The sequence below is a fragment of the Ixodes scapularis genome, unplaced genomic scaffold (genome assembly GCF_016920785.2).
Source record: "Ixodes scapularis isolate PalLabHiFi unplaced genomic scaffold, ASM1692078v2 PGA_scaffold6__148_contigs__length_123643588, whole genome shotgun sequence".
Lineage (NCBI taxonomy): Eukaryota > Metazoa > Arthropoda > Arachnida > Ixodida > Ixodidae > Ixodes > Ixodes scapularis.
The window spans coordinates 103,782,165-103,854,253 of NW_024609881.1; the positions used below are offsets into that span (position 1 = coordinate 103,782,165).

The window sequence follows — 72,089 nt, forward strand, 5'->3', positions numbered from 1 at the left end:
ACATTATTTATTGGCAAAGAATCTCAAACTGGAAGTTAACATGACACGAAAAAGCTTTTACAAATATCAAGAACAACAATGGCCCCAGTACCGTGCATTGTGGTACCCCAGAGGTAACTTCAAAAGGAAGTGAGATGATTCAATATTTATAACACTATTGCTTATTTAACATTTGTAAAAATGGCGGGAAAAAATAAAACAACATCCCAAAGAAAGTTGCAAAATTAAGCTTGACGAATCTTCCGACCCATAGGCAGGTGGTGAGCCAACAAATTGAACGCTGGACGAACACAAAAACAAGCGCAAAATATTAAGCTGTACATTAATTGAATTAACAGAACCGAATCTACACTGGAACCAAAACAACAGCAATGAAGGTTCAGTTATAATAAAACGACATATTGCTAACGCTAAAACAAATATGACTGAATTTAATTCTGGATAGTAGGGTCCAGATTTGTACGTAATTTGTTACAAGTATCGAAATTACTTCTAATCCCTTACATTTATCAGTAATTTTGTAAGGGAATAATTACATATAACAGAAAGTAATTGTAAAGTAACTTCAGTATTTTTTACGCTAGGGACTGTTTGTAATTTATTACATTTTTGTTTTCATTCGCGGAGGAAAAATTCGGGAACTTTGAATATTGACAAAAATAGTAAAACAATATTTTTTTTTTCCTGTAAGAGTAACCTTTACCGGAATCACACGGTCACCTGAATTAAAAAAAAGAAAAAAAACAAGTTCCGGCATTTTTTAGATGCTCAAAACCTTTCTTCACGTCACATAGAGCCTCGACTCAATTTTTTTTGTCTTTCTTTTGGTTGTTTGCAAATTGTAACTTGTCAGCTTCCTCGCCCATAACGAAGTGGGAAGCACACTGATACAAAGAACCGGACTCTCTGTGCAAACAATATAGACAAACTCCCGGGTTCAAAGTGTTTCTTCCCAACAAAAACAAATGCAAAAACAAAATCGTCAAAGTGCACGCGAGCTGGTGTAGCGGATCTGTGCGCGTCTTTTCTTTTTGTCTCTTCGCTCTTTCTTTGCTTCCATCTGGTCAAGAGAAAGAGAGAGTGAGAGACAGAGAGGATAACTTCTTTGTATCACCTTCAGGGACCGAGGTGATCTATATTGGGGAGAAAAGCGAAGTTCGGTGGAGCTGTAGTTTGTACACGGAGTCTCATCGGCCAACAGGATCTAGCTGACGTGTTGGGTGTCGAGCGAGTAGGAAAACCCTTCCGAACGCGTTGCTTTCTAGCCATTCAGTCGCGCGTCCAGATGGCAGCACCTGTTTGGAAAAAGAAGGATCGACAAGTTGCTTCGTCCAGCGGACGACATCGTCATATAGAAACGAGGCAAGGTGTCCGATGAGACGTTTTGAGAGCCCCATGTTGCTCAAGGTCACACAAGTGTGAGTTGCTACAGCAATAAACGCTTGCACAACACTTGGGTCTTGTTTCTCACCCAAGGACAGTAAGGTTGAAAGTAACGCTGCAAAATTAACGGATTACGTTTCGAAGTAACGGTCACTTAATTTTATGAAAGTGTAATTTGAGCTGTAATTAGTTACATTTAGCTATATGTAATTGTAAATGTAATTCCGTACTTTTCTTTGGTAACGTGTACAAGCCTGGTAGGGTCCATATGAAAACTCTATAATTTATAAACTAAATGTGAATGGACATACAAATAAAATCCCACGACAAGGAAAGAAAACGTCAAAGAAAAAGGAGAAATACGAAAACGTCTCGAAGAGTTGTCCTTTTCTTCCTCCTCTGTCTCGAGGTATCGAATGTTACCATTCACCAACAGTACTCCGTTGACCCTTAAGATGAGACTACAAGCTCCGCCTTCAGAACGAGCTTTCTGCCCTTGCTAACACAAGTGTGAACACGCAGCCACGCAGAACCAAAGCACTGCGGAAGAGAGCGGTCTCGCGCTGAAGGCAGAGATCCTAGTATCAGGGTGAACAAACTATAGCCGGCGCTATTACCCTTATCTAAATGTAAATTCGAGACAGCGCCAAGCGGTGTGCCGCATTTGCTTTCATTCTTTTCTAACATTTTTAGATCAATCATCATATTTGATGATTGATGAGAAATCCGGTTTATAAATCGGCTTGCTGAAGGTTACAACCATTTATTTTGAGACTTTTATCTGCTCCGTTTAGACTATTTTTTTTTTTTCAATTTGCAAACACTGTTGCATCTGGGTAGAGATGCGGAGGATGATCCCAGTTCATCACAGATTTGTGTACCGGATGTTGAGATGAGGCGCACCGCTGACAGCTGTGCTCTATGATTTCTGTGCCATGGCTAGTGAAGCTATATTGTACATCCTGCAATATATAAGGCAAAAAACATGAGGGCATGCACCTATGCCTTTTTAAGCGAGCATCCTGTTTGCGCAAAACCTGAGTAAGTATGTAAGAGATTTTGACTTACAGTGCCGCTCATATCATGAAGTGAATTACTTGGGACGTAAGGTAGTGACAAAAATGGGAAAGCAAACAACGAGCGCAACATGGTAAGCTCTCTGGAAGACTCGTGGTCTTTCATGATTTCTTTCTTTCAGTGCAACAGTTAAGCAAAGGTTAATATTCTTTGCCGAAAAAAAAAAGTTTGGTTTAAACTAACGACATAAAAGTTGGATTGAACTTACTACGTTTACTAGTTTATGTGATGTATATTTTCCTTATTTTTCTCGTACGACGAACATACAGGATGTTAGAACGTTAGGAATAAATAATGAATTTTTTTTAAAGTGTAACTTAATAAATTGACCACCAGTTCACACTGAAGATTTTACTTTGTCTACAAAATGTATGCAGATATCTTGATGACGTATGAATGTCAATCGTACGCAACTAGGTGTTATGTAAATCGTGCGCAACTTGGTATGAGGAGTTTAAATTTTCTGCGTGTGTAAATTTCTGTAGTGGCCAGTCCGTGGAGTCTTCTTTTTATCTATCTAGTTTCGTTATCTTCGTGTTTTTGAAAAAAAAATATTCAGGCATCTACATTAACGTGTATGAACCAACTAGCTTAACAGAAGACGGTTATCATTTTTTTTAAATCTTTGAAGGACATCGGTACGGCTAAGTTATACTCACAATTTCTGATAGTATCGTGGTGTAGACCAAACCTACTTTTTTGCTTAAAGGTAAAATATTTTATGTTCGCTAGTGGTTGCAAAGTTTTCAAAGTTACGACCAACAATTACATTTCATATTCCAATTACCATTTGTAAAAACAAATTCTTATATTTCACCATGATACATTATATTGCCTTTTATATCGCCTTGAAAAGAAATATATTATTGTGTTTTGTAAATGTAATGTTATTGGCTCTTTCCGCACGCACCAGATTACAACCACCATTACTGACCTTATGTTGTCTTACCGAGATACCGAGCCACTAAAACGGTTGTTGCCGAGCCTCCACAAAGTCCAATTTTGAGGACAAGAACCCAGTAGAATCAAAACTGGCAATAACCTTGACTCCAATGGTTAGGATGAAGTGAAGTAAATGAAATAAGGGGAAAACAAAAACTCAAGGTCAATTATGGCGGCGTCCACGCAAAGCCGTTGCAAAACGTGTATGAGCAACGAAAAAAAAAAAAGAATCAAGTCAAACCGCAGTTGACAAGCTGTGAAGTATACAACGAAATGGTCAATCGCTTGGGGATGGCCGCTCGCGCGTATTAGTTTTGCGCTGTATGTATGAATAAATTTCACCAGTTTTTATTGTGCATATTTAATGAAACGGATGGAAAGCGTTCGCAATAATGTGTCTGATTGTTTTCAAATTGCCATGTTTCAGAGAATGTTTGTCACCGAACTGTATTAACGGGTGCAATAAACACATCAGAGCAAAATACCACATGAACATAGACGATAGGTATTTTCGGTTTATTGAAGATATCACCCAGGAAATGGTTCTTTTTTTCTAATAGGGATTCGTGTATCAAAATTATAAGGAGTTGAAACTACTTGATAACCTAGTGAATTTCTTTCTTTTGATTTTAGCTTTTTGGTTCATAATAATTTTGAATTAATTCCTCTACAGGATGTGTCTTTTCCTGGCATTGCAAACGGCCGGATTCTCCGAGTCTAGTCAAGTTCCGCCAAACATAATCTTCCTCCTGGCGGATGATCTGGTTTGTTACATTTCAGTAATTCCTTTTTCTGGTATTTTCATTTCCTGAATTCAGACATACTCAAAATAACACGCAAAGAAGTTAAGAGCGGACGTAATAAAAACTCGCATAAGTTTCCAGTTCTAACAGTTAATTGCGTCCCTAGGCTGAAGTCGGTGTTGATTCTTTGTGCGTTGCGATGGGTGTTTCTTTCGTATTTCTACCGCAGCATTCTGTGTGTTTTTATTGCGTGCTAAAACGGCCGCCCCCCAGGAGGAAACCCCATAGACCAGCCGAGATCTTCCTGAATTAGTTCATTTGCCCCTCGTCCGTGACATCCCAGCGCCTGCCTTCCGATCTCCCTTTGGCGGCGTTCTTACGACCTCGCTTTGGCGGCTTTTTTTTATAGAGGTTATTCATGTATATTATCACCACACGAAACGCCATGCGTTCGCTCAATACAGAGCTCGGCCTCAGAACGGCTGGTGGCAGAAAACGGTCTGTCACTACGCCACCCGCAAAGCCTCAAAGCAATTGCACCAAAGGCAGCCTTACAATCAAAGGTGCCTCAGCAGCTGCCATTCACAAAAAGAGTGTAACGTCCGTTATCTTCTCTTAAAGTGGCCCTATTGTCGCGGGCTGTTGCAATCGAAAGTTTCGGGTCTTCGTTGCCTGATGCAAGGTCACTATTCTACAGGGCTGGGCGGACGTCAGCTTTCGTGGAGATCCGCAGATACCAACTCCGAACCTGGACGTCCTCGCCTCGCAGGGAATCATCCTCAACAACTACTACGTGCTGCACCTCTGCACTCCCTCCAGGGGGGCTCTGATGTCGGGTCTATACCCCATTCACACAGGTCTGTGATAGCGTTTGCCTGCAACATCCTTTCAGAGAATCGAAGTCTTATAGCAGACCCTTTTCAAAAGAGCGGTCCATCTAGTAGCTGCTTCGACGATTATCCTTATCTACCATTGTTTGAGCACGCATACTGTGAACAAGAATTAAACACGAGGGTGACGTCAGCGTTCGGGGAGGACTCGGATTCAGTCACACGCTTCGTGCCAAAAAAAAAAGGTGACCGCCAATGTTGCTTGATGGACTTTTGATAAGGGTCGGGACCATGTTTACATTGAAGCAGTGAATGCGTGCTATACGGAGTGCAAGGTCGTCTGTTTCTTTTGCAGAAGCTGTGGTGACGTTAGGATACCGAGCTCTGATTGGCTCTGATTGAAGTGTAGTGGGTAGACCTCAATGCTGGCCGCCTTAAGGTCTACCCACTATTCTGCATGTTGCACGTGATCCGCGTCTGCATGCATGTCTGCATGCAGACGCGGATCACGTGGTTTTGTTAACGATGAGCGTCAGTGGTCTGCGGTGGTCTGTGGGGTCCGGCATGACGGCGATGGACATCTGGTTCTGCAAAGTGTTAGTGCGTTCGGCGGTGCCTTTCAGGAATTCAGAGCCAATCAGAGCTTGGCGTCTTTTTGACGTCACCACAACCCCTGCAAAAAAGCAGACGAACTTTTATTGAGCACGTAAGGAGTGATGATCATAGACCGTTTAAACGCGCTTGCAGAACGACGAGTTCTGTGCAGATGCGTTTATGAGAACAGTGCTTTGCGTAGACTGCTATTTATTTATCCGAACAACTATCGAAGTAGCGTATGGTGCCCGGGCGCATTCGTATACCGCCGACACCATAAAATAACCCACTAAGGATCGATCTACGGTGGACTACAGTCAAAGCTACGCGAAGACAGGCCTAATCACAACCCTGTTATTCTACGGCGTGTGTTTCAGAACGGCGCAATGATACGCTGTTCAGAGCAGTATGTTACGTGGTAGCGTGCTGGCTCGTAATGAAATCTAACGCCCGTTAGCTATGGACATAGTCCACTGCAAGGTGACTCCAGTTCTAGCGGTTTCGTGTCCGCACATTCACAATCTCTTAAGATGATTTGTTTTTTCGACTTAATACCTCCGGCTAGTGTAAAGCAGTGACGTTGCTTCGTCTACGCTGGTATAAGGAAGTTTTAGCCCCAACCACGTGAGGCGTTGTTCACGTACATCAGCCGCGTCGGCGTCTCCCAGCGTCGGAGCTCGTCCATCGAGGTAAGTAGCAACAATGCAACTCGTGGGAGGCGCCGATGTCTTCCTCGACCAGATCTAGACGTCGTGGCGGAAGTGTCTTGCCAGACAAGGACCAACCAAAGTCATATGGGGCGTAAGTGAGACCGCGTAGATGCGTTGAGACGCATGAGACAAGGTCTATTGAACAGTCCCGGGATTGACAGGTAATAATCTTAGCGTAAAATAGAAAGGAAAGGTTTCTAAGCTACAAATAAACTTTGTGCAGCACATGTAGACAGTTGGTTGTTTCCGGTTGGCCGATGATTTAGGACTAGTCAATTTGGCGACACTGCGCAACGCCCGACAGACGCGCGTTGACTCGCGTTCCCACGGGGCTGGTGGGCCATCTCTAGTCAGTTGCCGCTAACGCGGAAGGACGCGGACGCCGTCGAAACGCGCGAAAAAACTCGTTCATGCGGTAGGGCCTTTCGTGAGTCGTTTTCACGCGAACAACTTGTTGCCGAGCGATTCGGCCACGCCACTGCGCACTAAACATCGTTACACCCTTAAGTGTGTAAACAGCTTGTCCTCTAACTAACAACCATATTGGAGTAGCAAGACGCCGTAAGTAAAGTTTTTTTTTCTAACACCCCTCAAGCAAGGTGTTATTTGAACACCTTTAGACTAAGGTGTAATTCCAACCGTTTCATTAGGGTGTTATGACTGCAATACACCCTCTAAACTGGGTGTACCATTGCGAGAAAGGGAAGTAAAAAAGGCGCAATGAACAAGACTCATACAATAAATACACCATTGTAATATATACAAGTCCTCCGTCCAGTACGAGAAAGTTCGTTGCATCAGAAAGCGAGCAAATCATGCGCCTTACGCATGAGAACTCAAAATGAATTCGGCCACACGCTCTTTTTCGGAAAGGTTTTTATGAAGAAAAAAGTCTTTTATATAGAAGCGTGTGTGACCGTCACTGGACGGCCACACACGCTCGACTTACCTGAAGGAAGCGCTATTAGTTTTAGATTTTTTATAGCAAAGTTACTCTTGCAGACACCAGTGCATGTAACTATTGTTGCATCCATATGCTCCCTGGTGCTTAAGTAATTTAGCAAAATATCTAAAGACCATTCCAGGAAAACGCTTGTGGTCGGCCCCATTCTCAGCGTACGTGCCTGAGGCGCGTACTTTGAACGCCGTCGAAAGCGGCGAACATGCTCGTGCTGGGCTGTGACGTAACAGATGCAGACTGTGGCGAATTTGCGTGGTTCTTCCTTGGCGCTCTCGGGCGCTCCTTCCACAGCGCGCGAGATCAAGTGGTGGAAATGGAGTGCTGTGGCCTGATCGGCTGGCTCTTTCCGAGGGCGCCCCTCCCTTTCAAGAGCACTCTTTAGCCCTCCGTCTCTGGCGGTCGGAGTGCTGAGCGGCGCAGGCGTCACGTGGTACTTAGACGCGGATCACGTGGTTTTGTTAACGATGAGCGTCAATGGTCTGCGGTGGTCTGTGGGGTCCAGCATGGCGGCGATGGACATCTGGTTCTACAAAGTGTTAGTGCGTTCGGCGGTGCGAGGATTACAACGGACGGGACGAGGCTCGCTTGTGACCGTGGCAGAAAAACTCGAAGTGATAATTACTCTCAGTGTTTTTACGAGATTTGTTATCTCATGGCGGTGAACCCGCTAAGCCTAACCGATGAAGAAACAGCTCGCAGGGCACGCCCACATTTTCTGGGTTTCGTAAACGCTTCGAGGAATTGTCAGGTTTGGTAAAAATTCAGTTTAAAGGTTTGCGTTGTAAAATAAAGGGAAAGCCGACTGTAATGTACTGTTATTTGTGCCACATGTTATGTCCTCTGGGTGATGCTTGCACGATATTCCGCCATGAGAAAAAATCCTGATTAATAATGTGTTTCAGATCGTTCAGTCACTCCCTCTTCGCTATCCGCAATCAGCTATGACTTCTACTATAGCGTAGCGGAACCGCCATTTCAAGTTTTAGTGGAACGTTCGCAACCCGGTAAAAAATACAGCGTTACAAGAGCTAACGCAACGTATCAAGCCACTTTTTGACACACTAAGGCTTGCCTAAAACGAAGCTTTGTAAATCAATTATCTGCAATGTTTTTAATCAGGCTCGCTATTGTAATACAATATTTTTTTTCTTTTATTTAACAACACTGCCAGCCCATTGCGGCCAAAGCAGGAGTCAATGAGCCAAGTACAATTCACATTTTTCACTAACAAAATACAAATACTTGTGTACTGCGCATACCCTTTTTACACAATATACTCAATTGCACATCCCAGAATTGTTTTTCTTCAAAACTTGATAAAGCTTGGTTGGTTTACAACATTACATATATTTATAGGCTGGTAGTTGTACAATACACTAAAAACGGCACAATAACTATACAGTGTCAAAACAACTTAGCAGCGGAAAAAATATCTAGGAAATTCGCAAAAGCTGAAAATGAATCAATGTAAACAACGTCCCTGGGTAGCTTGTTCTATGGACTCAATGTTAAAAATTGATTGTTTAAATGTATTTATTACAGCAGTAACGAAGGTATCGAATAAAGTGCTAAAATTCACTACTTTTTAGAATAACTGATTATGATGTTTGTAATGGAATACAACTGACGGTCAAGATGCCCAAGTCTAAACCAATATCAGTCAAGCGCCAAAGCCATAGAAAAAATCATCAAAAATAAAGGACAACAACTGTAGCTCTTCATTAATTGTGTCGGTGTGACCGGTCTTTCATTTTTCTCATTGTCCATCGAAAATGAAACACCACTGAAATCCCTCAAATCCGCCTGCTCGCTCGCTACCTTGGTCGGATCTGTCCTCACGACGAAAACGGCTGAACAGGTAGCCGCAACCCTTCGCTGAAAGCACAAAGGAATGCAAAGATTTTGTTCGTTTGTGTCCCCCCATGGCCGTATTTAGGATGACCGCCATGAATCGAGACCCGTTGCACTCCTGGAAACACTTTGTCTCGGCTGCTTCTCGCAGCAGCAAGATGGAATACGGCGCTTAGAACCGCGATCGTGAAGCGGACAGACAGGACAGGTACCGGGTGGCGGCCATCTTGAACCGCGTCCCTCGCTGGCTCTCCCTAATCTCACCAATACTCGTTCTAGCGAGACCCACACATAGGGCACCACACTAGCCGCGCTACGTTTTTCTAGACTGTGGTAAAATAGTGCGACTCCGCTAGCTTGGGCAACTTCGCTAATTCTCCACTAGCGTCGCATATGCGCAGTAGTGTCGTCGCTGTGGTGTTTAGCGTAGCGGGGCTGGAAAAATGATCTACTAACACTCTCTATTAACAATTTTCTGCCGTACTCATGACCGCTATCGCAGCGCGTTCACTGTCGAAAACGAGATGAATTGACAACGGTTTTCAAACTTTGGCTTTCAGTCCATTTTGCAAACATCAATCAAGCTACAGTTTTTTTGTTTTTTTTTTTACATGGCGATACGTAGAAGAGTTTATAGTTCGTCGCAGCTGTTATTCAATTACGTTGTGAGCGTAACTTCTCCTCAGTCGTCCATCGTACGCTGTAAAATCTTTTTTTATCCGTTCCCTATTGAAAAAAAATTATTACCGGAATCTCATTTCCAGTGAAAAATCTACTTTACTGGATTATGACTCTTTTCACTTCCAGTAAAGCTGGATCTAACCAAAAGTCACGGAATTCGCCTAGATTCGCAAGAAATTACGGGGAGTCACCGGATTTGCCACAATTCATAGGAACTTACCCTGTTTTTTTATGTTAACGGAAGGCATTTAGGAAAAAGCCTGTGAACAGAGGGTGGGGTATGTTTACAAAATGCTGAACGATTTGGTAAAAATTAAAGCGGTTAGTCCAAATAGGCGTGAATGTTTAAGGTCTTTAATTCACAGGGTCGATACCAATGAAACAATTTGCACAGCTGTAGACGAAAGCAATCGGACCAAATAAGAACAACCGAGTTTTTTGTCGCAAAACTATCTTTCAAGGTACTCACAATGCCATTGGGTAAATTCCTAGATGTACGGTAGTTCAAATAATAAAACCGAGCAGGTGCACCACACGGACACACACACACACTGTCAGTAGCACGTTTAGCGAAAACCATGAACAACATCCGCCTCCGTTGAGAAATAATGAAAAAAGTCACGGTGTCGTCCCTAATGCCGTAGCCACGGGTGTTCCAAGCGGACACATACACACTGTCGATAGCACGCTTAGCGAAAACCACGAACGCGCGGAACGAACATACGCCGCCGTTGAGCAATCTTGGGCACAGTCACGGTATCTTTCCTGGTGCCGTCAGAGGCGACTCCAGCGTCTTTTTCGCTCGCTGGATGCTTCTGAAACCGTACGGACAAAGAGGCGTCAGAAACAGGTCACTGAAAGGTTTGTTTTATGCGCACACCCAGCCGCTCTGGAAGATACAGGTTGCACACATGGAACGGGAAGCCGACATTGAACGACCGTTGGTGTCCGTTGCTGGTTGACAAACAAAAAACCGGTTTTCTTCAAAAAAAAAAACAAAAAAAAAACAGCAAAAAGGTTTTTTTACACTTTTTCCACGAACCTAACACGAGGGAGAGAGGGCGCGTGGGGACTTGTCTGGCTTCCACCTGCCTTCGCGTCGGCTTCCAGTGAAGTTCGGTAAACGGGAAAATGAGTCAATCGTCTCCGATAAAATTTCCACCAAAGCCGACCCGGCTTTCGTGGAAAAGTGTCTGCGGGTAAAACTCCAGCGAAATCTGGTAACCGAGAGTAGCTTCCGGCAAATCTTCTAGCAAAGACCGGTAAACTGCGCTGGTTTCAGATGAAAATGGGTGAAACTTGGCCAGTTGTCACCGGACGTCACTGGGAGTTCATCGGATGTCACTGGAAGTTTACCGGATGCCACTGGAAGATTTTGCCGGATTTTTCAATACGCATAACAATGTAGAGAAGGTTTACTTCCGTGACTGGTCCCAGAATTTCTTAGCGCTCAGATCCCAGCAGTTGTCATTGGCTGAAAACGATCTCGAGTATCTCCGGTGGCGAGGAGGGGGCTCTCTGTTGAAACAAGGTCAAAGGATAGAGGCGACCACACGAATCGCACATGTGACTGTCGTAAACACTGAAATGAATAGACTAGAATGAACTGCATTCGTGTAGGGCAGTTGGCAGGTTATTGTTTGAAGAAGATCGGGCTGAACTAAAATTTAAAAGAACTCCGCAACCACCAAGCCAAACATCAAGGTGCAATGAAAGGTACATAAAGACACATATTCACTATTCATCTTCAAATAAAAAAAATTTGGGTCAAGATGTAATAGTGCGTAAAGTACGGATATGTATCAACATATTTAATTCAAAATAAGATTTACCCCCAAAAGATTTTACGCATGTTTTTCTTTCTCTGTTTTTTTTTACCGTCAGAGTAGAATGCAACGCGCCCATAAACTTATCCAGGAGTGCACATCAGGTGTTAATCTTATATAATATGTTTTTTTTAATTTAAGTTTTTTTTACAGCCTCAACGACATTAATAATTACATGGTTTTAAAAATGACCGCAGCTCCACGTGGTAAATGATGTTGATTGGGGTAAAACTCTGGTATCGCTGATGATACTGATTTTGTTCATAGGTAGTGCTGATGGTGCTGATTTTTTATGCTCATAGGTAGTGCTGAGTTCCGGGTTGCGTTTCGACTTTATATAATCATTTGAGCATTTGACCGCAGCGCCCTCTCGTCTATAAACGATGAGCCAATGCATGCAAAGTTTAACGCGATTATATACGCATTTGACCGCAGCACCCTCTCCTGTATAGACGTTGAGCGGCTACATGAAACGTTTCACTCATGACATCCTCAGCTCTTGAGTTACTACCACATCTCAGAGCCCCCTACTCGTCCCGCAGTCGTGGTCGAGTGGTTAAGGGGATGGACTAGATATCCATTGGGGTCTCCCCGCACAGGTCCAAATCCCGTCGACTGCGCAAACATTTGTTCTTTTTTTAAGAGGACAGATGGGATGGCAATCGATGTGAGCACGGACACCGGACAAGGCTAGACCCTAAGGCGCTTCGCCCCTAAAAAACATTTTCGCCCTATATAACATTCATTCGCAATAGAGCTAAATGAAGACGTTTTCAGAACCTCTTCTGTGAGAAAATATTGCACGTCAATCAATTGACAGACGAGGCAAGGTCTCTATCGTATATTAATAGAGCTCAACGTCTGCTCCCGAATTCTCTGTTATACCAGACACGAATAGCAACGTGTGGAATCTAATGACTAAATTGAGAAATGGAAGGCAAAAAAAAAAAAAAAAATCACTGAAGCAATTGTGAACAAGTGTGACTGAGTTAAATTTCGACTATAGTACTAGAATGGGTACTTATTGTTGTCGATATTATTAGCGCCCCTCTTTGAACGGATGTCGTAATGGTCCCAACCAGCTTGAGTGTGGTTTGCTGCTCTTGAAGCTGTTCCAGTTGCAAAAAAACACTCAACTCGCACACCGGGGTTGTAAAGTATTCCGAGCATAAGTGAGAATGTTCTTCGTGACACTACTACAGTTGTCTAGGAACACAGCCGGCACAAAAGTCCTTGATGTGGGTTGTCTCCGCTGCTGCCGGAGAGAGCTTTTTTTTTCTCCTATGAGCACAAGAGTTAAAAAGAAGCTTTTCGCGGCACTGCTCCTACAGTATACCGAGGAGCACAGATCGCTATCAATTGCAAAATAATTCTCCACCTTGCAGCTGGAAAAAAATAATCTCAATCGCTGGCGCCCACAAAGCCGCTTCGCTGCTGCCCGGGTCGCTCGACCGCCTGCCGCCGGTGATGTACGCGGGTAGGGAAAAGTAGGCATTTTTTTATTGTTGCCAATAGAGTCCCCTCTTGGAACTCTTATTTTGAGTATTGGGATCGACGCGCCGGGAGTTTGGACGTGTCCTCGTTCAAATTTATGTGTTTCTAGTTTTGATCGAATGCTTATGATTACAGTTTGGACAGGGGTTAAGTGTGTTTGAGGAATTCAGCGAGTGTGGAGTCGGTGAGACGAGGTCTCACGCGGCAAGCCGCCGGCCAGGTAGGCCTATTTCTTTCTGACTGCTGAGAGCCCGCTCGAGCAGCGCTGGCGGCGCGAGCTTGTCGAAGTCATTGTCGAGTAGTGAACCCTCCGTAGAGTCGCCGTTTTCGCGATGGTAGCAGACGGCGTCCACACGAAGACCAGCTTGGCCAAGCTATTTGCGTCCTCATTTACGAGGACGCAGTGTGCGGGGACCTTATGAAAATCGACGGTCGGCTGCCAGGGACGCCGCTGTCCGGGCTAGCGGTGGCGTGTCGCCGAGCTTTGGAGGTGGCGAAGCGCCGTTCTGGGGTCTGATACTCGAAATGATGACTACCGACGCCAGCGGAGTAGCGGCCAGCTTTGTCTCGAGCGGACTATATGTGACTGTACACGGTCGGCTCCATCAACCCCGTTCACCCGCTCCGTTCCATCCCGCACGGCCGGCGAACTTCACCGAGTGCGTCGACTTCCGGTCGTCCTCCACTTCATGGGCGGAAGATTCGAGCTGACGTCCACTTGGTGACTCGTTATCAACTGGAGTGTCATTTCTATCATCTACCGCTGTTTGTTTCAACCGCTGTCCAGTCCTTTTGAGTGGTTCAAGAGGTTCGACTTCTGATTGTGCTGTGTGACGCCGAGGTTTGGAGTTCTCTGTCACTTCGTAAGTACGCCATTACACGTTATATACCTGTTACGATCATTCGCACGAAATGTGATAAAACTGATGCGGTGTTTTTTTATTTTTGGCTGTTGTTTCGTACCCCGATACCAAGTACCTCGAGAGATATTTTTTTTGCGACAAAGAACTCGGTTGTTTCTATTTAATGTGGTCTTTTTTGTATACAGCTCCTTGTGCGCGGTTTGAGCACAGGTTTGTTCTTTGGTCTTTTTGATTTACAATATGCATGTAAAGCTCGAAGTCCGAAATAAAGTTTCAATAACGTTTTAAACTGCATTTTCGGTCTATGGCTTATGAAGGGTTGAAGGGCTGATGGGTGTGAAGTTTGACGGGCTGAAGGGGTTTGAAAGGCTGAAGGGATTTAATGAGCTGAGGTATTTGATGGACTGACGGGGTTTAAGGGGCTGAGAGGGTCTCATTGCATATCAGGGTTGAAGTGTGATTTTCAATAGGAAGCTAATCTCTCCCTGCTTCTTTGTGCGTATTTTTCGGGTTAAGAGGGCGCGGTACCTCTATTTATTCGTCCGTTTCAGCCACCAGATGGCGCGCGGCTCGAAACGTGGTTGAACGCGCAACTTCTAGATGGCGCCAGTATCGAGGTGTGAAAAGGCCCGCGTTTTCCGCTGCGTGAAATAGATCCCGAAATGTGCCGTGTTCTCCCGGCGGAGGAAGTTTCTCCCTCCCTCGCGCGCGCTTGGTGTGTACGCGCGGTGGCCGAGTCCGGCCTCTGCGCTGTGTGATGCAGTGGGTGGCGATCGTTTCTGTTCGGACGTAGGAATGAAAATGCCGGTCCCCTTTTTTACGACGCTCGTTTCTATAGCTTGTTTTTTTTTTTTTTTTTCTATCTCAAGTGACCTACAGTACCGCCTGTTCGAAATCGTCCTTTGCGGTGAGCGATTGAGAGTCTGGTTAGCATTATATTTGGGTCAGCACTACACTAGGGAGCCTACATACTCGCCGACTCCGTAGTCGGCGAGTATGTAGGCTCCCTACACTACACGTTCAATGGAGACCTCGGGCGGCGATATAAATATGCATTGCTCCCCAAAGTGTGTCCAAGGTGCGCAATGACAATTGGAAAGGGTATTGAAGGCGCGCGACCGTCAGTTGGTAAAATACGTGCGTTAGATTCACTTATTCAGTCTAATCATTTTTGCCAACGTCTTTTATCTGTTTCGACAAATGACATGGTCGAGTCTATTGATAACCTTAGCTAGATTGGACGTACGGAGTGTCCGGGCTTTAAATAAATTTGCTTCGTTTATGTTAATGATTAACTGTTTTCTCTTTTCCGTGCTCGGTGCTATGCAAAAATCGCCGAGATGTTATGGTAGCTCAGTGTGGCGGCGTTTTGCACGCTGACTCGCTATTGCATTTGCTGTGCACAATATGTGTTCAGATGGAATGTGTCAAATCGTATTTCCGATCGATAGGATCGATTTACTTTGCTACAGTGTTAATTATATTTTCCTGATTTAAACTGGTTCGTCCCTGATCTGAGCCTAAGTTCAAATTCGAAGGGCAGACAGACTTAGCGTCGTAACAGCCGTAATGCGCAGAAAGAAATTAGTACCATGAAAGAAAAACAAAAGGATACGAGGTGGCTCAGTGTTATAGAAGTAATGAGTGTGCAAAGGATGCCATCGTACGTGTTTTTTTTTTTTTTAGCTCTCCGCATCGCTGGGAAACGCTCAAGGTACCAGCAAAGACAGCGAGCTGGCGTGAAATTTCCATCGAGCGGAAAACGAGTGTCATTTTTATTTCATCATGCGCTTTCATTTTGATATGGCTCAAAATGGGCGCGAAATAGTAACAGGTAAGGCAACAAAATTTAGATGTTAGGTCTGGAGCACCGCCATACTCAGCCGTGTTGGGGGCGTCTCTCGCGAGTCAATACGGCAAAGGTATTGCGCGTCGAACTGTACGTGAGAGTTATCCATTTCAGCGAAACCTTGATTTCGCAAAACTATTGTGGCTCGAGTCGTGGCTTCCAGTACTTGGAAGCCACGAGCAAGAAATAAATGACAGTTGATTTTGAAGGACAATCGCGACGTGGAAACCCATAAAAGAGAGTCCCGATACGACGAGAGCTTCCCCTTCTCTTCAAGTGCGTGGGTTACGCTCTCAATCCTGCACCTGTGGTAACACTGCAGGCTCCTAAAATCGCTTTGAAAACGTTCCTGATCGCAACAACTTTTTTTTGTCAAGGCGCTATTTTATTTTTTATTTTTTTTATTTTTGTCTACCTTGATACCTTATCAGCGCAAAAACTACCATAAACTAAAAAAAAAAAAAAAAAAATAGCGGGCATACAACGACAACGCACCCACTGGGACCCGAGTCAAGGCAAGAACAACTAACTACTGAAAGGGGAAAAAAAAATCATTAACGAGAAAAGAGTCAAAGTACAGGCTAGCTGGTGGAAGTCAACCATTTCGTCGTTTACCCTGAGACTGGGTGTCTGTTTGTCTGTTTTTTCTGTTCTTCTGCTCTTCAAAAAACAAAAACCCAGTCTCAGGGTAAACGACGAAATGGTTAAAAAAATCATGTTCGCATACACAGACAGAACGCCTCCATCGAGAGAAATGAATCATGCGCTTGTTCTGCCAGTCTCGTTGTGCGTCTGTCAAAAGCCACAAAGGAGGAACACAATCAACGCCTACACCACTCCACTCCCCTCCCCCCCCCAACCCTAAAAAGAAGAAAAGAAAGGTTTCTTGGGCGCGCGCGCGGTCGCCCAAGCGATGACCTTGGAAGGGTATGCGATTGTAGCATATTTGTCCCCCGGTTGTGCCCCTGTCTCAAATGCCACGGTCCGTTTCTCCCAAGTGCCCGTCTTATCTTCCCGAGTATCAACTCCGCAGTGATTCTGAATCATTCCGATGCTTTCCAACGTTGCAAAACTGTTAGACGAATATTTGCCCAGAAGTATACACTGTTCGCAGAACAATCTACGGCGCTAAAATTCAAAAGCGCCGTGTTGGATTCGGGAACTCGTGTAGGTTTAGCTCATTGTTGGAACATTCTTATTCGCTCGATGAACTCCACAAAACGTGTAAATATTAGAATGAACTTTCCAGAGAACGATTGTTGTTGTCGGGGTTCCAGGCGACCGGATAGGTCGCAATTATTGACTGATTAAAAATTTTATTTACTAATCACAATCGTATCATCAAGGGCACGCCATTTCCTCATCACTTCTTCTACGAAAAGAGTTGCTGTATTCGTAGCACACACAGACGGAAACGGTTGAGACTGTTCCCAAATAATATCTTCTTTTGGCAGGTACTGCGCAGCGATTACACACAATGCCTCTAACATAAACATGCTGCTCCACATGTCTATTCACAAGATGCAATACATCGCTCTCCCAACTTTGTTGAAATGGGCATGAAAGCGCGTAACCGTCACTTTTTTGAAGTTCTACTTAGAGGTGAAGTGTTTACCATAAAAAGTCGTTAATTATTTATTTTTTTCCGTTCCACTACAAAGCTCGATTCACTTAAATTTTTGTTTTTATGTCGTCTCTACAGCACTTTTACGTCGGTACTTTCGTGTTAGAAGACATCACATAATGTGCGAAAAAAAACAACAAAAAAAAAAAACGGTAGGATCGATGCTGCATAGCCTTTTTTTTTTGTGGACATCAAGAAAAAAAAAAAAGATAGTAGTTGTCTTCACTTCGCACTACATGTTTTAGCACGGAAGTTCCTATTTGGTTATGATGTCTTTATTTTCTTAAAAATTGTGTACAGTAATTTAAATTACCGAATTACAAAAACGTCGAAATTGTATAATTGCTTTTCGTTGGGACGCCATGACGACAGCGACACTCGTGTTCCCTCGTGGTTTTCGCCAGCATTTCTACGATGAATTGCCAGGTTCGCGAGACGCAGCAGCGTGACACTCCGTCTTCTGTGACGTCATTTGTTGCACTTGGGGACCACTTTTGATGTATGGCCAGCATAAGACGCTAAAAACACCAGTCGGAGACGATCTGCAGGCGCCATAGTACTGCTCCTAAAAGTAGCTGTCACGTGCTTTGCTCCGCGACTGTGATTCCCTCACAGCAGCTCTGACTGAGGGTTGCCAAATTACGGTGAAACGGAGTATAGACAAAACAGACCGGAAACGAGCTGCCAGCATACGATAGTCAAACTCCAACAAAAAAGATTAGTTTCTTCCCAAGCTGGACGACATTTACCGGGCATCTTTAGAGCTGCGAAGCTCAAAATCACGCGTACTCATAAGATTTTTTTTTTCTCGCGTGTTTGTGATTTTTATGATGTCCTGCAAGCAAGAAAAAAATATATATGGTGAAGTCACTCCGAGAGGGTACCGATAACTCCGAGCCACAAACATGAAGGATTCGCTAACATCCGTCAGGAGTGTGAACGGTAAATCGTCACGCAAACATATTCTCACAAGCTGCAAATATTTATTTGGCTTAGCAAGTAGAATACTAGTATACTAACGACATGTGATTATTGTACACAAGATACCATTTCTCGGTTCTTCAAAACCATTTCCCTAGTCTGAACGGTCGCGCTACGGGCCGCGGCTAGCCGTGCCCTCGATAGACTACGGAGCTGCGTTGTGTCGTCTGCTACTGTACCACCAACAGGAGAGCGATAGCTCTGTGTGCTCCACAGATGCGTGTTGCGGTATAACTCTGTACGCCTGTCCTAGAGGAAGACAAAAAGATAGGCTCTGTGACCCCCTCCTAAGCTAACAAAAACAAACAGAAGTATAGTCGTTTGGACTGAAAGGTTTACAAAATAGTGACCAGACATTGGAAAAGCATATGTCACAGAACTTGGTTTATGAAATGGCATCATTGTTTCGAGCAAGAAATCACCTGCTCACCACTGGGACGATGAAATCGTCACTATTTATTGCGTCAGGCATATTTGCGCTCATGAAGAAAAATCTGAACACATCCTTCTCCCAAAGTCCGATGTCGAATAATAAACACTTTTTTAGACATCTATGCACAAATAACTCATTTTTTTCTACACTTGTATATACACGTTAATTAAACGAAGTCAAACCGCATTTTTGATTAGATCTTGATGTCTACACCAACTACATTCATATTTTTAGGGCTTTATTGAACGATAACTTCCACTATAGTTAATGGAACACGATGGCTCGATCTCAACAAAAACCTCAACGTGCGAAGCTTCCACAGACGGTCGCTTGCGAGTATTCTCAATGTGAGACTTCAGAAGCTTTCGCTTGCCATAGGGAGCTTGCTTTCGACTACAGCACTGCACAAACCCGGAAAGCGCGGAGCGCGCTGCTGTGGGGAGAGGTTGACTTACAAGATGACGTGTTACGTGGTCACGTAAGATGGCGTCATTTTGTGCAGCGTGATCACGTAAGATGACGTCATTTCGTGTAACGAGATCATGTAAGATGACGTGTTTGTGTCACGTGATCACGTAAGATGACGTCAGTTCGCATGAACTGACGTCATCTTACGACAACGTCAACAACATTAGTGCCGTCCGGAACCATTGACCTTAGAAACGCGCCTCTTCGCTTGAAGAGCTGATATGCGTTGATTGTTATTTGTTTCTTTTGCCTACTACAGACCATTCAAAAACTCGCCTTCTGGGTGCCACCAACTTCGTCTACTGGGCTGTGAAGCGCGTTCGAGCGTGCGCAATACCTCTCTAGGCCGAAAGATTGTACACTGAGTATGCGTTCACAGCTCAATGTCTTAGGCATTTTTCGTCAGGATAGATGCTCCCACGAGAAGAGCGTAATGGATATGTGAATAGAATTGGAAATTTGAAATGTTCTTGTCCAATCGCATTTCTCTTTGGTTATTGACGCTTTTTAGCGTCATCACAAGACGTTCAACCCATAATACACTGGTGATTAAAAAATAAGCACCGAAAAACATGCACCGATTTTCGCTCAAAAACAAACACCGGAAAAAACATACCGTAATCATTACCCATGTCACCTTTTTGGGTGATATGTGAATTTCCAGAAGAACAGCGAGTTATCACCCTCCCCTAGGAATACCCTGACTACAGAGCAGGCGACCCGTTTTTCCCCGCGTTAGATTGCGGTGACCACGAACCGTACGGAGGTCACAGGACGTCCGTGAAAAATAAAAAGGAGGAAAACAACGATCTACTTTGTGCACGCTTCATCCCCGATTTCCACGACCCCAAGGCCGAAGGACGTTTGTGTGAAGGATAACGATAAAATAAAACTTTGCGTCAAAAAAAAAGCCCGTTTTTAAAAGAAAAAAAAAAAGTAGAAACAAGCACAACGCGTTGACGGACCGCGAGGTTGTGGAACACCTCGCGGTCCGCTTGCCACAGGACGGTTGTCTTCGACCCATAGCTCCAAGGTGAATTTGCCACTTGCGAAAACACGGAGACCTACCCAGCGAGAACCAGGAAAGCAAGACACGCACACTGACGCCTCGGCGTGCAGAATGAAACAGGATACGGGCGCGGAATACGGCCGCGGAAGAACACCTCGCACAGTGCCGATCCGGCCGATCTCCGAACGGACGATTTCGCATTTCGTGGACAGCGAGCGCCACCGCACGGGAGAGAGAGGTACCTTAAAAACGACGAAAACAAGCACCGACACCTTGGTTCTTTATATTTGCTGTAGTTATGGAACAAATCGACTTACATGAATAATTTGAATATTATTCGATTCCGTAATAAATTTAGAAGACATTAAGCGCAATACTTCTTATGCTTGAATTTAGATAATTTTGTAAATTCGCTCCGAACGCAAGAGTGCCGAATTAGCCGATTTTGACCATTTTCATGATTTTTTAAAGAATATAATTAAATTTATGATGAAACATTTGTTGCGCTTAGTGTCTCAATAATGACTCAATGTCTTTAAAGCCGAAATTTTCAAGAAGATCCGCGCAGCCGTTATTATGTCAGAATTTGTTTACATTGGTGAAAAACCTCATGTATTCTCTATGGGGCTCTGAGGTGCGCCCCCTCTTAAAAATAAGCTGATTCCGTTTTGCTTAATTTTTTTTTTTATTTTCAACGTTTGTTTTGAGGCTGTCAGGAAATGGAAATACCTCGCCGGTGTAGCCAATTCACATAGGACACTCTCGACACTCAGCCCAAAACGGTGGAGGGTACGGTATGTTAGGGCGCGACCTACTTTCAAGATGGCGACGGCGCGACCAACCCGATACTTCACAGATATTGGCTAGATCGAAAATGTATCGGCACTGCCTTTCTGATTTGATGTCAATATCGGCACAATTCTGTGTGCTGCCTGGGCTGTATATTTCCACGTCTTCGTTAATCTTTTGCGAGCGCAGATATTTTTTAAAATTAAAAGATTAACTGATAAAATTGACGCACGCGCGACACGCAACTTTCGGCTCGTGTCGGACGGAAAGTTTGATTAGAGTTTCCGAATATAGTCTCTAGCACTTTCTAATCATACGACACTTCGTGTGGGAATTGATCACACTCGAGGTTTGTACCGTCGCACATCAGCAAAAAGTTTGATCGAAGCGATTAGCGTGAACGGCCATAAAATCATGAGTGTATTCGACTGCGTCACCATTACGCCCCTTTCACACCGTATGAATGAAAGGAGTAAAATTCGCCCATACACCCTTTTTACACGGTTTCAGACACCATAACTACAAGTCGGGCGTACAAAAGCGTTCAGAGGTGTAAATTATCAACACACCCTTCTTACACCCTCGAATATTCACAAATCGTGGTAAAATGGTGTAAGAAGGTTGTGTTTTCGAACTTACACCCTTCTTAGACAATTTTTACGCGATTATCTGTGCTATCATGTTAAGTGTGGCACCCCTGCACGCCGATATTTCGCGGAAACTCTAGAACAGTTCGACCTAATTTTAACGATTTTTGGCACAACTAGCGTGAACGAAGAGACTCAAATCTTTTCAACATGACGGATGAACCAGAAGCTTGGAGAGGCACTGCAATTCCCACCCCGAGGTTGTTCAAATAAGCAGCTGTGGTTTTGTTTTGGGGGAAAAGTGAACCTACGAATGACTCCCCGACACCACTGCGCATGCTGTATAGTCCATAAACATGGAAAAGGTTCGGCATCTTATCGTTTGTTTGGACACCTCAGATTAGTGGGGCATTGAGTCCGCCATCGCTGGACAGAGACTGTAGTCGGTGTATTTCAAGGAATGCAAAGGACTGAAAAAATATTGTTTTAAGGTCACTACTTATAGTTTGTCGTTGTTGTTGTAGGCTTGCTTCGGGTATTCAAGAGACTACTGGTGGTAGCCATCGTGTACGAACTAAAACTAACATAAGGTGCTCCTCTTCAAGAGCTCTGAAATCAGCCGTAGACACAACCAAACATCCACTTCGAGAACCATATGCCAATGCCTGGGTGTGAGTAGGATAAAATATGGACTTGCGAGTTCGATAGGGTTATTTGCATGAGCAGTCGTGTTGCATTGTAAGTGTGGTGGCCGGGGTAGTTCTGAAATAGATAAGTTAAGCGGAACGCAAGGTGTCTAAACCGCTGTCCTGTCAGCCACGACATCCAGACTCAGTTTTTGGAAGTTGGTAAACTGCCGAGACGTCGAAGAATTTCTGGCAGGCGATCCTTTCTCGTAAAGACGAAACTACAGCGGCCTTTTTGAATCGCCTTGCACCGCTCGCTCGAGCTTATCCTGCTCCATCTGCCTGGTTTAAAGGCTTTGAGTCTTCCTCGTTCACGCTAGTCGGTAGGAAATCATAACAATTTTGCTGAATCCTTCCAAAGCTCGTTCGGATACGAATTGATCGCCTTAAACCGATTCATTAAATCTCAATTGTCTCAGAAGTCCCGAAAGACTCACGCGCGCATGTGCAGTGACGTCGGCCACTCAATCGGGGACGAACCGGTCGCGTTAATACGACTCACTAAAACTCTCTATTATGTGTTTTCCGGTGTCATCCTCTACACTGACACGCTGTTAACAAACGAGTCAGCGTTTGCCCAGACCAGATGTGGCCACTACGCGTCCGCCGAAAGCAGGTTTACGTGATGTGAATTGATGTGATGTGATTTACGCAATGTGACGTGATGTGTTGTGATTTACGTGATGCGACGTGATGTGTTGTCAATATGGCGCATGCGCTCTATTGGATACAACGCCACCGCAGCTTCGTGATGTCAGGGTCGGGTGTTACACTATAATGTGTCTGAAAAAGCGACCAGAAAAACAACAACAGACTGACACGTATACAGGCCTTATAGTATGAAGCCCACCATTTCAAATCCTGAGTCACATTTGACTTGAAACGTCTTCCCGAATACAAAGGCACCGAAATGTTTGGGCTAGTGTTTCGCCCGCTAGAGCAGGTTTTCGGCGGTTTGTGGGAAGCATACCCCAGTCGTAACCAGATCCTTTGTATTCCTGGCCCGGAGAATGACCACACTTCCCATCTAAAAACGTCCGGTCTCCTTGGTAGACTCCAATGGCGCCCTAAATGTATACCACTTATAGCTCCTCCGTAACGTCATGGCCTCACATGACCTTACGTCACGTGACAATTAGAAAAGCACGTGGTCGCGTGACATTATGTTGTCATGTCACGTCACTGTATCACGTGACGTCACGCGGCCATCAGGAAAGGACGTGGCCACTTGAGATCTACGTGACTTCACAGGCTTGCTTGACATCACTTCGTCATGTGACATCACGGTATCATGTGACGGCGCGATGTTACTTGACGTACTAATGTCATGGGACGCCAGGGTGTCACGGGAAATTATGTCGCTTTTTCGCCATGGTGCACGGGACGACCGTCACGCGTATGATGGCCGTCACCTGCCCCAATGAATTCATTGAGGCTACATCCCAGTTGCGGGCACAAAATCGTTAAAAGCCCGTTTTATAAACGCCATGTATTTCCAACGTAGTCGGTGCAGTCGTCGTCACCCAACCCTCTCTAAAGCTGCGGTGTTTTCACCTTCGAGAATAATTTTCACATTGGCGCGTCCATTTGTCTCTATCAGGTTTACAACATTACGTCCAATTACCGGCGGAGCCGCATGGGTTGCCGTTAAACGTAACCATCATGCCTGAGCACCTGAAGAACCTGGGATACACCACACACATGATCGGAAAGGTAAGGGCGTTCCAACGCCACCCCTTGCTCTTCTCCTAATCATTCCTTATTTGCTTTCAGTGGAATTTGGGTTACTACAAAGAAAGCTACACGCCGACCCGAAGAGGTTTCGATTCGTTCTATGGCTTCCTCAACGGTGGAGAAGACTACTATGACCACACGATACTCTTTGTAAGCACGTGCTTCAGAACGATGGCGTAGTTGGTTATGATACTATGCGCGCTATACAGGGCCAGATGAAAAAATAGAGAGGCCCTGGGTTATTTAGCGTCTTGCACCCACCCTCCTGCTACGCAGCCTGAAATATTTTGGTATTCCACGAAATTACCAATATCGATTGCGGGGCTGGTCGATTGAACATCTAGACTGTGAATTAACAAGCGCAAATGACCAAGAGAAGGTGGGGACTTCTTCTTTTTCACTTCCACCTTGTGTTTCTCTACATGCGCTATTAAATTGATAGTTGTAAGTAAGCGCTCTGTCCTGTCCCCTTTTTCTCCTCTTAGTCATTTGCGCTTCCTGATTCACAGCCTCGATATTCTAAGAAAAGTGAGAAAATTACCTCGAAAATTAGGACGTTCAAGCAACATCGCCACCAAGTACTGGAGTTCGACAGTTTTCAGGTGCATATACATTTTCATCTCTCTTGCAATCAGAAAGGTCGTGTGAGGAGAATGAAATCAGGCAACTCGGAATTAAAAAAAAAAAGAACTGTATGGCCAATTGCAGGAAAACTAGTATCACGCGACTACAGGTCACATGACGTCAATTTGCCTGCTAAATTTATTGGGGAAACTGAATTGGTACGTAGGTCACGTGACGTTACTTTTCCCGCTAAATTTAGACGAGAAACTGAATCGCCGTATAGGTGCCATGAGGTCAGTTTCCCCGCTTAAATTAGGGGGTAAACTAAATTGATGCGTAAGTCAAGGACGTTAAATTTGCCGCTAAATTGTGTGGAAAAATTAACGCCACGTGACGCCAATTCAACTTCCCCGCTAAATTTAGCGAAGAAACAAAATTGGTGTGTAGGTTTGTGACACCCCATAAGGCAACAATGCGCGCGTTGAATTATCCCAGACCTATACAACAATTCAACATCCCCGCCAAATTTAGCGAAGAGGCTGAATTAGTGTGCAGGTTTGTGTGGCCCCATAGGGCAACAATGTGCACGTTACATTATGTGACGTCACAGCCCCACAGGCCACGGCTTAACCACATGCGGCCTCACGATATCCGATGCTACTAGTCAAAGACAATTTCACGTTAAAATCTCGCTCGCCCCCCGCCACCCCCCCCCCCTCCCCGGGAGGGGGAGGGGCGAGGGAGAGAGAGAAACAATGTTTCCTTTTGTCAAAGTTTCCTTGTGTCCTTCACGCAGGCCTTGAGCATGCTCACATAGACCTTAAGCGTCAGGGGTTTTAATTAGCAGCCTTCTCATTAGCATTTTGAAGATAGCTGAGGTGGTTTTCCGTTCAAATGGCATAATCTTCAATTGGTAATGTCCGCTCCCCGATGAGAACGCCGTCTTCTCCTTGGATGACACCTCCAACGAATTTGCCAATATCCTTTCGATAAGTCTAACTTTTAAAATAACCTTTTTCGCTCCACGTTAGCAAGGGTGACGTCGATCCTTGGGATTGGCTTTGCGTTCAAGTCCAACAGGTCATTCAATCTTCGGTAATCAACACAAAACCTGTTAGACTCGTCTTTGTTTTTAACGATTACGACCGATGCGTTGTAGGGTGGTGTGCACCGCTCGATGATCTCCACTTGAAAGATTTCAGCAATCGTCTTTTCTACAACATCTTGGACCGCAAAAAGCAACGCGTACTGCCTCACACGGACTGGTTCTTCGGTAGTCAGCTTCAGGTCAGGCGTAACCAAGTTTGTCCGATAGGGCCGATGTGAAAATACCAGGCTGGTACTACTCAATCAACCTCCACACTTCGGCCTTCTTCTCGTCATCTAGGTCGTCGCTGACGATGACCTCTTGCAGAGACTCTTCTGTAGTGTCTCTTTCGGGAAGAGTCTTCTCGCTGAAGGCTTGTATCGCTGTACTGCAGCTGAGCCGATGCATCTCGTACTCTTGTCTTCCTTCATATTGTTTTGCATATTCATATGGAATACCTTCTTTCTACCTCCAACGTCATGCTCGTAGCCGACTTCACTCTTCCTGTTTGAGACTTCAAAGGACCCCTGCCCTTCCATTGCATAATCAGCTTATTGTGATCGCTTGGAAGCAGAATGAGAACCAAGTCTCCAGATGTCAGTCCACAATTTACGCTTTTTTTGGTCTTAGTTTTTCTTGTACTTGCCCTGGGCTTCTTCCAACCAGTGGTGAGCCCCCAACTCGCATGTTCTTTCTAGTTTATTTCTTAGCTCTAACACGTAGGTGTGGGTTGTCCTGAGGTCCTCTTTACGTGATTCGTCGGACCAGGTTTTCTTGAGGATAGCCAAAGGTCCACGTACTTTTCGCCCATAGCGCAACTCATAGGGTGAGAACTTCAGGCTTGCTTGCGGGACCTCTCTTCTAGGCGAACAGCAGTGCCTGTAGGTACCTATCCCAGCCCTTAGGCTTCTCCCGACACATTCGTTTCATCATCTGTTTGATGGTCCCGTAAAATATCTTCACTAATCCATTTGCCATCGGGTGGTAAGTGGTTGTTAATAGACGCTTCACAGAAAGACGTCTGCTCACCTCCTTCATGAAATCAGAGGTGAAGCAGCAACCTCGATCGCTCACTACCTCAGATGGAATTCCGCATCTGGCAAATATATATGCTAGCGCTTCTGCCACTTGCTCCGTCCCAACTTCCACCAATGTCCACCATTGTCAAATTATATCGGTTGCTCGAACTTGCCATTGGTTTAATTGGCCCGATGTTTTTGACCGCCACCCTCTTAAATGGTTTCTCGATTGTAGTTATTCTTCCAAGAGGTGCTTTGCCAACTCTGCCTTTTGGTACTGTACGTTGGCAGATGTCGGACGAGCGAGCATACATCTTGATGTCATTTGGAATTCCTGGCCAGAAGAACTCTTCTTTAACCAATGACAGCGTGTTCTTCACACTTTGGTATCCAGAAATAATGCCATTGTGTGCCACTGCCAGTACGGTTGACCTGTATCTCTTTGGGAGCAGAGACTGCTCGATGTTTCTTCCTGTTGCAAATGTGCTGCTTCGAAAAAAGCATGTCTTACCTAATTGTCATTTCGTAGTATCGTGTATGACATTTTGCTTCTTCGCGACCTTCCCAACGCTGTCGAAGCACTTCTTCGGGGATGCGTCATTCGTTGCTCCCTTGAAAGCTCCTCGCCTGTGGTCTCAAGAATCGGAACCTATCGCACGTTTAGTGGCGGTTGTTCTTTGTTCTTATCCTTGTTCCTCTTCACTTCCCCTAGTCCGGCAAGACTTGCAAAAGGTTTAATTGTGCCAAGACCTTGATTTCTCGAGTACTTTCTCGATGACTCAGTGATGTCCAAATTGACGACCTCTTGTTTAATGACCTGGTGACAAATGTCCCAGTTCGTCGACGGTGGCATGTCAATTGTTTTGTAGACCGCATTCCCGGGCTGAGTCTTGGTTGTTAGCTTCTCTCACCTGCGGAATGTTGCCCAGCACCAGGTTATACAGTGATTTTTCAATGCTCTTCGCAAGAATATTTCATGTGAAAAATGGCGTAAGAAGTATCTCTACCTCTGTTAAATATTTTACGAACTGGTTTAACAAATATATAGGGCTCGAGTTTTCAGTGTGGCTTCCGACGGAAGCTAAGCTCTCTCTCACGATTACGGTGTTGCAACCAGTGTACCACAGAACTGTAACCTTATCTTTCCTAGTATGACCTTCGGCTATGGGCATGTTTTCCACCAAGAACTTTGGTTGCCCGTCCTACGGTCGCATTTACAACTGGAATTCATTCCTCGAAGTAATGTATGTTTCGTCTAGTTTCCTTTGCTTTTCACCCGATGCTGTCCACAGGCAAGAAACTTGGGGTTTATCGCTAGGCCTCATGTTGCATCTTTCAGATTTAGACGGAAAAATCTTGAAGCGTAAAGCAGATAACTCGGCGGTTGTTCGCATAGTCACCGAAGCTGTTCTTTACCATATTGTCCAGACTCTTCTAATTTTGACCGCTAGCCTTGACAATAGCTTTTACTCACAAAATAACCAAATATGAATAGTTCACTGCAATATTGGAAGCATATCAACAAAAAACTTCTATATTCTCTGTTCGTTCTTGGCTGAACACCATCGTTCCTATAATGTTATAGCTGTATCTGAAACTTGGCTAATACCTGCGAATATTACACCTCTAATTACACATTATTATCGCGACCCCGAGTTGCAAGAGCATGAGGAGGCGGCGTTGGTTTGTACATTCGGGGCTCAATTACCTACGAAGACTGCTCCCAGTTAACTTCGGCAATCAATGTGTAGTAAAGTACTACCGAATCGCCGGTGTGGCGATATGTTCTACTAAGAACTGAAGAGCCGGGACAATAAACGTTTTTACTTCATGATGGCGGATCCCGAACAACGCCGCTCGCGCACTCGGCTCCCGAAGAGTGTGCGTTGTCGTCGTCGTCTGGTTTCAGTTCCCATCATATCTTCCCCCTTAAAAAGAAGACTGGAAGGGCTGAACCTGTTTCCTATCTCGAGTCGAGCGCCGTGGAAGTGGCACAGGAGTTGAGAGGGGCTGGTTCTGGTTTGTTGAGGAACTTTTATATGGACTTGGGTTTGCGGGGCTTGAATCAGTGGGATTGTGGCTTGGCAATGGGTCCAGCCCTCCTTCAGCTAGAGCTCCGTCGCAGGGAACCTTGCCCTCTGATGTTGTAGGTGTGAGTGGCGCCTCTGGGTTAGTCCATTCGGTAAACCCAAGTGGGTCTTCTGTGCGCCGCTGGCGAACTTGGTCAAGATGGCGACGCACCAGGTCCGAATTGGCTTGTATCGTCACCATGCGTGAGCCTTCCGCGCTCTTGACGATTCCCGGCAGCCACTTTGGGCACTTACTGAAGTTTGGGAAGAACATCTTTCTGCCCGGTTTAAAAAATGGCGGAGTGGGCTGACTCCCGCCCTGTGCAGTCAGCTCTGACCTCTTGTCCGGAAAGCACGTGCCCAAACGTGACCGGATCTGGTGTCCCAAAAGTACACTCTCAGAAAAAAAGGTGTGTTATTATACCCCTTGTCCCATATAATACACCCCAAAACTTCATTTCGATGTACAGCGCCCCATAATCGAACAGGCGGCCCCAAAGTTTACGAGGGGCTTGATAGCCGTGTGGTACAACTTATTAAGATAGCTGATGTACGTACTATTCACTACAAAAAAGATTATCGGAGTTTTCTTGGCCGTACTGAAAAAGCTCCGTGTTTTCTTTCTTTGGTCTTTGATACGTACTTTAGCAATTTATTAAGTTAGATCGCACCGTTATCAAGCCCTTGGTAAAATTTGGTGCCGTCTGTTCGACTATAAGGCGCTGTACGTCGAAATGAAGTTTTGGGGTGTATTATACGGGACAAAACGGTGTAAGGTGATACCCTTTTTTTAGAGAGTGGGATGGAAACTTGCCCGAAGCCACATGCGTGCGCCGATAATTGAGAAGCAGTCGGCACAACTTGACGTCCGGTGTGAACCCGGTTGTCTTCTTCAAGGCATCCTTAACCGTACGTACGGCTCGTTCGGCGAGGCCGTTCGATTGTGGATGATAGGGGGCCGTGCGGTAGTGCTCCACGTGGTTCCTCTTCGGGAACTGAGAGAACTCTTCACTTGTAAATGTTGTACCATTATCCGTGACGACAGTCCGTGGGATTCCAAAACGGCTGAACAGCTCCCGAAGTTGTCGGATTGTGGAATCTGACGTTGCATGATTGGTAGCTGTAGCTTCAATCCACTTCGAGTATATGTCGATGACAATCAGGATCATCTTTCCGTCGACGGGCCAGGCATAATCCAAGTGTAACCTCAACCAGGGTTCACCGGCCACCGGCCAGTCGACAGGTTTCTGTGCTGCTGGCATAAAGCCGCTTGAATACATGTCTCACATCTCTGGGTGAGGTCTACGATAGCCGAGTCCAATGAGGTCCACCAGAACTTTGAGCGAGTAACCGCCTTCATGGCCGACGCACCTTGGTGGGTCTCGTGGAGGAGCTTGAGGACAGCTTCGCGAGCCTTTTTTGGAACGACGACTCGGTTTCCCCAGTACAGCAAGCTGTGATGCACCGATAGCTCGTCTTTCCTGCTCCAGAAAGGTCGAAGCCCCTCTTGCTCTATCAATAGCTTCCGCGTCCATCTGCGCTGGTTATAACTGATGACGCTACGCAACGTCTTGTCTTCCGCGGTCATCTGTGCCATCTGTTTCGCTGACACCAAGCCGTTGCCCAGCTCCTCCAAGGAAGCAATTATTTCAGGAAGATCCTTCTCTTGTAGTTCCTGCGGATCCGCTAGAAGGGGAAGTCTACTCATGGCATCGGCATTGGCGTTACTTGTCCCTGGCCGGTACTTGATGCGATAGCTGAATCCACCCACCGTTGAATTCTAGCCGCAGCCATCGTCGGCACGGCCTTGTCATGATGAAAGAGACCTACCAAGGGCTTGTGATCCGTAACCAGAGTGTACTCCCTACCCAATAAGTAGTCCTTAAACTTTGTGACAGCGAACACCAATGCCAAGGCTTCTCGTTCCAGTTGGGAGTAGTTCTCCTCAGCACTCGCCAGTGTCCGAGAACGAAAACCAACACTCTTCGGGAGCTGAGTGCGCGAGCGGCGTTGTTCGGTTTCAGTTCCCATCACAATGTAAATTCTGATTAAAGGTTTGGAGAACTAGATGATGTCCTTGTTGTATTGGTTATCGGCCACAACAGGCTGATCGCACTGGGTTTGTAAGTAATCTTGAAACTGTCTTGACAATCGTAACTAAGAATTTCATAAGGGTCGTTATCACGGGAGATATTATTATTGACACCCTAGGTAGGAAATACAAAAATCTGCAACATTCATCCCGGTTCCAAAACCACATGCATGCTCCAATACCTGTTACAAATTCAACTTCACCTTGCCTAGATTTTAAAATATGCCACTTCGAACCTGCGCGTAGCTTCAATGGTGTGTATAATTCAACCCTTGCCGACCACTTTCCTGTGTCATTTTTATTGGTAACAGAAGAAAGGAACGAACAATGATACAAAGACAAGTAGGCGAAAGTCACAAACAAACCGCTGTTTTCTCCCTTTAACAATATGCACCTACTAGCACAACTTTAAATTCTATTGCATCTTATATGCTGTTGACAAGAACGTCCCTGGTAATAAGCCAAATTTAGACTCTTTGAGACGGTTCGACTTTGAACTATTCTCACGTCTGCTTTGAAAAGTAAATTTCACAGAGTTTGATAACTTGGATGTTAGCGAGCATTGGCGTCATTTCAGTCAGATCATTAAAACATTATTACAGAGTGCAAGGAAAATATCTTACTGTACCATGCCGATTTGTCCTTGGATGACACCTACTATATTGAGTGCAATAAAGAAACAAAATTATTTGCAAACCGAAACCACGGAAACTTTGGCTACAGAAACACTATTGTTGGTTGTCCATGAATTGCGACAGCATTCGTCAGGAGGGTTACGACGCAGGTCACTGTGAATACGGCAGGGCACATTTTGAGTAAATACTTTAATAAAGGGGCGATGCAACGATTTTTATCCTTTGCGCAAATACCGTATAGAACTAACCCCTGACGTTAATCAACTATAAAACACACGTTCGTTTTACACCATACAAAATAGAAGTCGAAAAAAAAATTATAAGAAAAACGAGTAGCGTTTACACCTCAACTTGCAGCCAGAACAAGCGGCCATGTGATATGGCGCCGATTATTTACCGCCGTTATTGATCAGCCACGAGCTGTGGTCGGCAAAGCTCAGGACCCGCGCTGAGTTTCAACCACTGTTATGGTTCGGCTGCTGTCGACACTACAGCGATTGTACACGAGCCACTAGCCGAATGCCTATCGAGCTATCGATTACCACGAGCCCAAATCGAGTGCTCAAGGATTGTTCGGGTCCAATCTATGAGCCGCCTTTAAATATCGTCACTGTGGGATAGTGCGACCACCCTTGCTATACGTAATCAAGTTTTGTGAAGGAGAGATAGAAAGAAAACGCTCGCTTTTGTCCTTTAATTTAAACTGCAATGGACTTTTTTCGAGTAACGAGCGCCTTCTGGGGAGCTGTCGGCGAACTACAACAGAAGAGCTGCCTAACATGCCTCCGCCCGTCAAAACACATTGACATCGTGCCGTTGTATCGGTTTTCAGTGCTTTTAGAGCGCAGCTCTTAGGCGCCCGTTTCCGGCTTGAGCGGCGTCGGCGTCGCCGTCGCCGTCGCCGTCGGCGTAACCGCGCGGTGCATTATGGGTAAATTTCCCCGCTAAATCTAGCGGAAAAATTTCCCCGCTAAATTTAGCGGAAAAATATCCCCGCTAAATCTAGCGGAAAAATTTCACCGCTAAATCTAGCAGAAAAATTTCCCCACTAAATCTAGCGGAAACATTTTCCCGCTAAATCTAGCAGAAAAATTTCCCTGCTAAATCTAGCGGAAAAATTTCCCCGCCAAATCTAGCGGAAAAATTTCCCCACTAAATCTAGCGGAAAAATTTCCCCGCTAAATCAAGCGGAAAAATTTTCCCGCTAAATCTAGCGGAAAAACGTCCCCACTCAATCTAGTGGAAAAATTTCTCCGCTAAATCTAGCGGAATAATTTCCCCTCTAAATCTAGCGGGAAACTTTCCCCGCTAAATCTAGCGGAATAATTTCCCCGCTAAACCTAGCGGAATAATTTCCCCGCTAACTCTAGCGGAAAAATTTCCTCGTTAAATCTAGCGGAATAATTTGCCTGCTAAATCTAGCGGAAAAAATTCCCCGCTAAATTTAGCGGAAAATTTTCCCCGCTAAATCTAGCGGAAACATTTCCCCGCTAAATCTAGCGGAAAAATTTCCCCGCTAAATCTAGCGGAAAATTTTCCCCGCTAAATCTAGCGGAAAAATTTCTCTTGAGGTCAGGTGACCCCCCGAGGTCACGTGACCCCCGTGGTCACGTGACACCCTCAGGTCACGTGACCCCCACGTGACCTTGGCGAGGGGGTCATGTGACCCCTCCAAGGTCACGTGACCACCCTCCCCCCGATAACACGTGAACCTCAGTATCCTTCCCTCCTCCTCCTTAAGAGCTGCGCTCTAATTCGGCGTTACAGGGAGTTGTAAACGGCTATCATTTTTTAACCCCACAGTACTGATACTAAAAAAGAAAGCGTCAAAATAGACTAAACACGCGCAAAGATAGATGCTGACAATGTTGCTGTCGCCATTTTCGCAGGGCACGGCCCGGTGTCCTGCGAAAATGGCGACAGCGGGAGTGTACGCATGCGCAGAAGCTTTTTGGAAAAAGGTCCATTAAAGAGTTTTTCGGTAAGTGGCGTTGCGTGCGAGTATACTTGGGTCCCACTAGTGCCAGTAAGCTGGTGTCTCGTGTAAATGTGTAAGGTATTAAGTGGCAGGGCCCCTCTAACGTGTTAGCATTAGTGCCCACGTGACAGGGAAAAGTTGACGGCGTCCTTCTGTGGACAGAACAGTCGAAAGGGAAGTGCACTGCGTAGAGAGGAAAGAGTGAAAGAAAAAGGCGAGAGGGAGCTGACATCACGGGGAGGAAGCCAATGAGCGCGCGGATGCTGGGGCGGGTCTGAAGTTGCAGGTGTGCAGAGCGTGTATGCCTTGGTTTGTGCTACAAAATGGAGTGTGAAGTACGTACTAGTGCTAATTGAAATACACGGCAAAAAATATTTATTTGTGGATTCTTTGGGAATGCATTACATGACCCGGGGGAACCGCCACACACGTCCCTCTTTGGAACACGCTGGCACTAAACCCCGTAACGAAGTAAAAAAAAATGTGTAGAAGAACATAAACGAATCAAAAGAGAAAGCCAAAACAGAAAAACTGAAGGCGTTAGCGTTTCCCAAAGAGGGACGCATGAGGCGTTTCTCAAGGGTCATGCTGACGCAGCCCCTAAAGATCCACCAATGAATCTTCCTTTAATTTTTATTAATGGTTTACGACGCAGTCATTGTCACCAGCGCGACTACAGCACCCTACTTCGAAATTGAGTGATTGCTTCGTCTCTATGAATACGTTTAATCTTATGTCAGCAGTTTCCCCACCACCATTGCAGCTTCGTGTCTGTGTCTGGTCCTGTCTCTGTGTACTTGTTTGTTGTTCAAGCTGTTTCACCACCATCACTGACCATGTACCGACTAGCTCAAATCAAACCGATAATTGCTTCGTAGCTCGGTCGCAAATGTGATTCTATCAGTACCGCCGCTCCGTGCATGCGCGGCGCCAGTTTATGTGCTTCCTAGGATGACGTGGAGGACGTCTAGGACGCCCTCTAGGACGACCTCAAGAACGACGTTTATGCCGACGTCGAGTGCGATCTCAAAGACGACGTCTTGGACGACCTCCAGAATGACCTCAAGGACGACTTCCAGAGCGACGTCGAGGACGACGTAAAGGACTTCAGGTCCTTCAAAGAGGGTGCGAATGGGAAGAAGTGCGCACTGCAGCTCCGCATACGCGCGGCGCCTGCGTAAGCGTGGCGCCTGTGTAAGCGCGGCGCCTGCGTAAGCGCGGCGCCTGCGTTAGCGCGGCGCCTGCGTAAGCGCGGCGCCTGCGTAAGCGCGGCGCATGCGTAAGCGCGGCGCCTGCGTAAGCGCGGCGCCTGCGTAAGCGCGGCGCCTGCGTAAGCGCGGCACATGTGTAAGCGCGGCGCCTGCGTAAGCGCGGTGCCTGCGTAAGCGCGGCGCCTGCGTTAGCGCGGCGCCTGCGTAAGCGCGGCGCCTGCGTAAGCGCGGCACATGTGTAAGCGCGGCGCCTGCGTAAGCGCGGCGCCTGCGTAAGCGCGGCGCCTGCGTAAGCGCGGCGCCTGCGTAAGCGCGGCGGCTGCGTAAGCGCGGCGCCTGCGTTAGCGCGGCGCCTGCGTTAGCGCGGCGCCTGCGTAAGCGCGGCGCCTGCGTAAGCGCGGCGCCTGCGTAAGCGCGGCGCCTGCGTAAGCGCGGCACCTGCGTAAGCGCGGCACCTGCGTAAGCACGGCGCCTGCGTAAGCGCGGCGCCTGCGTAAGCGCGGCGCCTGCGTAAGCGCGGCGCCTGCGTAAGCGCGGCGCCTGCGTAAGCGCGGCGCCTGCGTAAGCGCGGCACATGTGTAAGCGCGGCGCCTGCGTAAGCGCGGCGCCTGCGTTAGCGCGGCGCCTGCGTAAACGCGGCGCCTGCGTAAGCGCGGCGCCTGCGTAAGCGCGGCGCCTGCGTAAGCGCGGCGCCTGCGTAAGCGCGGCGCCTGCGTTAGGGCGGCGCCTGCGTAAGCGCGGCGCATGCGTAAGCGCGGCGCCTGCGTAAGCGCGGCGCCTGCGTAAGCGCGGCACATGTGTAAGCGCGGCGCCTGCGTAAGCGCGGCGCCTGCGTAAGCGCGGCGCCTGCGTTAGCGCGGCGCCTGCGTAAGCGCGGCACATGTGTAAGCGCGGCGCCTGCGTAAGCGCGGCGCCTGCGTAAGCGCGGCGCCTGCGTAAGCGCGGCACATGTGTAAGCACGGCGCCTGCGTAAGCGCGGCGCCTGCGTAAGCGCGGCGCCTGCGTAAGCGCGGCGCCTGCGTAAGCGCGGCACATGTGTAAGCGCGGCGCCTGCGTAAGCGCGGCGCCTGCGTAAGCGCGGCGCCTGCGTTAGCGCGGCGCCTGCGTAAGCGCGGCGCCTGCGTAAGCGCGGCGCATGCGTAAGCGCGGCGCCTGCGTAAGCGCGGCGCCTGCGTAAGGGCGGCACATGTGTAAGCGCGGCGCCTGCGTAAGCGCGGCGCCTGCGTTAGCGCGGCGCCTGCGTAAGCGCGGCGCCTGCGTAAGCGCGGCGCCTGCGTAAGCGCGGCGCCTGCGTTAGCGCGGCGCCTGCGTAAGCGCGGCGCCTGCGTAAGCGCGACGCCTGCGTAAGCGCGGCGCCTGCGTAAGCGCGGCGCCTGCGTAAGCGCGGCGCATGCGAGGTCAGACTCCGTAACGCGAAAACCGGGTGAAGTAACTAAAGGAGGCTATCGCAATTATATACGGAAGGAATAGTAATCCACTCAGTTTCGAAAACATATGGATAAAGCCGTAGCGTTAATGCGTCTGAAGAAAAACGGAACTACTAATCTAATGAATAACTGCGCCGATAACCTTAAAATACTCTGTGGAATATAATAAACTATATTATCGAGCCGGCTGTAAATAACAAGGTACTCCTGGTGTTGGGTGACTTAACAAATACACCCCACGTAGGTGATCTGTTTAACGATTATTTTTGCACAGTCGGTACCAAATTGCTTTCCACCATGTCACTAACAGATGATCTCGTTCTTTCCTCAAGGAACAATTTTACTTTTGAGTATATAAATAAAACGAGTCATGAAATTCTATCCACCGCTAAGCTACTTGACTCTAGGAAAGTTGTTAGCATTGACCGTATTTCTGCGTTGCTTATTCAACAAAATGGCGAAATGCTGGTCTCCACAATGGCTTCGCTATTTGATATAGCATTCAGTCGGCAACATGCCCGAACGCCTTAAAGGTGGCTATAGTCGGTTACAAGTCAAGAAGGTAGGAGAAGCTCCTCCCACAAGTGTGATGCGCCCGTTTCAAATCTCTCCGCAGTCGAAAGAAGAGTTCACTGGAAACGCTCCTGGTTCCGCTTCAATGGATTCCCACTTGTCTCCGATCCCACTTTTTAAGAAAGCGACCTTTGTATTCATCGGAGAGGGAACCGAGCCCCTGAAGCAGCCTTTGTATCCATCGGGGGGGAAGCTAATCCCCGAAAGTCGTATTTGTTTCCGTCGGTGGGGGAGAACTCTAATCTCCCTCTCGTGGCTTCCACAATGCTAAGTCAAAGTCGAAAGATAAAGCAAATATGTACAGAAAGGCAAGACCCTCCTCGTGCGTTGTCCGCGACGTCACGGAAACGGTGGGACGCTATTGGATGCAAAGGTGGCGGAGGAATATCCGATTCCCTTTGGGGGGCATTTGCCGCTACCTTCTTAACCTGTAACTGACTATAGAGTAGTCCCTATTTACGAAAGTGGCGACCATAATAATCTCTGGATTATAGGTTGATTTTCGTACTTAGTTGTACTAAAACGCTATATGAAAAAAAAAATTGCAAATCCCGTTAGGCACTTTTAATAAAATCAATATTATGTCAGCTAGCCAACACGTCTTCCAGAAAGTGAGATCTATACGGTATCTGCAAATTTCTCTGTGTATTAAATTATCAATAAGGCTCTTAAAAATAATGATATAGGAATCGTCGTATTCTTAGTAAAAAAAAAGTCTTCGACAGCGTAGACCGCGACATTTTAAGCAGAGCTCGAGCGATATGTATTTTCAGGTTTATCACTAGAGTTTCTTAAAAGTTTCATAGCCGACCGCCAACAAACCTATGTTATACAAAATTATGCCTCTCAACAACGACCAATCTTTATGGAGATTCCTCAGGATTCGGTACTGGGGTCCACTTTATTATCACTTTACGTAAATGACATATGAAATTGCTTAAACAAAGCTTATTCCATCATGTACGCCGATGGCACAGTCCTAGTATTTACATTTAAATCCCAAGCAAGCGCGGAGAACATCCTAAACAGAAAACTAAGCTCTATCAGTAAATAGTTTGTATCTAATAGACTCTTCTTAAATCTACTAAACATAAATATATTCTTTATATCTCTCCACAAAAAAAATAGATGATCGTTCTTGCCGTTCACGTATTTGTAGTGATGAGCTTCAATTGGTCAATACAATCTCGTATCTGGGTGTAGAATTAGATTTTAAATTTAATTGGAAACCTCAATTACACTCTTCGTGTTAATAAAAACACTTTAATATTCATGCTTCGTCTAAGCGAAAACCCGGAGATACTTTAAAAAGGAAACATTAAGAACTATCTATTTTACTATTTTTAATCGCACCTTTTACTGTGTCGAGTCATTGCGTTTTTCTTAAAACTTATATTGAACCCGTCATAAAGTTACGAAAGAGGGCCCTCAGGAGAATGAATTCCGTGCCCCCTCGTACCCCACCCGAACCTTTGTTTACCTGTTATAGTATAATGCCTTCCGAAATCTACGAAAATATCGGTTCTCACTATTAGTTAACAATAATTTGCAACGAGGCTCCCTTTTCTTCGACTATATTTTCTACTTCCCATATTGACCCTTGCTACATGTTAATCACATCATTCAAACCAGTCCCGTGACCCGTATTCAACACTTCTACAATACCCTCAGGGGGGGAGCAGATATTGATGTTTTTAACCCAGATTTCGTAGCTTTTAAGACTTTTGTAACTAACCTGTGAACATTTTGTTGTGCATCATTACCAAGGCGTCAAGCTGTTCATGAGTATGGAAAATAAACAAATGACTGAAATGAATGAATGAATGAATGCATGGTGAAGTTTCAATACCAATATCCCGCAATGACTATGGCCAAGGGCGCTGAAAGCACACAAGTGTTAAAATATAGAACGAGATTCCTGTCTCAATTTTTGATTATCACAGTAAAGTTACCGTCCATAAGATATTTTTTTTATTACGTCGGCAAACTCAAAGTGAGGAAAAGTATTCGATAAGTAGTTGCATGTTTGAAAAGTGGATATATGCTTGTATAGGCGTCGAAATAAAATGGAGTCTAGCGTGTTAGGGTTGTGTGACGTCTATTTTTGTGAAGGTGCACAGGGGGTGCTTTCAGATTATATTAACGGTTGGAGATCATTATGCTCGTGGACTGTGTTCGTAAATAACATAGTGAGGATATAGTATATCAACCTTTATAAACAAAACCTGTTTTCTTTTTGTAGCTTTTGTGCATGTACTGAATTGTCTATTCGTATTGCATTTATTTAAAAGAATATACGACTAGTGATTGGCTATGTACCCTGATTAGTGTACATATCTCCATGTATTATGTGCAGTAAAATGAATAAATTAATGCGACCTTGCGTATTCTAGTGGCGGATCATACGTCAACGACAGACGTATGAAAATGATTATATTCGCCGTATACTTCTTCTATTCGTTTCTGTTTCGATGTTGGCAAGAACCTGCCACCGCCTACGAGACTCTTACCTACCTGAGTAAAACTCTACAAAATTCACCACATGAAGCGGCTTGTGGGCCGAGTGTGCGCCAACTTATTTATTAGACACAAGTTTGAAAGAAACGCTGACTCAACGTGTTCACTGCCGATACTTGGTCCACCTGCTTGATGTTATGACTTTTCTGGCGCGTGCTGAAGGCGAACATTTTAAGGACTCACATGACACCCTCAAATGTACGACGTACAAAAGCATATATGTGTATCTTCACGCTGACATTGAACAAACAAAAATAGTGGTCTAACGTCCCAGGCTGCCAAAGGTTATCCGCATCGGTGACATCGGGGCATGTTTTCAATTCCTTCTTTCATCAGCCACCAAAGAACAACATATATCATGCACTCTGATGATGGCAGATATCCAGGTTGCCAGACTTAATTTCGGAACACGTCTATTATTGAGTGTGTTTGTCTTGAATGTATCGTTAGCGTATGCTTTCCTATTAATCGTGTATATCTCAATTCCTCACCAGGCCAACGCAAGCGGTCTGGACTTTTGGGATGGCACGACCCCAGTGAGAAATCAGTCGCACCATTATTCGACTGATCTATTCACCAAAAAAGCCTTGGCTCTTATCAATGATCACGATCAAGCAAAGGTACTCATACTTAAATATACTATAACGCAAAAAATACCGCTTTTCAATACTATCGAGTAAATTAAATTTTATCTATGAAGGATACGTATCGAACTACCGTGTGCTTATGAAGAAAAAAAAGCCTGATCGGGGGGGGGGGGGGGGGGGGGGGGGGGGGGGGGGGCAGCGTAAAAAAACTTACGCATCGCAGAAAGCTCAAACTCCGGGAGACTGTTACTCTGGCGGTGATGATATAAAAAGCGAATGTTCAAGAACTTGACGTTAATTGGATTAAAAAATAAAAGGGACAGAAAAATGTTTTTACGAGCCGACGTCTAGATAACCCTAATATTATCAAAGCCAGAAATGGTCGTTGTGGACAGACACGGAATTTATATGAAGAAAACAAACTCTCGACAGCAAACAAAAGAAGATTCTTTCGTTCCTTGCTAAAAGTGTTTTCTTTTTCCACTGAAATAAATGCTACACGCGACCACAAGCCATTTGTTTAGACAATATGAGGCTTCGGTTGGACGTCCGGGAAATCTCGTCTTTTGTATTTTTTGATCCAGATAACATGTTCTTTAACTCTGGAATTTTAGCGCCACCGCTGGTGTGACACTCTCACTGAGTTTCAGCATTCTGCAATGCGTAATTTATTTACGCAAACCAAAAAACATGTTTTTTTTTTAATTTTTTAGAACATTCAGGATATGTGCAGTGTGCTCGAAAAAACAATACAGGTATCTTTTTTTAACAATAAAAATGAACTAGGCATCGTCAAACGTTTATTCTCGGCCCAAATGCAGGGCAGGGGTCCGAAATACGCCAACGTTAAAAAATATCCACTATCTTATTAAAAAGTTTATGAGTCACTTTTAACATTTTTCAATAGCCGGCGACGGAGTCCTTGTACATACGGCGCTGATTGGGGGATACTTACCTAGGACGGGCCAAATTTTTGCATTAACATTTTTAGAAAATAGCCTTTGACCTTTGAATGAGATATCTCTTAGTTCTGAAAATATTGCGTCCGGTTCCGACCGCTAGTGCTCAATATTGGCGAAGAATTAGTGTTCGACGTTTAGATTTGCGACCAAAAAGCACACTTCTTTTTAAGGGGGGCTTTTAAGGAGGGTTTACGTAACATTACTTTATTATGAGTCACTCTAAATTATGCATTCGTTTGTCCAACCACAGCCAATGTTCCTGTACTTCAGTCATCAAGCAGTGCACTCTGGAGACTTCAAGGTGGAACTAGAGGCACCTGCATCGGCTATTGCACATTTCCCCTACATTAAGGAACAGAACAGATCAATAATTGCAGGTAAATGTAAGATGACTTATACATATCGATGTACATTATGTTTAGGCCTAAATGATCGCGTCGCCCGACGTTGAGATCTTCGCTTAAACGACGCCCTGTAACGGTTTCTCTGTATTTCTTTTACAAAAAAGGAAAAAAAATAATGCTTATATTTTTTCATACTTGTCTAACTATAATGACTCTATTTATCGGAGTAAGAAAGAATCACATTTAATATAAGCAAGAATGTTAAAAGAAAACGCAGCACGCATGTGACATTGAGCTGCTCTACTCTTGCGCTTATATGCATACTAAAGAACGTTATTTGCAGTATTAATGCACGTAAGCAGTAAGGGATATGGCCGATCCAAGTCTAAGCAATCAACTTGATAACTTGCAGAATTACTGCAAGTAACCGAAGCAGAAATATGTCCAACCGAGGACTAAGCGCAAAAATATTGGCAGACGGAAGAACTCCAAACATAATTGATAACGACTTACGGCGTTACAGTGTCTTTGAATCTCATCGGGGTGACTTGTTTTTGTTTAGGTTATCAATTGCATAAAGTAACTTTCAGACAGAAGCTCTGCATGTTGCCCGAAGAGCTGATGTTTCACGTTGAATAGAGACCATCGTCAAACAGACCTAGTGAACGGAACAGCGCACAAAGAGACAAGGACAGAGAAGATGAACATGCAGGATACACAGGCGCTGACTCGCAACTGAATTTATACACCAAAAGAAAGAGAAGAGAGCGTGCTGAAAGTCACGCAGTCCCAGTGAGTGTAACACATGACACAACACCGCCTAATTAAGATATATTCGCCCCATAGTCCAGTCTAAGAAGAAGGTTTCGGTTTGACGCAGTGTCACTGATGGGTGGCTAATGCAGCGGTCCCCCAAGCTATTAATGCAATAAGCCTCCAAATTTTGTCTGCTCTTGCCTTTTTGTTCGCCCTTCTGTTCACTCTGGCATCCTACCGATTCGCCCAGTTTGCTGAAATATGTCTTTTTAAAAGTGTGCCAAATAATGTAGCTGCTGCACCAATTATCTGAGCCCCCCCCCCCCCCCCCCCCCGGCTTCCCGCCACATTTGCTTGGGCACATACTCTGAGCATGCACTGAACCCGAGGGTGACGTCATCGTTCGGCGAGGACTCGGATCTAATCAGACGCTTTGTGGCCAAAAACGGCGACCGCCAGCGTTGCTTGATGAGGTTTTGAAAGCGTCTACTATACTCGCGAGCTTGCAGTACTTTCAAACCCAGAAATTGACAGAAATGTTCTTTTTAAGATACAAATATAGGAAAACTAACGCTACCGCGCAACGGCTGAACGATTTTCATATGATGCCGGAGGTGATCTTCATGATAATATGGGAAGGTTTTATATTGTCATTCCTTGTGTATTTAAACACACGTCTGTTATCAGGTGCAGTGTACGAGCTGGATAAATCCGTTGGACTGGTGATGGAGGCACTCAACAAGCGGGGCATGCTGAGTAACAGCATCGTTGTATTCAGCACGGATAATGGAGCTCTTCCATGGGGCGTACAGTCCAACAGCGGCTACAACTGGCCTCTGAGGGGCGCCAAGTTCACGCTCTGGGAAGGGGGCGTCCGAGGAGCCGCCTTCGTCTGGAGTCCTCTGCTGTCCAAGTCTGGACGTCTGTCCAATCAGTTGATGCACATCACCGACTGGTTGCCAACTTTCTATTCAGCAGCCGGTGAGATAGAGCATGCGGTTTTTGTTTCGACATAACAGCTTCATTGGGTGGTAATATGGATCCCCCAAATTAGTCGTTTTTTGTTTTGTCAGCAGGAGTTTAGCTTGATAGAGTATGGCGACAATTTTACGTAGCGTAGATGAGAAGTTTAGCCAAAGCACTGCACCCGCTAGCCTGAATTCTTTAACATGTACCACGCAGTAGTAATGCACAACCGCACGCCTTAACGATGATCATCCGTATCAAACTGGGCAGGGGTATAGATTGAATTCAGGATTCCTGTCTTGCGCAGTGCGAGCTTTCGCTCCACGCGCTCCGAGTGGTGGTGCCCTAACACACTCGTCTTCCGGGGAAGGCGCCCTGTAACCGAGATTTCGACTGCACGTTGAAGGATACCCATGTGGCCCAAATTAATCCTATCGTCGCTGGGAAGAGGTAGATCACCCTCTTTGCTTCGGCACGTAAAACACTACACATTAAATCGGGACAGACCGAAAAACCCTGGTGTGGAAGTGTCCTTGTTCAAAAAAAGTCCAAGCCGCACGGGCAAAATATTTTTATCTACGTCCTTCTCTTGTGTTGACCGGGAACTCAAGTCCCCAGTTTTCTTTTCCTCGGAACCACACCTTTTATCTCGTTTCTCGTTGTTATAAATACCAGGACATTTCTTTTAAGATTCGGGTCACGTGGATCACAAATATTCATAACAAAGGAGCCTCTAAAGCCTCTGACAGCCTGACTGCGATTAGTTTAGTGGGATAAAATAGTTGCAAAATATGTGGTTAAAATAAATAATAGATGGCGTGTAATAGGCGTTTGTTGCTAAGAAGTTAATACAGGTGCCCTTCAGTTAACTTGAAAGTGGCCATCTTTTTGAGAGTGGAACCAGGAGACAGATCAAAAATATTAATCATTAACATCAGACGACCCGATTGCTACGCAACCAGAGTTGTCTGTAAATCTTGATTTTTATTCGACGCATTTCAGGAGGAAATTTGTCAAAGCTTGGCAACATCGACGGCAAGGACATGTGGAAGGCCCTATCTGAAGACCTGGAATCCCCTCGGCAAGAGGTCCTCATTAATATTGATCCAACGGACAACACCTCGGCGCTGATTGTCGGGCGACACAAGGTAGTCCTGGGATCGTACAACGAAGGAATGTACGACCAGCGCACGAAGGCTCCTGGAGGCTCTCGTCCCGTGGATGGTCTAGACCAAATGATGCTTTCTTCTCAAACTGGAGAAGTGCTGAAAGATTTCTACAACGTAGCCCAGCTCACAGTTAGGCCTAACTGGCGCAATGAAACCGTCGTGAGGTGCGACCAGTATGCCCCCCGTGACAACTTCGTAGCTGCCAGCCCTCCATACTACTTTGACCTTGAACATGATCCATGCGAGCTGAACAACTTGGCGGCTTCCAACGTGACGGTGAGTGCGCAAACTAAAGATGTTTACCTCGGAATTGAAACACTGCCGTTGCAAGCGAGGGCCTACACCAAATTTGAAAACAAATAAATACGCACATTAGAATTGAAATTGTTGCGAGAAATTACGCACATAAAATATTCTAGTTCACTTTAGGTTACACTAGAAGCATGCGATATTGTAGCATTTCACCGAACGCAGGAAATAAAAAATGCAGGTACGTAAGAAAAATGTGTCGTCTTTCCGTCCCTTTTTACCAGTGATTTCCCTATTCACGTGCACACCCTGGATACGGTGTACACCCCCCATTGTTTTTTCTGAATGCGCCCCCTTAATTCACAACTACTCCTCTATTCTCAATGCCCCCCCCCCTAAACATTTAAACCCCTCCTCCTCCTCCGAATTTCGATTCTTGGAAAAACCCCTGCTTATTACGGTTTAAGTAACGAGTAATTCTACTATCCTGGTCACTTTCCGAACATAACCAGCACTAGGCACCACAAAAATGCATTGCTTATTCAGAGTAATCCGTCATCTTAAATTATACATCTTAATGGTACAAACTGTTTAGGTGAGTGAGAAATGGGTAAGTGATGGCAAAGTTTGAATCATGAGTTTTCTTTCCACTTGATGATGGTTAAAGAAAAAGAAGGTGCGTCGAAATAAAGGTAATAAAAAAGTGTTGATACTGCCACGCGCGTCGGCAAGCGAGTGCGCGCGCGGCCGGGTGTATGCCGCGCTTGACTGTCACGTGGAACGTCTAAGTTCGATTCCAGTCAGCTGACTGTCCTCTTATTTAGTCTTTCAACTTGGCGTTCTCGTAAGTTCGAGAACATTCTCGTCTGATCGAGTTCCGAATGTTTTACGCACCGAAAGTTCTACGCCGAATGTTGCAGGAACCCACGAGGGTACATGAGGGACCCCGTATGGCGAGCGGAGTCAGTCTCGCCCCAGCGTTCGATCCTGCTGTTACACCGCTATCGACGCCCGCGACGGTCTATTGTTACCTTCTGTTGTTGTTTTTTTGTTTTGGGCACAAGTTCGGCTCATTAAACGTTTAGTTTGTTACAGTTTTCGTCGCCTCATCAATTGTCATTCGTGAAATTTTAGGTGGGGGTGCTGGGTATCGCTTTCTATTCCTGTGAAGCGTACACCTACGAAGACATCCCGGCCGAGTGAAGTGCTCAGCCCCGGAAGGCTGCCCTTCGCAGAAGACTCCGACGCCTGGGCAAGCCGCCGTACCAAAGGCCAACCTCCGGAACTCGGACCCCTGCCGCAGAAACTAAAGAAGACCGCGACGATGACCACTCCACCCGTCGTTGTCCTACCCGTCGCAGTTAGTACGCCCGCGTCCTTCCATGGTCAGCCTTATGAAGACATCGAGCACTGGCTCCAACAGTACAAGCGAGTGGCCCAGCACAACCGATGGACGGACGAACGGCGCCTGCAGAATCTTCAATCTGCGCTCGAAGAAATGGCCAGGCACTGGTTCGAGAATCTGGAGAATCTGGAGACTTCGTTGATCTCATGGACCACCTGCAAGGATGCACTGAGACGGACATTCAACACCCAATACCGACGGGAGAGGGTTAAGGACCTCCTTCGAATGAGGACCCAGGGTTAAACGAGACTATCACCAGTTTCGTCGAGGATGTTATGTGCGTGGTCGCTCGTGTCGACCCTCAAGCCACCGCCGAAAACTGGCTGCGTATTTTGATGCGAGATGTAAGCCATGACATCTTGGTGGTCTTTTCCGCAACCTCCCATCTACCGTCGAAGATTTCGTCAAGGAATCCACGAACATGGAGCGTGCCTTTCTTGCCGGAGCCAGCCACTACCAGAGGCTACCCTGCGTCAGTGCGGTTTCGCAGTCCACTTGTTAGCTTGCCCACGGCATTCCGGGCATTCGTGAGCCTATTCGCGACGTCGTCCGGGTGGAGCTTAAGAAGCTTCAGCCGACTGCTGAACGCCCAGCCTCAATCTCCACTGCCGAGGTCGCTTGACCCGAGGTTCAGCGAGCGTTCCTGTCACTGTGGCCGCATCCGAAGAACCGACGCTGGTCTGCGCCGCCATGGCCCGACGACCGCCGCAAGCTAACCGCCAGGTTACGGCACCACTCCGACGAGACCCTCCGATGCCACAGTGTACTCGACGCCAGGAAGGACAAGTTCAGTGCGTCCACCCGGAGCAACCCCCGCGGAGGAAAACCGACGTGTGGAGGACGGCCGATCGACGCCGGTTGTGCTACCACTGCGGGAAGCCGACCACATATACCGCCGTTGCCCCTACCAGCAAATGGGGCTGCGCGGCTTCCACCCAAAGGACCCACACCCACGCTACTGTGAGCGGCCACAAGAGACTGAAGAGTACCTTCGACGACCTCAGTCACCCCACCTGCACCTCACCGCCGGTCTCGGTCGCCGTCATAACGACGTCCAGCTTCGCCGAGGCACCGACCCCGTCGTAAGAGCCTATCGCCCTTGTCCCGCCGGGAAAACTACCCGCGGCAACTCCCGGAGGTGAAGTTGCCATGGGCGGACGACGTAAAGAGCCTCCACGAACGCCGGAGCGCTCCCACTCTCGCGACGCCATGCCTCGCAACGAAGCTCCGGCAACAGTGCCCAAGAACTTAAACGTTGTTATCCACGGCCACGACGCGTCGGCACTTGTTGACACCGGAGAGGACTACTCAGTCTTGAGTAAGAGGCTCTCTCCCCTCCTTCAAAAAGTCGCGAAGCCGTGGGATAAACCGCAGATACGAACCGCTGGAGGACACCTCATCATGCCTGTCGGAATGCGCACTGCTCGTGACGAAATTCACGGCGAGACGTGTCCTGTGAAATTTGTGGTTGTATGAGACAGTTCCAGAGACGTTCTTGGCATGGACTTTCTGTGTGAATACGACGCCGTGATCGACCTTGGAGAAAACAGATTGACGCTGCAGACGACTGTTCCGCCTTCAGAGAAAACCCAAACTGCGTCAGCTGCGATCCGAGTAGCTGCCGACCACGTGAATCTGCCACCGCGATCAAGTGTTGTCGTACCCGTCGTGACCGATGCAGCTACATGCGGCGACGTTTTTTTGGAAGGTAACCTTCAATTGCTTTTGGGAAGAGGAATAGGCGTCGCAAGAGGAGGACTTTACATGGGCGAGCGGAGTCAGTCTCGCTCCAGTGTTCGATCCTGCTGTTATGCCGCCATCGACGCCCGCGACGCTCTATTCTTTATCTTCTGTTTCCTTTTAGTTTTGGAAACAAGTTCGCTTCATTAAACGTTTAGTTTGTTTCAGTTTCTATCGCCTCATCAATTGTCATTCGTGACAATATAAGATTTTACTATTCTTGAGTCTCGTCGGCCTGGTTAAAAAAAAATTAATCTTAGTTCTTTTTTCTGCATTTAGCTATGAGCCTAAAATTACTTTTTTTTGCGAGGATTTAAAGCGCGAGGAATCAAAGCAACACAGAGACGGTGTAGTGTTTATATATGAAAGTACAAAAAATGGACGATATACGATATAAACAACGGAATTGTAAAAAGGCAGTTCATTACGGAGATGCTCTAACCTAGAAACATTATATCTCTTTTTTAAGTGAGTTCTTTTAGCTATTGCTACAAATCTAGATATGCGTCATGCCTAACCAGAGCCCCTTTCAGTAAACCCCAACTTGCCATGATAATTGGCTTCTGAAATTGTCATCTCACTAATATATTGCCACCATATTAAGATTATCGATTCGCCAATGTATCATTTTTTATATTCATGCCACCTTCTCCTACTTCACGGTGTGACGCAAAACTTTCTTGATTAAGCTGAAATCGACTATAAAGTATTGACCTTATTCCCACGTACTATATAAAGTAACAGTATAAGAGGGACCAATACATATTGTTTTAGATGTCATGATTTCACTGATAATACTTTGTATAATAATATTTGCTTTATTTGCAACGCATTTGTAAAAAATACAGCTGGACAAGGCCCTCAACATCCTACATAGGCATAACAGCAAAGCCATAAAACCGTAGGCATAAAAACAGAAGGAGTTCAGTACATATATACCAAGCAAATAATAACAAAGGAGTGGTGACCCAAGCAGCACAGATTTTGGCCAAGCAATGGCCAATGTCTGGCGATGGTCTTTTGGCCGGTGGCCAGAGAGTGGCCATTCAATGGTCAATGCTTGGCCGATGGCTGATGGCCAGTGGCCATTGGCCAATGGCCAGATAAAGGCCAGTCACCGGCCAGTCTCTGGCCACTGTCTGGCCACTTGGCCAAGGACCATTGCCAGCCATTGGCCGATGACTGGCCAACTCTGTGCTGCTTGGGGAAGTCATATTGAAAGACAAATAAAAAGCAACTACAAATTATCCACCAACATTTACGAAATGTTCTTTAAGTATGGATATTTTAACTAAATCCAAATCATTAATATCTCCTTGGTTATGTAGTTTTGGCTGTGTATATGTAATTATCGGAGAGTCGTAAATTATGTTCCGCGCGGTCCTCTCCCAACAATGTACGACCTTACCTGATACTCTCAAGTATAAAGGGTTCTGCGTTTGTTGAGTTTATTTTTTTCTTCTAAAAATTGGGGGCGTCTTTTTTCGGGGTTTAGTTTTCTCCTATAGATTCGGTGTTTTTTTTGTGTGAATTGATTAAATCATAACCAATTTACACAAAAACACCGAATCTGTAGTGAAAACTTAAACCCCGAAAAAAAAAAAATACCCCCAATTTCGAGAAAAAAAAATAAACTTCGAAAACGCCGAATCCTAAATGTAACGAATGTTTTTTATGAGCGAGAAATGCGACAGCAATTTGTGTGTTACTCTACGTGACATGCCAAAATAATACGCATTGTAATGGTGTTGTCATGACTCGAAACAGAAAATATTCTTTCAGTCGAAAACATGTTTTGAATATAAAACCTTGTGGTTTTATTCTTCGCAGGAACTTATGGAGCTCACCGAGAAGATTGAGGAGTACGCGAAGGGTATGGTGCCGCCCGGAAATCAACCGCTAGATCTCATTGGATTTCCAGAATACAACGACGGCTTGTGGGGCCCTTGGGAATGAAAACTTTTCAAAAGAATATCGAACAATTTTAGTAATACTATAAACGCTTGAATAAGAAAAAACAAAACAAAAAAACTTGGAATATGTTATTCGCCAATGAAAAAAAAAAGAATACTTAAAATGGAAAGAATAAAAACACGGAGGGAGTGCATGGGCAACACAGACTTTCTATTGCCAAACGAATGTGGTTGCCCATGAACGTCCTCCGTGTCATTTGTTCTTTCTATTTCAAGTTCTCATGATTACAACACGCTCGTTTTAATATTTTAATCGTTTGTATTGCAGATTTAGGTTCCGGGCACAAACTTGCGAGTGCTTACGAGAAAAAGCTTTAAATCTTTTCTTTAAATTTCTCGAGACCAGAAAATAGACTGGCGCCATCTATCAGACGGCCGTGGAGTCCCTTATTGTTTCCGTATATTTCCCACTTTTTTGGCGCATCTTTCCTTCTTGGCTTGAAAACCTTTTGCCAATGCTGTAAGCGACCACTTCTTCTTGATAGGACGGGTACATTTGGTCTCGTGAATACCGCGAAAACTTCGCTCTAGTGAAATGCAGTTCCAGGACCACCTCATAGATGGCGTCAGCATGCCAGTCTGTTCTTTCTTCGAAAGGGATGGCAAGAACTCGGTCATAAGCAAACGGAAGTGTGCGAACGCGCCTTGCTTCGTTTGAGAATGAATATTAAAATATAGAAATACAATTCTTGAGCGAACTTCCACGATGAGGAAACGTGTAAAGTTCACGAAACAGCGGCGTGTGTGTTTCGTATGAGATACTCTTCAAGAGAAAGTTCTTAATAGTGGAAGAAAGAAATGTGTGCTTGAAAATTGTCTCTGAATCTTGTCTATATGTTTTTCTTCCTGTATTAAATAAAGTTGAAGACCCCGGTCAAGTACATTACGAAATGAATAAATTTTGCGATAAGTTAACAACGTTGATAATGGTATTGAAATATACACTTTTATTGGCAAGTAGTAATGTGTTCAGATTTTTTTAGTCTAATAAATCAAACTATCTTTATTCACGATCACACACCGTAAGCACGTAAATGCCAGATATAGACCAGTGTCCGCGCCAATTCCAGGGCGCCGCCATGTTTATCTACGCTCGCGCCACCACGCGGAGAGAACTGGCAGGCAGGAGGGGGGCTGCGTTGGCGGCGTTGCTTTGGGGAGCTGGATGCGGCAGGCTGTCCGAATGCACCGGCACATCGTGAAAGATGTCTTCACCAGAAGCCTCCGCGGCCCGTTCTTCAACAGATAAGATGTCGTGAACATTCGAGAACCCATCTCGATCAAGAAAAAAAGAGAAAACCTTTCTTGTCTTAAATGTTCTCGGTGTCTGCTGACCCTTGACATCCGCGTCTCAGTCCGGGTTCATTGCGTAGTAAATATTTCGCTCCCGCTTTCTTGTAGCTTTCAAATGCTTGATTGTTGGCTTCTTGTATACGACATTACATTCGTGGCACGTTTGAGACCGATTTTCGCGATCTGCTTGCCTTTCTGCGGCAGCGCGGCTCTGCCGAGCCGAAATAAGTGGGAGGCGTTCACTTGATCGAACGCCGTTTTAGCGAATGAAAACGAGACCACGACGTTTCATCGAATGACTAGCGAATGGGTTCAGTTACATAGACAGCTCGGACTAGCTTTCTTTTGTAATGTGCCGCCTTGTCTGCCGCTGCGAAGCGGCGTAAACGAGGGCTCCGAGTATGTTAGCACGCCCCCCCCCCCCCCCCCCCCCCACACACACACACTCCGAGCGTCTGGGTTCGAAATTATTAATTGCCATTTCTAAAAAATGGTACTTACTTGAAGTGGGAACTGGAATTCTACGAGGTACCAGGAGGCACTTTCTATCGGGCAACGAAGCACTGTGCCTGTGGGGGCGGAGTCTAGGAACGCTGCTGATTAATATTGTGACAGGCGATCAGTTATGATAGTAGACGAAACTTCGACTCGTTTGTTCAGAAGTTCGCGGTGATATTTTATTAGCCCTCGTTACAGCACACCAAGGATCTTAGGCAGTGAAATTCACATCACGCAGGCTCGTCCGTCGTAGTCAAATGAGCGCAGTCGACGATGAGGTGTAATGAGCTACTAAGCTTCACAAGGAAAATGCGCGTGAGAAAGAGTTTTGAGGAAGTCCAAAACACCGATCCAGCAGACGCACGTACGTACGTTTACTCCGGACTTCATGAACCCGACGGCGCAAGATCAAAGAGCACCGCCGCAATCGCCACCCGGTTTTCTCTGCACTTTGCGCGACGACGGCACTGCAACGGAGGGCACTCGCCTCGGCGTTAACAATCCGCGAAATAGATTAATTTCTTACTCTTGAAGCCATTCCAAATGATAAATGAAAATACCTCGGCGTTGTTGAACATCTGACGACACAACAAACACAACTGTGCCGCTGGCTGCGTGAGCCTGACACAACTGTGTCGAGCGCCTGCTTGGCACCGTTGTTGCTCCTGAAGGCCTGCTTATTTGTAGCTGAGACGATGATTCCACATCTTTCGTGGTGCTTGCAATAACTTCGAAGGGCAGGGGAACCTTCTCACGAGTACGTTGAAGACACTCAACACCGGAGCCACCAAAGCAATCGCACAAACCGTCGCCATGTTTGCTTCTTCTTCGTCACTCGCGGCGCGGTCAACTCGTCGCGAGATGTTTTCTGGCTCGGCTAGATGGAAACCAACAGCGGCAAAGTGGCGTATGGACACACGGCTCTCACCATTACGGGCACTATACTCACATACCGCGGTAAACAGGACCGATGCCGGCGAAACGGCAGTCGGCACACCAGCGAAGAAGCCTTCAACGGGAAGCGGCGGCGCAGGCCGACGCAGCCCCCCCTCCCCATGAGCGTCTGGGTTCAAGATTATTGTTCGCTTTTGCTCCTTGCGGTCGAGGCTAAAAAGAGCACTTCCGGACAAAGGTCTATATCACATCCCGCAATGATGCAAAGAGGCCAGCGCTGCTGAAGTCAATTTTTCTGGCCAAATTTGTGCCACTGTGACTGGCTCCTGACTTCGTCTGTAACTCAAAACCATTGTGGTCCGTCGAAGAACATGGCTCCGCCAGGTGTGCACTAGAACACATCCGTGTACATCTTGGTCATCTTCATAAATGTGTGCGCTCTGAAGAGTAGGACAAAAAAGTGACGCTGTGAAAAACGAAAAAAGAATACGTGTCCTTCGACTTTTAAATATGATCATATTTTAGAAGAATTTTATCCCTAAGGTTCAAAAAAGAACAGACAGGTAATCAATTAGCGTAATCCACATATTCGTGTTTTAAATAAATATGAGACTCAGCTGGGTATGTGAGAAAGAACCTTTTTAAGTTATATCTTCTTAATGGTCTAACGTACTGAGAACGCGCTAATCAGAGACTAAATCAAAATCACTTGAATCTTGCAAAGGTAGCACATTTTAAGATTACGACGCTTCACTTCGAGATCAGCAAAAGGTGTCCAGCAGGTGTGATCTTGCTTCTACTGAAATACAGTAAACGACTTATTTTTCGCGGGCTCAGTAATTCGCGATTTAGGTCAAAATTGAAATTTGGAAATATTTCGCGGTTTCTAATTTTTGAGATGCGGTGGGATTTCAATATAGATTCCAATAGGTTTGCATTTTACCGGAATTGTTCGCGGGACATATTTTTCAGGGATTGTAGGCGATTCGCAAAATTCAAGAAACGTAGGGCCTCGCGAAAATTAAGCCGTTTACAGTGTGAAGAGGAATTGACTGTTATGGGCAACGAAGCCTGCTCAGAACTCGTTTTAAAAGAAATCTATCGATTTTAACATTAAGAAGTAATTTTAGTAATAAGGTAGAGAACTGGGCCACTTGGTTGACGTTAGGCATGATGGGAGAAACAGCTCAGAAAACACGGACTACGAAGAAGAGCATAGACGACAGGACAATGCTGTAGTCGCAACTGAAGGATTTTAATAAAGGGAACAAAGGCAGAAAACAAACATGCACAGTATTTTAAAACATAGCACAAAGACAAAGGACCACTCTCGCCAACCGCGAAGCGTGTCAATACACTACCCGTTCACTATGTGACTCATGTTTTTCCGCAGGAAGGAAATCTCTTTGGCTGACAGCGCCAATCACGGTTCACTAACACATGAATGACCATGACACAAAATGTGGAAGGTCTCAATGATCTCTCTCGTCACCCTATCCTTGCGCGTTCCAAGAACGGTGACTCCGCCAAAGTCCCCAGGCCGACACTTGTACTCTCTGCAATGAACGGGCAAAAGCCCCCAAACCGTAGCTCCGAGCGAATATGAGTGCTCTCGTAATCTTTCATTCAGACATATTCCTGTCTGCCCCACGTTGCACCTGTTACATGACAAGGGTGGTTGGTCGTTCCAGCGCGAAGTGCACTAATGCGCACAGAAAGCCTTTTGTCAATATGGCATTCGAGGAATTGGACTTAAACTTTTTAAATCATATTTGGAACATCGTAAGCAGTTTGTTAGCATAAATAATTATAATTCAGCAACCAAAATAATTGTGACTGGAGTCCCCCAGGGGAGTGTACTTGGGCCGCTGTCGTTTGTATTGTTTATAAATGATATCGAACAATGCGCACCAAACGTCAAATTATTTTCATATGCAGATGATACCACTCTTTTTATTAAAGGTCAAACAACTTCTGAGATCGAAAGTACAGCGGCAGTTGTTCTTGACAACCTATACTTATGGACGCAAGTCAATGGACTAAAAATAAACACAGACAAAACTAAATGCATACTGTTTAGACCACGGAATCGTAAAACACCGTTGCTTTTAAATATCACGATGAATTCATCTCCCTTAGAGATTGCAAAATCTGTTAAAATTCTTGGTGTCATTCTTACCGAATCACTCTCTTGGACTGAACACGTTGAGTATATCCACCGGAAGGTTTGCAAAGCCATAGGAATAACATCAAAAACTCGCTTTATGTTTCCCACGCGAGTGAAGTTGCTCTTGTATTACTCTCTGATCTACACACATTACGTGTACTGTCACCTGGTTCGGGGAACCACAACGAAAAAAAACTTAACAACACTGCTACTAACGCAGAAGGAAGTATTTCGCATAATTGAAAATGTTTTTTTTTTTTTTTGCATTCTTCTGAGGAGCTTTTTCGTAAACATTAAGCTGTGACAATTAAGCATTTGTACAACTATTGTTTGATGGGAGTCTACAATACGGCAGTGAAACAAAATAACAACTTTTTTCTTTCTGTACTGTCGGGCCTGGAGAGAACAACCCAGACGTATGAAACTAGACACAGTGAGGGCCTGGGGCCCTAAACTCGTGAAACACAAAGTCTGAGCAGAAAGTTCGCGGAGCGCGCGGATTGGACGTCGGCGAAAAAAGCGCGAAGTCATCGTCGTGATTGGCCAATCGGTGCGCTCCGTCAACTTCGGCCCCAACTTTGTATTTGACGAGTTTAGCGACCCTGGTGTGTTACTACTTCCCGCACGAACTATGGACAAACTTATTTAAAATATACACTACCGTCACTTTTAAATGAGCTCGAAGATGAAAATATTGACATTACAAAAAAATCAAAGAGTATGCTACGTGAAATGCTACTGGAAAACAGTGCTAAAGACTTTTTTTTGTAGATAATCGATGCAATAAGGTGTTGTACTTTGCTTTTTGCGTGTCCTGTTTGAAATGTCTCTGCTGCGTTGCTACACGGAGTATAGGGCCTCGTCAAGCTGCAAGCCACGCAGCTTTTTGCCCTATCTCCCTCCTTTGTAAAAAAAAAAGGAAAATAGTTAATTATTGTTATTATTATTATTTGTGTTTCATGTGTCGTCTATAAGATACCCTTGTGATGTAACAGGTGCTACGTGGGTCAGACAAGGAGATGTCTGAATGATAGATTACGAGAGCACTCATATTCGCTCGGAGCTACGGTTTGGGGGGCTTTTGCCCGTTCATTGCAGAGGGTGCCAGTGCCGGCCCTTTCTTTGGCGGAGTCACCGTACTGCGAGCGCACAAGGATGGGGTGACGAGAGAGATTATTGCGGCCTTCCACCTTTTGTGTCATGGTCATTCATGTGTTAGTGAACCGTCATTGGCGCTGTCAGCCGAAGAGATTTCCTTCCTGCGGCAAAACATAAGTCACATAGTGAACGGGTGGCGCATTGACACAATTCACGGTTGGCGAGAGTGGTCCTTTGTTTTTGTGCAATCTTTTAAGATACTGGTATGTTTTTTTTCTTTTTGCCTTTTTTTCTTTATTCAAATTCTTCAGTTGCGAGTACAGCATTGTCCTGTCGTGTGTATTCCTCTTCGTAGTCCGTGTTTTCTGGGTTGTTAACCCCATCAGGAGTAATTTTATCTTCAAATATGAATAACTTAGAGACAATGAGTTAATAATATTAATAATAGTAATAATAATTATTTGTATGTGCCCTTAAAAAAACAACCCGGAGGTCTTCACTTTGGCGCACAAGTCAATGATAAAATTGAACCAAGTAACACAATAAAAGCGAAGTAAAGCACAGGTCAAAGGAGTGTTGGAAGCGCTTCCAAGTCCTTGCGAAAAACAGATGTATCACTAAATATATCAACATTTGTATCATTAAGGCGATTATATAACGATTGTATACATGACAGGGGCGAGGATCTACACGTGATATTGACTTAAAAAGCAGTATGTTTCGTAGTTAACCTTGAAGGGGCATGAAAGTTAATTTTGGATAAAAGCATGTCGCTGTCTATCATCGCATTACCTTATCCTTATGGACCTTATGTAGAAAATTTAGGTCACGCTCGTCCCTTGTTTCGGACAATGGGCTCAGAGAAATCTTATCAACGAGAAAGTAATAATCATAATGAAAGCGACGTTGAAATTAGCGGTCATAAACAATACGTACGAAACGCTTTTGCACAGTTTTAATTTTCACTGACTGCGTTCCAGATATTGAGTTCCATGTTACAGATGCGAATTCAAGCCGTGATCTTACTAGGGAGGAAAATAAACGAATAATAGAGGCTGGCTTTTTAAACTGCTGCCTGATGCGAGATATCAGTCCCAGCGTCTTACTTGCTCTGCCAACAATGGATGACACGTGTGGAATAAACGTCAATGCACTATCTATAGACACGCCAAGGTCTGTTACAGAGGATACACGCTCAATAGGAATCCCTTCTAATATATAACTATTATGTATTACATTATAACGTTTGCACAAAGTTAATACCTTTGTTCTTAAAGGGTTCAGTGACAAGTCATTCAATTTGCACCACTGAACTATTCGCGACACGTCATGCTGTAAAGTATCGCAGTCAGCGAGAGTACGAACCTTCATAAAAAATCTTAATGAAACAACAACACCTCAGCATTTTTCACATTAGAGGATAGATCGTTTACAAAAATGAGAAACAAAAGGCGACCAAGAATAGACCCTTGGGGAACACCGGAATTGGAAACGAAAGTTTTTGAGCGACTGTTATCTATGCGAACTCTGTTGTGACGACATGATAGGTAACTTTCAAACCATTTACACACCTTTGCGCAACAACCATATAAAGAAAATTTGCGTAATAACAACTCGTGGTTCACTTTATCAAGTGCTTTTGACATATCAAAATTAATACAATCGATATGCCCTCTGTTCATAACAACAGGGACAAAATAGTTCAAAAATGAAGACAGGTTAGTTCCAACCGACCGTCCAGTCAAAAAACCATGCTGGCAAGCATCGAATTTCCGGTGGAAGTAAAACAAATTCGTTTGTGTATAACGCGCTCGAACACTTTGAAAAACCCCGACAATAAAGATATGGGCCGATGGTTACTAGAAATAGATCGATCACCACATTTAAAAATTGGTACAATAACCGCAGATTTCCGTAACGATGGAAAAACTCCACAACTAAGAGAAAGGTTAAAAATGTGCCCTAAGATGGGTATGAACAGTTCTCCCCGCCCCTTGATGATAAAGGATGCGATAGAGTCGGCCCCTGAAGATAACTTTGAATTTAGATTTTTTATGGCTTCAGCGATTTCTTCCAGGTCTACTTTAATACAAGACAAAAAGTCATGGCAGTCAATCTTGATACCCATGGACCGGACAACTTGTTGCCTGATACAGCATCAGTTGCTAAAGTAATCGGCAAAAACATTTGCGACCTCATTAGGGGAGGAAACATAGCTATCGTTATCTGAGTGGTGGCGTAGGCAAATCCCCTGGTTGTTATCATGTGTGTGCTGTTTTGCGGACTTCCAAAACTATTTTGGGCACCGGTTCAAGCTGAGCTCTACTTGTCACGATCTTTCTGGAACGTGGACGAAGGGGGCCGAAGCACCCGCCGAGGAGAGACGACACGCAGCCTGGTTGTGTGGGTGGACGATGTCTCACCGGAGCAGCGTGTGCTCAACGGTGTTTATTCGGTGAGGTGAACAATGTTGCCCGCCGAGCCTGGCGGCCTCAGACGGGCGGACTGGAGGGGGGCGCCACTAACTTGTCACACTCCTCCCCCCCAGTTTGTTTTTCCTAAAACAAAATAAATATAAAAAAACACACACGGCCGACACCAACTCGGCGTCTGCTCGTACCAAGTCCTGGCTGGTCGACGGCGAAGATCACCCAGGCGAGTAGCGGTCAGGTGGCCTTCGCTGCCGCGTACTCCGCCTGGGCACTGGAGTCGATGGGCCAGGTGGGGCAACGCCGGGCGCTGCCTGTACCGGTCGCGCTCCACCCGGTGGAGCTGCAGGGACCGGATTGGGAAGTGGCACCGGTCCAACTGGTGCCACAGGAGTGGCGACGCTTGTCGCCTCCGGGGTGGATGGCGCTCCGCCGGCCGCTACTGGTGGTGTTGGGCCCCCTGCAGGCTGGTCCTCTGAAGCGACGACCGAGGGTGGAAGCCAGGTCCCGAGGCGAGGCCTGACATGGTCGGCGTGCCGGTGCCAGGTGGTCCCGTCGGGCATGCGGACGAGCAGCGATGAGGCACTCGCTGGTGAAACCACACGCCCGGCAGACCAGGGTGGGCCAGGACGGAAGTTCCTGGCGTACACCGACGCTCCCGGCTCCGGCAAAGGCCCGGGACGGCACCCTCGGTCAGCAGCCAGCTTCTGCTTCAGCTGCTTCAGGAGCGCCGAGGACCGGAGGTCTGGGTGCAAGACGTCCAGGGGGGTCTTGACCATCCGGCCCAGCAGAAGCTCGCAGGGGGCACGGCCAGTGACCTCATGCGGTGTGGTCCGGTACTGGAACAGTACCCGGGCCACCTGCGTCCGGAAATCCCCGGGCTGGCTCCTCTTCAGCTTGTTCTTGAGGGTCTGTACCACCCGCTCTGCTGCACCATTGGAAGCGGGGTGGTACGGCGGAACCAGCATCCGGCGGATTCCATTCCGCTGCAGCCAGTCCAAGTACTCGGCGCTAGCGAAAGCGGGACCATTGTCGGACACAATGATGTCCGGCAATCCCTGCGCCGCGAAGACCTGCCGCAGAGCCGCAATGGTCGCGCTTGCCGAGGGACTGGTGACTGGCAGTGCCTCCACCCACTTGGAGAAGGCGTCCACTACCACCAGGAAGTAGTGGCCCTTGAAGGGTCCCGCATAGTCCACGTGCAAGCGGGACCACGGCCTCTGTGGGAACGGCCAGGGGGTGATCTCCACGCGGCGCGAGGCTCGCTGGTTTTCCTGGCAGACCTGGCAGCCTTGCACCTGGTGCACGATGTCCTGGTCCAAGCCAGGCCACCAAACGTGCGACCGTGCCACCATCTTGGTCTTTTCGATGCCAGGATGCCCCGCGTGCAGCAGCTGCAGCACCTTGGCCCGCAGACTTTGTGGAATCACCACCCTGGAACCCCACAGGAGGCAGCCTTGCTCCAAGCTCAGCTCGGCGGTCTTGTGGCTGTATGCCTGGTGACGCAGCTCCTCCCCTCGGGAAACCGCCTTGACCACCTGAGACAGGACCGGGTCCCGGCTGGTCGCCTGCGCCACCGCAGTCCTGGTGAGCACCCCCGGGTAGGCCCGCTCCAGCAGGAACACGTCAGCTGGCTCTGGAACGGCAGCAGGCACCTCCGGCAGGGGCAGGCGGCTCAGGGCGTCGGCAGGTCCCAGGTCCTTCCCAGGGCGGTAGACCAGCTTGTACCTGTAGGCTGCCAGCGTCAAGGCCCAGCGTACCACTCGAGGCGAGGCTTGCACTGGAACTGCCTTGTCAGGTCCCAGCAGCCCCAGCAGCGGCTTGTGGTCCGTGACTGCCTCGAACTGCCGGCCCCACAGGTACTGATGGAAGCGCTGGACCCCGAAGATGAGGGCCAAGCCTTCCTTGTCGAGCTGGCTGTAGCGTTGCTCCGCCGCATGTAGTCGACGAGAAGCAAACGCCACAGGGCGTTCCTGACCATCCTGACCCCGGTGCGACAGGACGGCTCCTACCCCGTACGGCGACGCATCCACGGTGAGGACTACAGGCTTGGCCGGGTCGAAGTGCACCAGCACTGGAGCCTTAACGACCAGCTCCTTGCTGCGCTGGAAGGCCAAGTCCTGCTCCTTCTTCCAGGCCCACTGCTGCCCATCACGAAGCAGGCGATGCAGCGGCTCCAGATGCGTCGACAGGTTGGGCAGGAACCTCCTGTAGAAGTTGATGAGGCCGAGGTAGCTCTGAAGCTCCTTCTTGCTCTTGGGCTTCGGCGCCTTGAGCACGGCCTCAATCTTGCGAGGTGCCGGGGCCAGGCCAGCCTGGGAGATGATGTGTCCCAGGTACTCCACGCTGGGGGTCAGGAACACGCACTTGTCCAGCCTCAGCTTGAGACCGGCGTCCTGTAGTAGTGTCAGGACTTTGCGCAGGTTCTGCAGGTGGTCCCCGTCGTCGGTACCGGTAACCAGGATGTCGTCCAAGTACACCGCCACGTGCCTCATGCCCCTGAAGAGGTTGTCCATCTCTCTCTGGAAGATGGCTGGGGCTGAGGTCACGCCAAACGGTAGGCGCGTGTACTGGAAGAGTCCCATGGTTGTCGAAATGGTGACATACTTCCGGGCGGCATCCTGGAGCACCAGCTGCTGGTAGGCATCTTGAAGGTCGAGCTTGGAGAACTTCTGTCCCCCGGACAGAGCCGACCAGAGATCTTCTACCCGAGGCAGCGGGTACTTTTCGACGGTAGCGACGGGGTTGATGGTGACCTTGAAGTCCCCGCAGATCCTGACGCGGCCGTCTCGCTTGAGGACTGGCACAATTAGTGCAGCCCACTCGGAAGTCTTGACGGGCACCAGGATACCCTCTCGCTGCAGCCGTTGCAGCTCCTGGGTGACCCCGTCCTTCAGGGCAAACGGCAGCGGACGCGGCTTGAAGAATCGAGGCCGGGTTCCCTCGGGTATGTGGATGCCGACCGTCGTGCCGGCGAAGGTGCCCACCCCCGGCTGGAACAGGGACTGGAAGTCGGTCAGGAGGCTCGGGACGTCTTGCACCACGTGCAGCGCAGCTTCTTGGTACTCCGGCAGCCGAACACCCAGCGAGTGAATCCAGTTTCGGCCCAGCAGCGTCGGCGACGACCCCTTGGTTAAGTAAAGGGGAAGGATTGCCTCCCTGTCGCCAAGACGAACGCTGACTTGGGCCCGACCCTGGACCTGGGAAAGCTGCCCGGAGTAGCTGCGCAGCATGACGTCAGACGCATCGATGGACACGCCAGGAAAGGTGCGCTTGAACAGCTTCCCGGGCATGACCGACACGCTGGCCCCTGTGTCCAGCTCCATGGTGATGGGGTGGCCGCAGATTTCGACAGACACCATGTATGGTGGCACAGACGATGAAATTCGATTGGTGTGCCACACGTCGAAAATCTGCGGGTCCTCGGCCACGACGTGGACCCTGGCTGAAGACGAACCCGGGCCTGGTGCCGCTCGTCCCCGCCGCGTTTTCTTGCGACGACCACCCTGGCCGCGGGCTTGGCTGGAACCCGGGCTTGAACCAGGCTGCTGCTGCTGCTGGCCGCCGCTCGTCCTCCCCCCTCGGCAGACACGTGCGAGGTGCCCAGTTCTCCCGCACGTGAAGCACTGTGCTTGGACGAACTGGCACTGTGAGGGGGAGTGGGCAGCACCGCAGCGGCTGCAAGCACCGCTCCTTGTCGCCATCTTGTTCACCGCCGCTTCCGTCGACGGTGAGCCGGCCGCACGCGCAATCTCGCTGGTGTCCTTCGCTGCTGTTTCCATCGCCAGCGCTGCCTTCACCGCGTCGTCCAGCGAGGGGTCGGGGAGCTCTAGGAGTCGCGTCTGCATGGCGGGGTTGTTGATGCCGCAGACGAACCGGTCCCGGAGTAGCGAGTCCAACTGGTCGCCGAAGGCGCAGGTGCTCGCTAACCCTCGTAGCGCAGCGACGAACTGCCCGAGGGTCTCCCCGTCCTGGCGGCTCCGGTTGTTGAAGCGGAACCGCTCCATAAGCGTGGACGGCGCCGGGCTGAAGTGCGAGCGCAGCGTGGCGAGCAGCTCACCCAGCGATTTGACGTGCGGCGTGGCCGGCTTGAGGAGGTCGAGCAGGAGGCTGAAGACGCGGGTCCCGCAGCTGGCCAGGAAGATGTCCCGTTGTTTCTCCTCCGGCGTGTCGTTCGCCCGGAAGAACACGTGGACTTGTTCTTCGTAGACCGGCCAGGCGGACCCATCTCCCTCGAACGGCTCGAGCCTCCCGTACAGCGGCATGGCGACAGGAGCGGGGCGCGGTGTTGCGACTCTCTCGGCGGCGTGGGCCGAACCGTGCACGTTGGTAGCCTCCAGTGCCACGGTTCCTCGTCGCCAGTGTCACGATCTTTCTGGAACGTGGACGAAGGGGGCCGAAGCACCCGCCGAGGAGAGACGACACGCAGCCTGGTTGTGTGGGTGGACGATGTCTCACCGGAGCAGCGTGTGCTCAACGGTGTTTATTCGGTGAGGTGAACAATGTTGCCCGCCGAGCCTGGCGGCCTCAGACGGGCGGACTGGAGGGGGGCGCCACTAACTTGTCACAACTCGGTCAAGGTACGACTGCTTATCTCTAGAGTACAACTTTTTAGTTAGAGCCCGATATGTGCTAAACTGGGCGTACAATAAATCTGATCCAGTTCGTTTAGAAACTCTATGAAAACGTTCATTTTTACGCAGATAGGTCTTCAAATCCTTAGAGAACCAATCAGGATAAACTGAAGGCTTGGAAATGCGCTGTGGCATAAACATATCGATAGCGTCTTTAACAATGGAAGAAAAAGTCTCGGCCGCCAACTCAGTATCAGTGATGGCAAGAACCGTGCTCCAGTCAAAGTTTTGGAAGTATTTATACATGCTCGAATAATCACCCATGGCGTAACGGTAGGTTGAGTTACCGCGAGATACTGGCTTCTTATGTGGAAGGTGGAACACAACTACGAACGGTGGGTGAAACACATCGACTTGCACTAAGGGGTTTATAACAGGGGTCACATGTTCAACTGAGATGTTGGATAGAACGAGGTCAAGGACATTTTCAGCGCTATTCTTGATTGTGTTCAGTTGATCGAGGCCACAGTAGTCCATGAGCGACAATAAACAGGATGCCTTATTTGTCATTATAAGGTTCTTGCCATTCACGGATCTCAGCGACCAATTTACGCCAGGAAGATTAAAATCTCAATAAACCTGTACTCTGTATTTCGCAAAATATAATTCTTCACTAATCTTATCAAAATGTTCTATGAAAAGGACTTGGTCATACAGTGGCGAAAAGTAATTGTTACCAACTAGGTAGTTAAAGCCATCGCCTGCCTTTATCTCTAGATAAACACACTCGGAATATGATTCCAGGTTGGGGCGACGGTGCGACGAAAGAGATGACTCACAGGCAATTAAAACGCCACAACCATACTTTTGTCAAGTGGTCTGGTAATCTCTTTCCCTGCGTTACACTTTGTAGCTAGGTGCAATGTAGTGCAAGTCCGGTATCCCATCACAGAGCCAAGTTTCTGTCAGGCAAACAACATCATACTTAGTTGTAGCTAGGTTTGGCAAAAACTCTTCGGCCTTCGTACGAAGGCCCCTCACGTTTTGGTAGATGAGTTAGTGATATATAGTCGTATCTATCTCGATAGCAGTGTTGCGGAATTGGCACCCCCATTCCATTCCAATTCCATTCCGGGGAATTAGAGTTTCCGATAATTCCATTCCTTTCAACTCCTAGGAATGGGGACACTGGGTCCATTCCCACTCCTGGAATGGCTGAGTCGCTCCATTCCATTCCTCCAATTCCTAAACGTTAAAAGTGTCACTTGACAGCTGCATTACGTTGCAGGGTTGGGCAGAAATATTCAGAAATGTATTTGGAAATACAAATACTGGGATAGATGAAAATAGTTGCTGAGATACTGATACTCAAGTCTCAAATATATTTATAAAAATGTATCGTGATACGTGTCGGAAATATATTTTAAAAAGAGGCAAAAAGTCTTTGGAAATACAAATACAATACAATTTAGGAAGGGCAGAAATATAAATACTGATAATACAATACATTTTTTCAAATTTCTTTGAGACGCCAACTGAGATGAGGCTTTAAGTTTGAAGTGGAAGTTTCTTCTTTTTTTTTTTTTTTTTGGTCCCGAAATTACTTTTCCGCAGGCTTGGCACTTAGCCTTAAAGGTAGTGGCTCCGGACGTAGAGTCCTAAATGGGTTTAAAAAACGTTCCATCAAGGATTGACCGCGGTCCCTTCCCTGGCATCCTGTCTGACTGACCAGTGATACGAAAAGACCGACCTCTAAAATAAATTCCATAAAAAAATCACCACTTCCCTGTCCAATAAGGGCGCCCCTGTCAGCACTGCATGACGTCACGGTGGGATGAACCAGTATTCTTGAATTTGTAGGTGTTGCCTTGAACATGAAACTTTACCCACGCTGCTGTATGAAAGGACAATACGTATCGTTGTAGCTGACCTCGTTGAAGACCACGCAGGCAGTTGCATTTGGAATTTTCGAGAAAACTGGACCACCTGAAGCATCCTGAAGGGCATGTATTGTCTTATGTTGCGGTTGAAAAATCGATATGGTGGCATTCCTGTTGTGACGGTCCTTCCTCCTGGCTCTCCGCCTCCAACGCATGAATGGCAGTCTTCAAGTTTCGCCTAGCATAATTCAAACAGGGACCTCGTGGATTGCGACCTGAGATGGCCGGCACAGGTGCGAGCTCCTCGAGAAGCAGCGCGCTCGAGACGAGTCGAAAGTGTACGAAGTCTGTGTCCGCACAGCGAGGTCACGTCTGGCCTTCTTCCTGGGTATCGGATCACCAGAGCAGCGGGTCACGTTCACGTTGGCTGATGACGTACCAGCCGTGCAATATTACAGGCGCAGACGCATGAAAGGCGCCACCGCCCCCTCCCCCCTCTGTTCGTTGCTTTGACGCTTGTTTTTTGTATTGCATTTTTTTCTTTAGCGCATAAGCCTGCTAGGGCCTTGCGCGGGTTCGCAGTTTCCCGCTCGTTTTATTTCTGAACAACCAACTCCCTGACTGGCTCAGTATAGCTGAACGTAAAAAATAAATAAATAAATAAATAAAATATAAAGAACCTGGCCCATTCCATTCCCATTCCATTCCGGGCAAAAGGCATCCAATTCCATTCCCATTCCATTCCCCTGAACGTTGCCGCCATTCCATTCCCATTCCATTCCGGGGTCGCGAAAATGCGGAATGATTCCGGAATCATTCCAACTCCGGAGTGGCAACTCCGCAACACTGCTCGATAGAGAAGTGCCAATACAAAAGAGTAATTGTAATTGGCCTTCAGTGACGTGCATTATCAGACTGTCAACTTCGACGAGGTTGGTTTAAGGATGCGATTGCTGCAAGCTCTCACCGTGCTTTTCGCATGCACTATCAAACTTGTCTTCACAACTGACGATAAGCAGCCAGGATCGCAACTCGTGATGTCAGAGCGATACAAATCCTCGTGTGGATGTCACGGATGGTAATGAGTCGGCTCCACCGAAACATCACAGCACAGCACTTTCGGGTTACAGCCCTATCTGGGTAGTATCACTCGTTGTCGTTAGCCCACTTCTCTTTGATGGTAGCCTTTGGCAGTACTTCAATAAACTCGTATGTTAAAAAGACGGCATCCCAACATCACCAGATTTGTGTAAAAATACTCTCTCAAGATGAACGCTTTGTATGTTAAGCGTACAAGCCATGAAATAAGATATTTGGTATTTGTGAATCACGGATGGTTTCGGAAATGTCTATTTATGAAATGACCTTACACGGGGCTGTATAACAGCTGTGACAATTCCTTCGACAACACTATGCCAGGCGTTTGTTTAACCTGAACTCAGCTGTACCTAACCTAATATACATACTCAAGGTCGTTTTGTCACGCCGCGGTGGTGGCGCTTCGGTCGCACTTCCGGTGTGGGGTGTGGGCGGAAGTCGCCTTGCGGGCCGGGCATTGCTATGTTGTTTTGCCAGAAACCAGTAGAATCGGGCCTCCTGGTTATAACGCTGGACAGTTATGTAGGCTGGGACAGCACCTTAAAGGCTGGAAAAGGTGTGAAGATCAGCTCGAACCTGTTTCTTACCTGCCCGATTCGTTCGAGAATGTAAACATGTGCCGTCGAAAAAGACTCCGTCGGACCAGGATTGAATGCTCAATGTGCTGAGGATTGATGAATACATTTTGTCGTAAGGTTTATTTGTGCTATTTCAACATGAACTCGGGAGAGCCGCCAAGCAATATGGAACACCAGGATCACATTCAATGCGTTTTCACGTGCAAACAATCGCCCGCATGTTCAAACGGTCGTATGCATGTGCAGTTGACGGCGGTAAGTAGACCACGTCAATGCTATGCACTGTCGACACGGTAAATGCGATACAAAGGAATTGTTAACTTCTAAAAAGTATAAGCTTGGAAAGTGTCCCAGATAGGTTAGCTCGGTGTAAACAGTAGACAAGGCGATCGTTGACTTGTTATGCCTGATTCACTCGGCTTGGCTTTGCTTGCTCTTTTTAGTGTCGATATCGAGTGCCGACGCTTTCGATCTCGCTTATATTGCTGCCAGAGTGACGTCGCAACCGAAAATAGCAAGCAGATGTCATCATTTGAATCAGGCTCTATACTACGACGTCCAGGCATAATCGATCGCCTTGCGTCAAATTAATAAGTTTTTTCATCTGTCTCCAGCCTTGTTAATTTCGTCGAGGTCCTTGAAATATTTAGACATTACTAGGAAGACTCGGGATCAACAATCCCAACACAGAATAGAGCACAGGAACTCACACCAACGCCGACACCACCGCATCCCAATGGTTTGTTGACGGGGGACTGCTCCCTTGCCCACACCTCATAGCGGATGTGCGGCGACGCTCGTCTTTTCTAGGGGGGCACCGGTTTGTTTGTAAACATGAGATGGTGTATACGGCTGTAGCTGTAATTTTGAAATATACGTACCTCACAGTACAAGGTCAGCGTTGTCAAACAGAAGTATAGGTGCAGGGATGGGCAGTATTTCAAATACAAGTATTTGAAATACGTATTTTAAATACTTTGTGTATTTTGCACTTGTATTTAATTACAAATTGGATAATGTATTTGACGTGTATTTAAATACTAAAACGTGGGTATTTCAAATACAATTGTAATTAAATACAATTTTGTGGGCGAAAATACATCCCTTAAACTTATTGTCACTGTCCAGAGCAGGAAAGAAACTACGTTCTGCACCGAATGCAGTGTCTCTCAATCAAGCACAAGCGTTTAGTGACTTTGTGATTACGGTGCTAGTCCAGAGGAAGAATAGTGACGAAATCGACGTTCACAGGCAGACTTGGCTAAATAAGTGCCTGTGACAACTTGTGATGCTTTCCAGCCTGATTTTCATCCATAGTTTTGCCTGGAGCATTCTAGATGCGCTGGTCGTCCAGATTTTCGTAACTGGTTCGAGTTGCAACAATAAAAAATTCTCTAGCTAGTGCTGCGCGTCTTGGTCGTTTCGGTTCTTTGTTGGTCTATACCAAAATGTAATCGACAAAAAAAGCTGCTTGAAGCTGTGTACTTTTTTCACCTATTACGTCCAAGCTGATTACAACTTTTTTACATTATATTTCTATTGCGTTACTAGAGCCTCGCACACCAATTCCCGAGCGTGCGATGCAAAATTAAAATGAGATACCCAGAAACCCGTTACAGGTGCCCTGAAGTCGCTGACGCAAATTTTGAGGAATGTATTTGGAAAAGTATTTGGAGAAGACCAAATATTTAAGTATTTGTATCTTGTACTTAAATGCTTTTTTGGAAATGTAATTAGATTTGTAATTAAATACATTTTTGACAAAGTATTTTGTATTTGTATTTCGATACATATTTGCATGTATTTTGCCCATGCACGTACGCCATCCCTGTAATAGGCGCATGCACGTACGCGTTCGCAGAGTGTACGATGTGAGCGATGACGTCATCAAAGATTACTTGAGTTAATACGAGCTGGAAACAAGATTCATAAACGGGGAACAAAATTTCTGACATTTATACACGGAAGTCAAAAATTAAAAACACTTGAACGATATGAATTGTGCGCGAACAGCCGGCTCAAAGTCATGTCGATTTCTTGTATATTCCCAGCAGCAGTCGCTTTACGAAATGTAACCCTATTTTTTAGGCAAAATTACTCGCCATATATATTATTCAATGGAAATACAGCGACTGAGGTAAACATATTTCAATTCTTCCCGTTGAAAGTGTGCAATTGTTACATAATAAATTAAATATTCTAATAATCAATCATTACATAATGGCACCATACTTAACAGTATGGTGAAATAAAGAAATTTATATCGGAGCTCTTTTAGGTATTATGAAGTTAAAAAAGTATGTCGAGGCCGACCTCAACAGATGTGCGACACACCAAAAATTTGTAGTAGAGCTGTAAAAAAAAAAAAAGAAATAGAACGAACCATTTGTCTTAGTTTTACTGGATCCGATTTATAGAAGGCAATTTACTAGAATTGCAGATGTCCTTGCTGTCTGTTTTCCATTCGAACGTGAACGATAAGACTTATAATGCGATTAGAAGGCAAAAAGAACGGACACAAGGAAGAGGACACACACACAGGCGTGCAGTTATGGGATACCCGTACGCAAATCACCCCGCGACCGCGACTCTGCCCGTGCCACTCGGCATGCGCTGGTTCGCAGATGTTTCAGAGGACATGAGTCCGAAGACCTTTGAAGTGCTCGTGGAACAGGGTTGTCTTACATAAATGTAGCTTCTTGGTGAATTAATTATATAGGTCGCACACGTACGCATGCATGTTTTATTTTTTAGAAGATGCACAGCTACTGAAAATTAGTTTTGTATTCTAGCAGGAAAAACGGCCAAATCTCCCCCTGTCGCCTGTACGAGATGCATGGAACTGCCAAAAAATAAGCACAGCAAACGTACCGTAATTAGGAATGTTTATACTTTTACCTGATATTTTTTTTTTCAGCCTTTTATATTCGGAAAGTACACAGTTTTAGTTTGAATAGTCATTTCCAACCAAAATAGACACTGGTGCAGGTTTCCAAAAGCTCCCTCAGCCTCCAAACTCCCTACAGCTGGACTCTCTGACAACAGAGGAAAACAGAAGGAATAGCAATAATTCGAACGGCTATCCAGTGGCAGATGCTGCACTATTAGCAGAAAACGTGGAACCTGTGAAGGGTGACAGTTTGCGTGCTTAAAGCTTCTGGTATTTTAGCTTGAGGACCGTTTGATTGACCTAAAATTTTAATTTTATGGCCAATGGGACTAATAACGGTCTAGACACCCTCGCTTACGCTTGCTTTACATTACTTGGTGGATGATATAAACAAGTCCACAGATACCACGAGTGGAGTCCATTAAAGTACTATCCGAATCCAGCAAAAATCAAATGCAAGCAGAGTGCATAAATAAATGTTCCTACTTTCTTAACTTTGCTTCTGTTTGGGCGGTCTCAATCGGGATTCTCTCTTCATGGCGTAGACTATATTTAACATGTTGTTCGAGCAGCATGCACCTTTTCTGCTTCTGCGTTTTTCTCTAAAAACAGAGATATAAAAAAAATGAAACCAAATAGTATACATAACCTGCCGATTCATTCAGACCATGAGCAGCATTGATTGTGTGAGATGTAAACCTCTGGTGATGCTCCTGCGGTTGTGGCCATATTTCTTCATTTTCATATGCCAGGTGCGATTCATGCGTTGCCTGCCCTGTCAACCATGCCTGAAATGTTTTTTGAAGTTTCACCTACTGCTACAGGCCATACCTCAATAATTCCGTGTATGAAAATTTACACTTCCTACTAAAAACGCGCACAAAAATACTTAAATAGAAACGAGCACGCCGAGAGCTATCGTCACATCCTCCACAGAGCGGGCGGGGCGAGTTGGGGAAACGTTCTGTTCGCTCCACGACGTCACCCCGGTTCGCCGTAAGGGGGCGCCACACAAATTTCTCGATGCTACTAGTCGCAAAACGCAAACAACGTGCTTCCCCCACAGTGTTCGCTCAGGCGTATTGTGCCGTGCTGGTGAAGTGCGGGACTTGGGAGTGCTTTTTGACTCCTTGAGATTTGATAGCCATGTGGATCGTATAATTACCTGCGCTTTGCAAGCGTTCGGTGTTGTCTGTCGAGCGACTATATTATTTAGAAACCCCGCAATGTTTATAACCCTGTACCGGTCTTTGACAAGGTCCCAACTCTAATACATATTTCTTGTATGGGATGGTAGTTTTTAAACTGCATTCCTTAGGCTGGAGCGAGTGCAAGACAATTTTTTATCTATTTATCGATATCGCTACCTGCGCGATGAAGCATCTCTATCTCAAAGTAACCGCGTATGTAGGACGTCCAGTCCTACATATGAACAGCTTATATCACAGTCAAGAAAAAGCTGATCTGGTTTTAGTTTTCGAAGTCCTCCATTGTGTGACTGTTCAGAGCTGTTGTCACACATATTTTTAAGAGTTCCTCGGGCAGCGACCCGTTTGACAACGCCTTTTTACTCTCCTGGGATGTTAAAAAGCCTGGACCCCATGTTTCGTATGACTCGGAAATATAATAGCATTGCAAGTCATCTTGATATTTTTGTGTGACTGAATTTTTCACATCTCTCAAAGTATTGTATGACTCTCGCTGAACCTGTCGTGATTGTGATTTTATTATTTATATATTTCTTCTACCCTGCGTTTTAGCCCTGTATTCCTTACTTTGCTTGTGTGAGTCATATCTTTATGTCAGTGTGAATTATATGTATCCTGCCTTTTACTCAATGCTGCGACTTTTTTTCTCGTTTTTCCTGGAGTACGTTAGGTGTGGCAGTACCTAGATCATATGGTAATTCCTGGACAATTAATAAAAAGAAAACTTTAACCAAAAAAATTGTTTACGCTACGTTCGTTCCTGGACACCTAATAAGAATTCTTCCTGATTCTTGATTATTATAATAGTAATAATTATAATTATAATTATTATTATTGCTAGGAAAACCGAAGGGAGGAACTTTTGTCTGTTTACATGTTGACATTCGGAGCCTTTGCAAATACTGGGATTATTATTTTATTAATCGCTTGGAATTTGATGTCTTACGTTGACGTTTTTATTCTCACTGAAACTAATATTCCTGAATCTATGCTTAGCCAATACTCAATCAAAGATTACAATAACTTTTTTTCCCTAAGACCAATCCGCAGTGGAGGTGGCATATACGTGCACCAAAGATGGCAAGTCTTTACCCTAGATTTAGTATTTTCTCATGCTGAATCTTTGACCCTCAAACTAGCATAGCCAGCAATGAGGGCCACGGTCCACTTGCGCCATCTATCTTTAAACGCCGGTACCCTGCGAAATTTCAACGGGGAAATTCGTTTTCTCGTTATAAAATAGAAATAAGCGCACAGTTATCAAAGTTACACCATACATGGGTTCTTGATGAGCGCTGACATCGCCTCGACACAAAAAAGAGCCTAAAAAGGAGCGGAAGGTGGTTCCAAATGCGGTTAAAATTCTGGTCAGTTTGTATCGGAAATCTCGAGAGAGAGAGACGAACTTTGCGGTATTAAAGTATTTTAGGCAGACCTCCGAAAAAAGTGATCGATTATTAAGGAGGCCGGGACTATGCGCGACTCCTTTAGCCAGGTAGGTTCACGGTAATACCATTCAGAAAGGTTCCTGAACGCATCTTGCACTACATACCTCCACGAGCCGCACCGGGCGACCGTACGCAAAGTCATAACGAAGCTTTATGCCTCCGATGCCGTTTGCGATTGTGGCGCAGCGGTTATCGCTCCGGGACTGCATTGCCGCGTAGTGATTCTCGCGCCTGAGTTCGAACCCTCTCGAAAGCTGAAAAGAATTATTTTTTTTTCGTCTTCATATTATATATATATATATATATATTGACCCGCAGATTACAACCTATGCTATGCAAGCCAACCGTATCGGCAAGACGACGACGGTGGCCATCACATTCGGCGGCGACAAGGTCCCAAACTACATCAGATACGGCAACCTGCTGATCGAGTGTTCGCTGTATCGCAAGCAGATCGACATGTGCTACCGGTGTGGTCGCCTCGGTCATCGGATGGACGTTTGCCCTAACCCCGAAGACAGGATATGCCGTGGTTGGGGCATGAAGAATTTCAAAGAAAGTCACGCCTGCAGTAACCCCAAGTGCAGCCTCTACGG

The 72,089-nt window shown here is 46.4% G+C and overlaps 1 protein-coding gene across 1 annotated transcript; it reads left to right on the top strand.

The window, feature by feature from the left end:
• The first annotated feature begins 4,109 nt into the window (after positions 1-4,109).
• LOC8043729 (arylsulfatase B-like) lies at positions 4,110-49,535 on the top strand. The gene is made up of 9 exons (XM_029983177.3): positions 4,110-4,166; positions 4,843-5,002; positions 23,982-24,094; positions 24,155-24,265; positions 39,782-39,907; positions 41,087-41,213; positions 42,624-42,917; positions 43,905-44,347; positions 49,296-49,535. The coding sequence occupies exons 2-9, from the start codon at positions 4,975-4,977 to the stop codon at positions 49,419-49,421; spliced, it is 1,368 nt and encodes a 455-aa protein (XP_029839037.3). The 5' UTR covers positions 4,110-4,166; positions 4,843-4,974; the 3' UTR covers positions 49,422-49,535.
• Positions 49,536-72,089: the final 22,554 nt, after the last annotated feature.

Coding starts and splice junctions, on each gene's coding strand:
- LOC8043729 (XM_029983177.3), top strand. CDS start 4,975: ATGTCGGGTCTATACCCCATTCACACAG. Junction 24,266..39,781: donor ATGACCACACGATACTCTTT/GTAAGCACGTGC, acceptor ATTCCTCACCAG/GCCAACGCAAGCGGTCTGGA. Junction 42,918..43,904: donor AACTTTCTATTCAGCAGCCG/GTGAGATAGAGC, acceptor GACGCATTTCAG/GAGGAAATTTGTCAAAGCTT.